The sequence below is a fragment of the Amphiura filiformis genome, chromosome 7 (assembly GCF_039555335.1).
Source record: "Amphiura filiformis chromosome 7, Afil_fr2py, whole genome shotgun sequence".
NCBI lineage: Eukaryota > Metazoa > Echinodermata > Ophiuroidea > Amphilepidida > Amphiuridae > Amphiura > Amphiura filiformis.
Window position 1 is genome coordinate 61,530,901 of NC_092634.1, and position 72,089 is coordinate 61,602,989.

Sequence of the window (72,089 nt, forward strand, 5' to 3'; positions counted from 1 at the left end):
AAATGTAGGGAGTCACAAGATGACAGATAGTGTGGTTATTTCCTTCAAAAAGACTGATTTGAATGATTTCAATACAATTTTAGCCTCTTTATGGGGTAGGCCTAAGGGGCTGTGCAATTTACCCCGAGGGTAAAACTACCAAATGACTCGCCAAAAATCGCTTCCCCCCCTCCCCGTAGGCCCGCCAAAAAGTGTTTGCCCCCTCAGCGCTCCGAGCAGGAAAATTTAAGCGTTCCCGTACTGTTTTCCGCAAGCCATTTTAGAGTGTTTTATTAAAAAGGCGCCCCATGAATGCGTGCCAAAAATCGCTTGGGGGAATTGCTTATCCCCTTTCGGCTCGCCAAATATTTCTTGCCCCCCCCCCGCCAATTATACCCTCCCCAGGGGTCATAATTATTGCACAGCCCCTAAGGTGTAGGCCAATCACCGGAGGGGGTCATAATTTTTTTGTTGCCGAAAAAAAGGGGGGGTCGTAATTTCATTGCCGCCGACTTTTTTAAAATTTCGGACCTTTGTGTTGGATCTAATACAAAATTTGTATTTTATGAACCGACATATTGTCATGGGAAGTTATTTTGTGTTTTTGTTATTTTGTATTTTAATCAGAAGGCCTATTGGACTATTTTCGAAGTTTAGATTTTCGGATCCCTTCCCTTTTGTAGGCGTAGATCCTGGTGGGATGGAGGATAAATCCCACTAATATTTTGCCAGGGTAGATGTTCCATACAATCACCCTCCCAATGTTGACGCCTGTATGTGGGTTTCTGCCAGGGGTTTCTGACCAAATTAACCTCATTGGCCATTTTAGCTAGCCCCCAAAGTGCAAATTTTTGCACGCTCAACGCTGGATTCACCGTATAGGCCTACTTCAAAAAAGAAATTTCCATCCCCCATCCCCCCAAATGTCAAAAAGAAATCTACACCACTGCGCGCTATCCCTTTGCCGCCTCTGCTGCCCTTCTTTTTTGCCACCCCAAAGCCCCTCCCCCTCGAGGCGTACGGGTATGGTCGTTAGGCGTATAATTATGGTTTAGACGAAGTGACACCTAAAAACCGGCCCTAGGCATGCGGGGGGGGAACAACTTGATATTTTTTAGACGGGGTGGAGGCTCCAGACTTGAAACCCGTAGGCCTACCCATTGCCAGGTAGGGAGGGACAGGTAGGGAGGGGCCTACTAAGGATTTTCTCAAAAATATAGACCCATGTCTAAAGTTTTCTTTCCTATCAGTGGACTTCGGTTGTATATATAAATGCGCATATATAAATGCGCACGTGACCAGATGGCCAGTGCCATGTTCGTGTTACCTCACTGTCAATCACTGAAATTGCGACCACAGTTCAAGGTGGTGGCCGCATTGCATTCTCTAAATTCAGTAAATTTTCCGTAGTTAATTTTTTTTCCGTGATGGAAAACGTTAATAAAGAGTTTATCTTTCGGGTCAAGTTATTTTACCCTTTGCAATCAATGCCACTATTTTGCAAAAGCCTATAGGCCTAGACCCATTTTCCCCGAGATTCACGGTACGGGGGTTTAACGGACCCATAAGGATTTTCAGCAAAAATAGGGACCCATGTCTATAAGGATTATTTGCAAAAGCGCAATCCCCGTATGCATTTGGCAGTATGGGATTACCCCCTCCCCCTTGGGAGGCAATAGGCATGTCCATTGTCATTGAATAATGATCAATAGACCTTCAACAATATTTGGTTGATCATTTATAATAATCATTTTTGTGAGCCCCGGGTTTCAGTAAATCCGGGAGTAAATCTAATATAGGCCTATATCTTCCATATAAATGTGTTTTCACAGCACTTCTTGCACGGGCTGTAGTGCAAAACAAAACACTAACTGCAAGTTACCGGGCGCGGGCGCCGCTGGGCACACGGTTTCAAGCACAGCGATATCCCGATTCCCGTTCGTACATCCCGTTTTGATATTATATGCCCAATTTGACGAGTTTGCCGGACTGACGTTCTAATCGGAAACGCTTCAACTTGAGAGTTAGTCTCCTTCACAATCGGTTTATGCTGTGGTTTACGTCGTTCTAAACACACGTCGTTCGTCCTTACAATATGCAGTCTGGACTCGAAACTGTAAGAGAGTAATTGGTGCATACCATGGAGCTTTTAATAAATGGACCTCACGCAATACAATCGGAGTTTGTTTTCATTAGCAACGGGAGACAAAATAGGGGGAAATTACACATTGGCACTTTTTTTCAGGATTTATGTTATTTTATATGAAGGGTATGTATGTCTTCTTGTCAAAAATTAAAAAAAAAATTTCCCTATGTCAAGGTCATGACCCAAGAGCATGTACCCTTAAGTGATAAAAGGGCCATTATACATGATAAGTAAAAAAAAGTGTATCAGGGCAAAGGATCGATATTTTCGTGAGAACCAAGTTGATTTTTCCCATTGTTGAAAAACTTTATAGATGCCACACTCAATTATCACCTTTTGTGAAAAAATTAGAGAGAAATAGTGTGAAAAATGAGACAGATTGCGATTTCCAAACACAGTGATTGGACGCACGTCGATTTATTCAAAACCACTCTCCTGTATCGAAGCGAGGTCGCGTATTTAGCCAGTTTTGAAGCTTTTGCACATGCGATATTAACGTAGATACATCGTTGCAAATGCACAGAATTTGTCCATTTCACAATGTGTTAAAGACAATCCAGGATAATAAACATACGAAGGAGAGTCTAATTATTATTAGGATCCCTTTTGATTGTAACAACTCATTATAATAAAGCTACACCGATGTGTTAAAAACTGACTTCATTTATACGCGATGTTTGCATGTAGAGATTGTCCATTGAAATGTGTGTGATACTTTCCATATAAAAAATGACATTGCGATTTCACACCAACATCGTATAAAACGCACGGGTTACATAGAAATATGCTGATTTTACGACAAGTCAAAGTTCAGGCAACGCGCCTAATTTTCGGCATGAAAAAGTCTCATTTTGAAAGTAAAGTCATGATATATGGTCCTTAATCTACCAAAATTTATGTTTTTGGTCAACTATAATATTTGGGGAGCACAAAATACAATTAAGTTTAAGCAGCATGTGAATCTTGGTTTTTAGTCAAAATCAAAAGCATGCTGTTTGAATTAGGCAGAGACTCGGTAACCATTCAACTTTCAATCACTATGCCCTCTATCGACCAGATCAGATATTATAGTCTTTGTTCCAGCCGCCTTGTTCTCCTTCGTGACGAATGAGCACAATCCAGTTTGGAACCGAGACTAGCAATATTTAACACCGTTTTCAACGTCGTATAAACGCACGGGCCCACGTACGTGCTAAGTATGTAACATCGCAATCTCGCTATTAAGTGAATCGGAACGACCGTTAAATTCTATGAGTCTTTTAACGCGGCTGTGTACTCTAGACATTGTTTCTTTCGCGAAATTGAGTTTTTTTGATATGTTTGTACTTTGTTATGTTTTTTATAAATACAAGGAATGAAAATCCAGATTAATAAACTCCAGCTGCAATATTTGAAGGATTTTATTTCACTATTCCACTCGTGTTTGAAATTTAAAAGGAAAGAAAATCTTTGTTGTACCAGCCCCAGACAAACAAGTACAGGTGGTATGTCTATGGTACCAGCAGGGTACACATGCGCAACAGCGCATCGCGTTGCGTATCGCGCAATTTGATAACGCACAGATACGCTCCGTATACGCAACGCTTATCTGCATGCGTGGCGCATCTTATGGAAACACCACGAAAGCACTGATTTCACAAAAACCTAGCGGTCAAATGGCTCCGTTTTAGCTGATAAAATGTGATTTTTTTCAAGTTCTTTCCCCGATTTAAACATCAAGATATGATTAAATTTCGCCCAAACTTCTCAAGGGGCTGTGTATTTACCCGATGTTCACGTAATGTAAGATAGAAAAACGAGAACTGCCGCATTCTCCTGTAAGCTTCGATCAAAGTGCAAAATGTTACCACTTTAAACTTCAACGGCCTTTATTTCAATGTTCATTTTCTCAATAAAATGACGATTTAGGTACACGATAACTCAATAAAGACAGCATCTATAGGTAAGCAATTATGCTCATCATAAAAAGCATGATTGACTTAAGAAACGGTTTTCTCATTTTTTTATATTTTGGTCTATTTCCCATTTTAGGCATCATTGTGTGCAAATAGGCGGTTATGAAAGTTTATTTTGATGCCTTATATGGTCAATATCTCAAAAAATAAGGCCAATATCAAAAAACTAAAAAAACTGTTTTTGGAATGGTGCCTCAAGATTAAGAAAAAAGTAAAACAAAAATTTATATTGAGATTCATTGATGTCTTGCCTTTATAAAAATGTATACTTTTACATGTCTTGCATGAATAATTACAAAGTTATGGCACTTTTACTACATGCGTATCTGAGAGTACACAGCTGCCTTAACTGCGATACCCAATTTAACTTTTTGCCCACGAGGCACAAAGTATTTTGAATGAATAATAGAGACATCAGATCAGAAACTGATTTGAACTTGAATCAAATTTGATTTTTGCGTTCTTTAATTCTTTTTTTTTTTTTTTTTAAAATAAAGTTTCTAACATTACTCTTAAATCTTAACATTACTCCTTATCTTTCCCGACTCCAACTTAAAATTTTCTGTTCCCACTATGTTCAAATTACTGGATATTTTGTAGTTGATAACTTGATCACCTTCAGCAATTGTAATGCAGTCTTTTCAGATGCCATGCTAACAAATAGTTACTCGTCATATTTCCATGTATCGCCCATGCCTATTAGTGGTACAATTAAACCTTTGGGTGTTCCATTCTACTTCAGTGCCAAAGAAAATGGCATTTGTTTCAAATATTATACCGTGCACAGAGTATGCTGACATTCAAAATTTATTTAGATACATTCTATAACCATGATAACTCCGATTATCGTACTTAATTTACACTTCGATTTATCACGTTGAAAACATAAATTATAGGCCACCGGATTTTAGAATTGACGGATGGGAGTTTTGCGTGATTCAAAAGTATGGGTCTTTCGGTGAAAGATTTGACATCATAAAGGGTAACAACGGGTGCAAGTCACGACAAAATGGAGTCATTCAGTGTGAGTTCTGGCCCATACGTGGCGAAATATAAAAATTGTCAAAACTAATCTAAAATTAGTACATAATATTACAAAATTCTGGTCATTTTAGATAAAAAAAATAGATGCTGTCATTCGGCGAGAGCTTATCTAATATCCATTGCGTGAGAGGTACGTGGTACATGTGGCCGTACATCATTCACTCAGCAACCTGGACAACCGATTCTTTTGTTATGCAAGGCTCACTCGAAACGATCGAATTTGGTGTTGAAATGAGCTAAATTTTGAGTTACACCTTTTCAATGTAAAATTAATTTTCTCGGCCAAATGAAAAGCAATCATTTTCATTTTGTCAGTAAATGTCAGGAAAAACTGTAGTGCTTGATACTGTATTTTTTTTTCTAATCCTATTGTTAAACTTAGGCGTGAAATTTAGTCATTTAGTGTAAGATTTTCGATTTTGATAGGCTTAAACTCTGCCCGCGAGCCTTTCTTTGGATCAACCTTTTAGCTTTTCAAAGTAAGATAGTTCGCTAATGAAGGATTTTTCCCAACTTTCTAACGCACATCACCGTGAGCGATATATCATAGTTTTGTCAGAATTTCCGTTTTGATTTCACCATCTTTTACTGTAGACTGAACATTTTTCAAAATCAACGCGTGAAATCTAAGGCTAATACTAGCATTGTGGATCGATATCCCTGGGTTTAAGGCCTCGTATCCATAGGCTGTTCCCTTGTGGCGTGTGCCCTTGTTCCGTGTTTACTTTTTCCCATGTGACCTGCCACACAGACAACGAACCTTTGTTTTGCTTAGTGGCCGCTACGGTTCGTTGTCTGTGTGGCAGGTCACATGGGAAAAAGTAAACACGGAACAAGGGCACACGCCACAGGGATCAGCCTATGGATACGAGGCCTAATAGGAATACCGGCATGGCTAAAGTGTTGCCAGAACTTCAACATAGCAAAGAAATTCCAAGGCCTATAGCGCTCCTACTGATCATGTTTAACCAGAACACCCATTTGGGGATTTGGGCTACCAAATCGCTGGTCGGGCAATTTGCTTTCAATGGAAAATTGACCTGTATAACAACAAAGGAAATATCGACTATTTCTGCTGGTTGCTCTCGAGATAAAAGTACTGAGTTTGACATTTTCGGAGCATGAAGGTAAAAAGGTAAAATAAAAACGGAAATTCTGACAAAACTATAACATATAGACCCACACGATGTGCCTTACAGAGATGGGAAATATCTTTCTTTAGCAAACTATATTAGTTTGAGACGCTAAAACATGAATTCCGTAAAAAGCTCGCGGGCGAACTCAAGGCCTATAAAAATCAAATAAAAATATCACACTAAAAGACAAAATTTGATGCTTAATTTTAACACCAGGATTAAAAAAAAAATTTATATTTGACCGAGAAAATTAATTTCATAGCAAAAAGGTGTATCTCTGAATTGTGCTGATTTTAACATGTATCGATCGACTTTTAGCGCGACTAAGCATTTCTAAAGAATCGGTTGTCCGGGTGGCTGACTGCATTGTCACACATTTTCAGTAAGTATCCCTCACTCCGCTGGGTCTCTAAAGCCACATTATAAAATTTCCAAAAGAAATACACCCGGGGAAATAGAATTGTATTTTTTTTGTATGAAATATTAGTTTTCACTGTTGGAGCTCAAACAAACGAGGCAATACAAAGAAATCGATATTTAATACCAGCGCATATACGGCCAATGCGAGCGACTCATGCGAACTTGAGCCGTATCGGTTCTTTTGATAGGTCACGACTGCCGGGCGCCCGCACGCCATGTACGTACTGTGTTATGCACATCGTACGCGTTCGACTAATATTTCCATCGTAATAATAAAACGGCACTTCCAGTGTTTTATTAAAATATCGAATTTTGACAAAACAAGTCTTGGTTTTTGCAGGGTATCTTAGTTTACTAAAGTATATAACAATCGTGTAAAAACAGAACTTATATTGAGGGCGTCCTCCTCAGCAAATGTTATAATATGGCTTAAGCCCAGACTTTCAATTTATAGTATTTAAAATTCAAGTTTGAAACCAATCTTGACGAATCGTGCGCTGTTTCACCGTTAACAAGTTCACACTCCTCGCTGTTTTGATTGTAACTGAATCCGCTACAGTCTAGATGCATTTTACAGTACGAGGCACATCGTGTAACACTTTCTGCCGTGGTAGATGAAGATACATCAAGATGACGCTGGTCAGGGAGGATTCCATCTGTGGTATATGTGTTAAAATTGACTGATAAAGAAGAGGAAACGGAGAAAAGAAAAAACATTGTTATTATCATTTATTTTCGGATTTATATTTTGCCAGTAATACCTAGAAAATTGGTCTTACAATAAAATTGTACTGATCAATATATCATAATGGATGAAGTGTGGATATTCGGAAGATTTTATTTTAAACACATCGACACTAGGGGGGGGGGTCTTAAAACTTGAGAACTAGATGCGTCAAAAACCAGGAAATGAAACAATTGAAACTATTTTCCCAAAATGTGACAGTTCCAGGCATTAGCGCCAATCCGGCTTGAAATAGGAGGGGAGTGCGACACCCGGCCAAAATGGTTAAAAAGTGGCTGAAAAGAACAAAAAAATGGAGCCCCGGGATTGACGCACATGGCTCCAGATTTTGGCGCAACATGTCACATTTCCAGAATTGTAATAGCTCATGGTTGTTTGACGCCACCAGTCGAAAATTATGTATAATATGAATTCCGGAATCTTAACAGTGTCCACGGTCATAAGTCAACATTCGATATTCAGTGGCGCTCGGGCTGGGTGTGGCAGGGAAGTAAGAAAAGCACCACTGTATATGTGGGGGACCTTAATACTAAATAATACGCTCAGGTTATGAATGTGACACTTTGACATTTCAAATTTACCACAACCTGGTATGTATTTTCTTTTACATAACCTAAAAAAGATTCATTCATTCATTCATTCATTCATTCATTCATTCATTCATTCATTCATTCATTCATTCATTCATTCATTCATTCATTCGTTCATTCATTCATTCATTCTATTTATTATCTATATAATTTTATTTATGCTTTCATTCACTTAAGTTCGTTCAAGCTTTCATCTTTATATCATTCAATCAGTGATTTGATCATCTGGTGGATCGTAAAAATATCAACATTAAGATTCTGACACCTTTGTGACTGTCATGGATGTGCTAACATGACAAAGTAAGACCTTTTACATAAATCCGAAATTTCTCTAAATTTTCTAGCTAAAGAAATTAGCTATATGTATTTGTACGGACTTCATCTTTGTCAATATACTGCTGTTTTTCGCTTTTTTGCGCAAATTTGTCATCTCAAAAATACCACGTGACCATTTTAATGCCTTATCATTCTCTTTTAGGTAATTTATAAAGAATTCTAATTTTATCAAAACAACATACACAAGACGATTTATTGAATAAACTGGTCTAATAATACGAACATACTTCACCACGTATTTTTATTAGTATGTGATGGGACAGTCATATTTTACACACTGGGGTCCAGTATTATAGTCCGAGAGTAGTTATCTGGCCATGTTTCAGATGGTCTCTATTTCCTAGCACAGTTATTCAGCGCGGGCACCTACGAAAAAGTATTGATATCAGTGCCGAACTTGAGCTGAACCAAAGAATAATCAATATGTTAAAACTTAATCGTGTGAATAGAAATTAATAACAGCAACTTCTTTACATACCAAAAGAGCAGAATCTCCAGTCCCCAGGACTATCACTACCGGAAGCGTAGGCAACATAATTAATTGGATGGGGAGTCGAATATTGATGTGAGATGAAAGGTGCCTGACCACTTTGACCAACCTCGATTAGGCCTTCTTTAAAAGAAACATGAAATTCCCTATGTTCATTAGAGTTCAGCATACCAAGTGATGATACTTCTACATCGTACGAGCACCCACTGACATGGTGGTTGCATGGGTACATGCGGGATTTGGCGTTTCCCCATCCTGCAATTACTAAGTAAAAGAAGAAGAAGAAAAAAACCCCAAAACAATAGTACTTACATTTGTCAAAAATGGAGGAAACGACTGCTTAATAAAAGTGCATTCAGCGTGTTTGAACAAATTAGCTGGCAACTAAATTAGATAATTTGATTGGTTTATCTGCTGACTCTAAATTTGCATTCTAAGTTGTGCGTAATATCGGAAAGCTGCCTCAAAAAGAGCTCCTCATTGCCCCAAATAGGGAACATAATTAACTTCGGGTATTAGTTATCTTTTGAATTCCCACCTATTCACAATAAATGAAAATGCAGAGTGTGGAGTTAATGAGCCACTCAATACAAAGTAAAAGAATAAATCTAAATTATTGTGGAATGAATTACAGAAAATTACTGAATATCTAAATCACGACGTGTTGTTTTTGTTACATTTGCAATAGAAGATTTAAAGACTCACTTATTTGATAGGCATTTGACACGGTTGATTTCGTTGAGGTCAAGGCAATATGAGCACCATTGCCAGTTTTGACTTTGAATCTGAACTTTGTAACATCGGAAGGAATCACGGAGTCTATATATTGATATTCGAAGTCAATACTTGTTTGATAAGAGGCACATCCTGTTAAAGGCCAAGAGAAAGAGACAGAAAATATGGAAAGGTAAATATGTTATAATTACATGTGACTAAAGTGTACCTGTGGCGTGTCTAAAATGCAGTTATCTGAAATGTATGAGTTTTTTTCACTCTTTTTATCATGAAATGAAATAACTCATATTATTTGTCTAATTTAAATTAAAAATATATTGATCAAATATATTTTGGTATGTAAAGAAACCTTCAATCATTAGCTTCAATAAACCAAAACAATTATTTCAATCGGCTCATAACTTTTGAAGATATGTCCTTTTAAAGAAATGTATCCGTTTTCCACTCTGTCCACGGAGGAGGTTTGGCTACTTCAAAGATTGGAAAGTGCATATACCATGCATGAATATAATACATTCCTCGATGATAACTTTATAAAATAACAACTTTATTTAAGGGAATGGGCTTTACCGGTGGGCTTATGGGTTATGGATTTTGTTAAGTGTCATTAATTTGGGCGAAATTGATGTGGGATGGGACTTCTTTTGCTATACTTGCAGTTACTTATGTTTTTCTCGTTTCTTGCTTTCTTTTTATTGACAACATAAGTCATTTCTCTTTTTGGAATAAAAGGTAGCCCTGAAAAGGGCTGTTTAGTTTGTCTTTGGTTCTTTTGAAGTGAGTTTACTGTGCTGCTCTGCCCTCTACCTGGTTGCCTCCGTGAAGAATACAGGTTTCAGCCTTAGTTCTCATTGCATTAATTGCGTTGCGTACCATCCTTAAGGCCTTGTGCGCCGGATACTTGCGAATGCAGCAGTAATACGGGGTTGCAAAGATGTTTGAAGCTAGCTGGTGATCCTCGCTTATAGTGAATGCTTTCCCAAGACTAATGCTATTATCTATCCATGTCATTAACCGTGTGTTTCGTTTAAATCTTTGATGTAGCCAAACCTCATCCGTGGACAGAGTGAAAAACGGGTACATTTCTTAAAGAGGGCATATCTTCAAAAATTGTGAGCCGATTGAAAGAATTGTTTTGGTTTATGAAAGCTAACGATTTAGGGTTTCTTTACATACCAAAATATATTTGATCAACGTTTCAGAAAAAGGAGAAAAGAGGGCGCAATGTGGGGCCTCTTTTTTGGGGGGGACACCCTGTATATAGCGCCCTCAATTTTCACACAAATGTACATTTTATAGAATATAAATTCCAAAAAAAGATGAATAATGCTAAAATTGCTACAGAATATATGTGTATATACAGGTTATTAGTGTGATAGCTGTTGGTATTATTCAGGTCTAGAATTGAACATTTATATAATTTTTATCAGAAAAATAATAAATGATCCCGTCATACAACCGTGAGCTTAAAGGACTATTAATTGGAAACATGTTGACTTGCTGCGTTCTGGTGGAACACGTCTTTAATAATTAAAATTGATTAAAGTTTGACTTCCAATCACCCCATCTTTCCATTAAGAATGGGCAAATGATCCATACAAAGGTATCAATCATACCTATACACGTAATCACAGTCCGTTTCGAAAAGAGTAGGGGTTGTTTGTTAGGTATCTATTAACTATGCAATAATAAAGCAGCAATAACATATCATAATTCCATGGATCAAATCTAAGCAGATTACGTAATTCAATGTTTTTAATTAACTTCTTTAAGCTTTACAAGGTGTAATAAAATTGTTCTTACTTGAACAGGATTTTCCATCTGCCTCCAAGAGATATTTTGCTTGACACGAGCAGATATAGCTTCCAGGTGTATTAGTACAAATATCCTCGCAATCATCAATGCCTCTAGAACATTCATCAATATCTAAATCCAGATCAAAAGGAACATACATACTTGTGGTTTAAGGAAAATGTTCAGAGATACAATTGTAATTGGCAAAGAACATAGTTTAGAATTTTTTCTTTAAAGGGGTATTTCTTGATCATTTATTTTAAAGTTACATAAATGTGCTGAATTAATTTCGACAATTTTGTGTTTAACGTTTGACGCGATTCACTCTCAATTACCTTAACATTAATTATTTAATTATTTTCAACAGTTTTGTTTTAAAATAACTTAATAGAAAGAAGACAGCTTGGAACGGTGTAACAGAGGGAATCTGTGGAGTTTTTGGGTACTTTACCTATTTCACAGGTGATGCCTTCATAGCCAGGTAAACACTCGCATTGATCCGGTGCCCAGTTACATATTCCATGTACACATGTAGGACTGCAAATAGCTAATTATGTATTCAATGCAAGAATGAAGGACGGTAGTATTTAAAACTCTCAATATTGTGGCATTTCCATAAATAATAATTTTTTTAAAACAAAATGTTAATCCTGTTGGAAAATCAATTCCGATGACGCCAAAGGAACAATAAGTTACGTAATGTATTGTCTCTCCATGTATATACTTCTAGTGCCCGTTTCTATTTATCGTTATGTATTCTTCTCCCGTGCATTATTTTCGCGAACTACTTCGGGTGCAGGTTTATATAAACCTGTACGCTAAACAATACATTACCTAAAACCCGCACGCTAAACAATAGATTTTAGATAATACGTGCACGCTCAAATACTAGAAATACTACTTTCACATTACTATATAACTTATATAACTATGTTCGATATATATATCACCAAAAAAGTACGAATATACATTCTGCGGTGTTAAAATAGTTATAGGGTATGGTATTTTTTTTTTTTTTTTTTGTAAATCATAGGTTACAAACTGTTCTATTTTGCAACTATCATTGCCATAAATTATGATTAATGAACTCAAATAAACATGATAAATCAAACATCAAATGAGAATAATCGAGCTTCTATTAATTAAAAAGGGCTAAAAACAGGTTAAACATAATTATACAAGATGACACCATTACAAAATATTCAGCATTTTACAAATGAATTACAGGTAGGCCTATATCTAAGATAACATAAACACGCCCGGGAAACACACACAAGCGCATAATATCATGATCATGCTTTATAATACTGAACAAATTGAAAAATTCCACTGTCGTGTGTTTTAACAATATTAGTAGATTTTAAAGTTCAAATTGTAGAACTATAAAGTCCAGGTTGATATTGATATATAAGTTTATTCTCTCATCTCCATTCACTGTAGTAGTACATGTAGTGGGACGTCAAAATCGATTGTTTCCAGGTCAACTGCTTCAGTGCTCTCTGTGTTCGGAACCACGATATTAAATGATCACAACATAAAGTCAATTGGTTACAAACCATGCGTTAAAAAGTTACCAAAGTATGACGTATGGCGCAATCGATACCATTGATAACTAACTTATACAGTGATTGATTTTCTTGACCAGTTACTAGTAAATGCTACCTGGTCAATGACCTGACGGTGTTTTTAAAATTTAAGATATTTTACCTAATATTCAAACTAATATAATGAATGCAGCAATTAATATTGCCTATTGTTTTAATACACTCAAAGTATATGACGGATAATGTACTCGTGCAAATGCATTCGTCAAGATAATCGCACTTGCCATGGAGTTATTGCATTTAAATGCAATAACTCCACGGCGCGTGCGATTATCTTGACTAATGCATTGCACTCAGTTTATTATCCTTATCATAACCTCTTTGGGCTGAAAGTCTAGTTACTTTATTGTAATCATACAATCCGAATTTGCACCGCAGAGTATGTGTATAGTGAGCCAGCTTATCCGTTTTTAGCGTGTATGTATACACATTAGGGACAGCACTCTACGTTTATTGCCACACAGAATGAACGGAAATGAAATCCATCGAAATCTATGGATATCGAATTATAATCATTCCATAATTTATATAGCTGCTATATAAACAGATAAGGTACCGCGATGACGTTAGTCCCGGAGGTCGAGCAGGTTATATAACTCCCCGAACTCGAATTTGCCACTGGGGTAACACATTACCTACAGAATTGATACGGCACCGCGTAGCATCGCACCATTGATTATCAAAGAATATGCTTTATATAGGCCTATATGTTAGAAATATAACTATCAAGCACGCGATATTCAAAATTCCCGGGCGCCGAAGTTGTCTGGGGCAATGACGTCCCAGTAATACAATGAAGGCTAACGACATTGAGCACAATAACCATGACGTCATGGCCTAGGCAATTTCGGCGCGGGAATTTTGAATATCGCGTGTTGAGAGCCGGCTGTTTATATTCGTTTTTATGGTCAATATGAAGTTTCTTTTAAATAAAACCATGTGATTCGTGTTTGATTATTTTTCCTAACATATACGGCTGTAACGGCATAATGATTGCCGGAGACTTCCTTTAACATTTTAATCGTAATTCTATGGACATGTCGCATTATGCAGAGTCCGTGCACATTTCACTCTCACCTGTACGATAAGTGTCTTTGAAAAGAACGGTATTGTATTCAATATATTGCACACAAAACACAGACATGACAGGTGGTGAGCGTAGCCTACTTAGTGAAGGGCAATACATTCACATATCGCTATGGTAATTAATGATACAGACAAACAGAACCCTCATTTCCCCTCTTTTTCTCTTAGTCCAGAAAAGTTGACCAAATATATTTTGGCATGTAAAGAAACATGTAATCGTTAGCTTTAATAAACTCAAAAAATATTTCAATCGGCTCACAACCTTTGAAGATATACTCTTTTAAAGAAATGTACCCGTTTTTTATTCTATCCACGGAGGAGGTTTGGCTACTTCAGAGATTGAAAAGGACTACACATACTATGCATGATTATCCCAGGAAACACAAAAACGTTTTAAAAACGTTTTAAATAAGTTATATTTTGGCTTTTGGTTTAGGTAAAAACGTTTTAATAACATTAACATTTCGGGTTATATAAAGGTCATGACAACGTTTTAAAACGTTTTATATGAAAACACACTACAACAATATTTTTAAATGTTTTCAAAAAATGTTATTGTAAACTATTTTTGCAAACATTTTTGCCAAATATTATGTCAATACTTAAATAACATTATGTTAAAATATTTGAACACAGCAAACAGAAAAATGTTCTTAAAATGTTTTTTTCAAAATTTTTAATAACATTTAAATGTCGGGTTATATAAAGGTCATGAAAACGTTTTTAAAAACGTTATTAAAAATATTTTGGGCAATCATTTTTCGCAAAATATTTTTTCAACCCGAAAATAACATTCTGTTTAGAATGTTTTGTATCAAGTTTTCAAGAATGTTTTTGGAATGTTATTAAAACGTTTTTATACCCTTTATATAACCCGACATTTAAACGTTTTCTGTGAAACATTTTTGTTTGCTGAGCAGTAGATTATCAAAAATGTTTTTAAGGTTATGAAAACGTTTTATACTCTTAATATACCCTTTATATAACCCGACATTTAAACGTTTTCTGACAACCTTTTATAACCTTTTGCGAATGATGTCGAAAACGTTTTGTGTTTGCTGGGATCATACAGTCCGCAATGTTAACTTTATAAAATAACTTTATTTAGGGAATGGGCTTTACCGGTGGGCTTATGGGCTATGGATTTTGTTAAGTGTCATTAATTTGTGTAAAAAAATGGATGTGGGATGGGACTTTTGCTATACTTGCAATTACTTATTTTGTTCATGGGTATTGATGCCTTTTTGTTTTATTATGTTATCCGGGTACATATCTTCAAAAGTTGTCAGCCGCTTGAATAATTGTTTTGGCAAATGTTTCTTTACATACCAACATACATTTGATCGACTTTTTAAAAATAGGAGAAAAAGGGCGCAATGAGGGTTCTGTTTTGTTGTTGTTGGGGTTTTTTTTTGGGGGGGGGGGTACCCTGTACTACATCATTACTTCCCCGGCGAATTGTATGCGCACATGAATAACGTTTCAATGCCAAAACATTATAAGCCTACTTACGTCTTAGTTCAAAAATATTACTCTTCCAACCGGCTCCGCACATTTGCCCGGCGTCCCCGGAACAGGGCATATTACATGCCGATTCTGTAGCGAGACCATACTTTGAATAATTGGTACCCACGGCTCCACAAAAACACTGACTTCCATATTGCAGTCCAACATAACGTATTCCTTTAAACGTATTAATAAAAGGAAAATAAGGTTAAGCAAAGTTATTTAATGGCAAAAAGTATTTGCCAATGACGAGAAGCGAGACCTAGCCTACTTCATCATTAAGCAGGGCCGGATTTGACCATTTTCAGGGCCCCATCCCAGCTAAAATTTTCTCATTCAAACAATGCTTCAGAAGTTCATAGCTTCCACTTTTTATCCAACCAACTTTTGGTCACCTCTGGATTTAGTGGCACATCGTGGCTGCTCCTACACTGGGGGCTAACACCGCCTCGAGCGGTGGCCCTGCTGGCAACCAAAAAGGTACATTTTTCATAATGTTCCGGCCTTTTTCATTAAAACTTCTTCTTGCCGCCCCTTCATCTTCCGCCGCCCCATCTTTTTTGTCGCCCCTACTTTTTACTCGGGGGCTCGCGCTCCCCAAAATACGCGCATGGACTAGTCCTGGGCCCTCGATATGAGCTCCTCTCGCCCTGTAGGTAATTCGGCCATGGCTGTAAAATACTATCTAAATGAAATTATTCTCACTCATACAACCCCAAAACCCTACCCCATAAATCATATACTGCATTTCGCCATGGACCTCCACATGTCTGCAGGGAATTGCCGATACACGGGGTGCTACAATCCGCATTTGATGCAGCCGTCCCATATATATCATACTGAACATCATCGTTCCCACACGTGCAGTAATTCCCGTCTTGAACCGCCGCGTAGCGTTTACCGTTGGAACGGCAATGACTGAAGCAATTAGACAGCGTCAGTTTTGGGTTTATTTGTGCCAAGTCGGTTGGAAAGGCGCGGTCTGCTGTATCAACATAACATCCAATATAACGATGATTCTCTGTGAATTGAACGAGATCCGAAAGCAAGGTTGATCTTTATTGGGACTTAAAAATACCCATATCTACTCCTATAATCCTGGCTGCCTTTTGGTTATGGTTCTCTTAAATAATTTAGTTTACACAGGATATTTTGCAAATCATATTTACAAAATACGTCTAAGTGTACTCTTTAATGACATTTGTCAAAACTTAGTACGAGGGAGCTAGGGGCATGGAAGGAATAGGCTATGCATGTGCGTGTGTATCATTAGACCTTTTTAACTTAAACTTGAACTTACCCAATGGCCCTCTTCTTCACATCATTTTTGCTAGAATTTTATCATAACGCAGAAACGTTCAGATTATATTTGTCTACTAATTTGTATTGTAAATTGTGCACATGTCTCATTTTAAAAGTCACAAATCATGACTTGTTACAAAACTGACGTCCAAACGGTAGTACCTCCCCTCACTCGGGACTAAAACTACGTACAACAACAACAACGAGAACTTGCTCCAGATTCCAAATAAGTACTACACATTGCATTAGAGCAACATTGTTCCAACCTTTTGGCATCTTGCATATGAATCTCCATTGAACACCACATGAATAATCTCCAACGTATCCGTTTGTTTCCATCGTAACACAATCCTCTTGATTGCTAGTGTCGGGATTTCCCGCATCCCATGGTACGTCAATAAACTGTACAAAATTATGTTCAAAATGTAAGTATTTTGAAGCGAAAATCATGTGTTTAGGTCATAAAAAAGAATCCAGGAAAAAATAACCTATATCATCGTCTAAGAGAAGAACGTGAACAATGCTGTGCATTGGCTAACGGAAGAACGTGGACAATGCTGATAATGCTGCGCATTGGCTAAGGGAAGAAAGAAGTCTGACAATGATGATAATGATGATGCGAATGATGATGACGACGATGACGATGATTTTTACAATTTTGTGACCTCTGACCTATCGGGGATATCGCTTTAATTATTATTCATTCATTTATTATGTAATATGAAATAACCATGCATTTTTTCAACATTTTAAACAATATTTTTACGAACGAAAAACTTTTTTTTTCGATGGGTCAAAGTATTCCCAAACTAGACAAATTGTCCCACAATGTATTGCAAATTTTAATGACGGTTTAGCTTATTATATACCGTTGTTCCATCCACCCATTTGTGGGTCCCTTCCACGTCAAGATCATCCAATCCTATCCACAAAGTTGTTCCTGCGTCCAGCGATTTTTCTACCGAATTAAGAACCAAAACAACATCAGTGTATTTCATGCAAACGACATATTTTTACGTGTCATGTTCCACATTTTTAAAGGTAATGAACATTAGGAAATGAATTTGGAGAAAACCTTCTGACAATAAAAATACTATGCTGAGCCATCAGCCTGGGTGGCTCGCGCTCCAGTAATTTCAGATGATTGAGCTCAGTAATACATCAAAAAATGCCTTCCAATTCATGAAAACAAATAGATAATCAGCTTATCGGATTAAAAGCTTAGAGGGAAGGTCTTCTGATCATTCTCTTGTTCTTAATCCTTGGTATTCAATTTCAATTCAATCAACTGATCCCCAACTAACAGTGTTTGTTTGTTCTCTTGACGATGCATAATAGGCAAGTCAAATAAGTCATCAAAAGTCTCAAGAATGTAGTGGAACAGTGCCTAATTTGAATAAAGCCAAAATGGCCGCTTATGCAGGGGTGAAATTTCAAAGTTGGTCAAATCATGTTACCAGCCATACTATGTATTGTATTATATTATAAGGATTCAGAAAAAGTATAGTTTGACCAGTATCCGCAATATTGGGTTATAGGCTATTGGGTTATAGGCAAAAAGGTGAAAGACTTAAATTTTGGGGCCCGCAGGCGTTAACAATTACAATATTAAAATATGCTCATTTTTTAAAATCCAACTGGTCTCAAATTGTTCCTTTGGCAAAAATAAATCAAAATTATAAAAGTTTGTTTTGTTTCATAGGTAACACCACAAAATACAGACTTGACATTTACTACAGAATATTTTTTCGTAAAATTTCAAGACTGGCCTGGAAGGGATCAGCATAAACCGCATGGGCTAAGTATTAATTGGGGGTGTGTCGGGAGATGGTGCAAAATAATAATATTGTTTGATAGAAAATGTGCTTTCCATAAGTTTACATTATGATGCTCATTATGTAGCGAATTTGCTTACAATGGCGGATTTAGGGAGGCTGAATTTGAGCTGTTTGAGGTGATATTTCGTAAACTTCGTCAGCAATTGGCATTTATCACAGTTCAGTAAATATCACCTTAAATCTCAATAGATTTGATATCAGAATAATGTTGCTCAAATTCAGAAATGTTACCCCACAAGAATGCAATTCAGTCTCCTTAAAACCGCCATTTTAGGCTAATTCACAGTTTTATTCACTACATTATGAGCGCCATAATGTAAACTAATGGAAAGCACATTTCCTGTCAAAAATTATTTCACACTATCTCCCGACACACCCCAATTAATATTTAGCCGGTGCGGTTTATGCTGACCCCTCCAGACCAGTCTTGGAATTTTGCGAAAAAATACTAAATGTCAAGTCTGTAGGTAGGTACTTTTTCTGAATCCTTATAACAAGAGCAATACATTGGTATTGTGTTAGCAATGACCAAATTGAAAGTTCACGTCCTGCATAAGCAGCCATTTTGATTTATGCAAATTAGGCATTGTTCCACTACTTTGATTCTTGGTGACCTTTGATATTGTATATATATATCACATTTAAACATCTTCCTAATTTGCTAGAAAGATGTATGTCCATTGTTTTTTGTACAGGGTCAAAGGTGCTATTAGACTAGCCACGGACTATCCGATTTAACAAACAATGACCGTGAGTTAGAGGTGGTGCAATAAATATGTACCCTCGGGGTGGTGAATTATAGGGGGGCAAAGATTTTTTGGCAGGCCAAAAGAGGGGGGGGGGTGGCATATTTTGGCAGGTCGAAAGGGGGGGTCAAGGAATTGTTTGCAGGTCGAAAGAGGGGGCAAGCAATTTTTGGCACAGATATTTTTGGCACCGTTTCTATATTACACCATAAAAAGGTGTAGGAAAACGTTAGGAACACGTTTAAATATGCAAAATTTCCAGCTCGCTGCACTCGCTGTATATGATAAGACAATTTAAGGTTTTAAATTCGGGTTACCCAAAATCTTGCATGTGTAAGGTGGGGGGCAAAGATTTTTGCCACGTCAGAAGGGGGGGGGCAAAGATTTTTGGCACGGTCAAAGGGGGGCAAGCGATTTTTGCCAGACCATATTGAGAATTCACCACCCCGGGGTAACACATAATTATTGCACAACCCTTAATATTTACAAAATGGCGATTTAGTGTATCCTAAGTTGAACACGGGGTCCCGACATTACCCTTACATGCCTTATGAACTCTCACCATACTGCTTATTCTGGAGTATCAGGGTTAAAGAAAACATACTTACGAGCGATAAAATCAAATTCAGCTTGAGTGTGGAGGCTGGTAAGATGAGATGATCTATCGTTGCAGTATGCTCTGGCGTCGGCATAATTTTTACTATCACTGGAAACAAAATAGCAATAGTTGTTTGACTCCTCCCATCCTGCAGGGCACTTGAAATCTATAGCATTATTATAAATGTAAAATCAGGAGAAAAGGATTTACATGGCTTAAGTATCCACTATTACAGTTAAGAAAATAAAAACCCAACCCAAAAGAATGACATGCTAGAGGGCATTATAATAGTACATACAGATACGGCTATAGACGAATCCAAATCCACGCATTCCTACACCTGACTAGCAGCCTTTAGTTGGGTAGCCGTCGGCTACAATGCACCCAAAATGTGAAATGATTCGGCCATGGCGGAAATTTTAAACTGCATTCCATCACCCGTTTTACACCTTCCGCGAAAACACAGTTAGACAACAGAATGATTAAAGTTTACAAGCTACATGGTCTATTCGCTGTTGAAGTGACATAATAATCGGATTAACTACACGCGGTATCTATGCATTGATGTACTTGCGAACAAAATGACTATGTATGAATAGATGCGACGGGATTACCTGCGGAATATTCTCCATTATATATATTATTAGCTATTATTCTATTAACCCTCCTCGTCCTTGCATCTTCTCTGGGTGTTAGGCGGCTTTTATTTGCACAATTGCACGCTCAAAACACCAGGTTGGTGCTAACGGCTACCCAAAGATGTCCGACCAAATCCTGACCATGACTTGGCTCGTTGGATTCGTCTATACCCAATGTTTAACACCGCTTCAGCAAGCGCTTTAATTGGGGACCCCAAATGGTTCCTATCACTTGTAGGGCTTAAACTGCTTTTATTTGCTTTGAAATTATTGGACCCTTGGTTTGTTTGTTTGTTTGTTTGTTTGTTTGTTTTTTCATTGAAGTCTTATGAGATTGGATGGAAATTAGCAACAATGTTAAAGGTCAAAAGGTCATTTCAGTATCTTATTTAATATCTATCTTCTTATGAAATCATAATGTTAATGTGCCCTCGCGAAATCCTACAAAAGACACGCAGCCGCAGCCGAACAATACATACAATCACCTTCCTTGGCCTTCCCTTTTCAGCCGTTCGATTGGGTTAACATTAGTAAGCCAAATTGGTGAAAATGAAAGCAAAATTATTTAGTTGTTTATTTCTTAATATTTGTGAAAATTGATATGCTGAACGGAAAAGCAGAGATTGCAACACATGCACTACCCATTGATTTTTTTCCAGTTGAATCCACAAACACACCAGAGAGTATGAATTTGAAATGGGGATACCAAAATGAGCGACTCCACTTGAAATCAACAATCCTTGTGTGTGGATGTTTAAGGTCATGTCTTCCATAGGGGGCGTATGGATTTCAACTGGAATAGCCCATCAGTAAACCAAGGTATGTCGGTTCTCTGCGCCTCTGGCCCTCTGCTCGCTCCCACTCTCTAGAAAAAGAAAAAAAAACCCGTTCGCTTGCCCTCCAGTGCTTGCCCTCCGGTTTATGGGTGTGTCGGTCGGCCGGAATTTGTTTAAAATGTTTTGATGACTCACTACTGTATAGGCCGTACAGCAATGATCATTGGTCATGTTGAAAGATACATCAATACTTCACTTCAGACCTTCAATACGGAATATACACCCTAGATATTTATTCAATTTGACCGACTGCATACTTACAGGCATAAAGTTTATTGGAAACATTGATGCATGAATGGATAGAAGTGAAATTTAGACACAGATAAAGTAATAAAAACCCATTAAAATTATAAACTAAAAACTAAAGAAAAAAAAAAGGGCCGACACCCTGATTTTGGCCAATTTTGGGTCGGTCGGTGGAGGGCAAGCAAACACTTTTTTAGCCATATATTCGGACATCGCCATCCTAAGAATTGTCTTTTGAGCTAGTGCTCAGAACATTTACCTTCACAACCAAGAAGTTCAAACCGCATGCTGATGTGACCGTTCCATTCAGTGGGGATTATTCGGATAAAAGACGCTATAACTGGTACAAGGAATAGATTGGTAACAACCGTAGTTCGGTCGGTGTTTCCATCAAATATCTGTTATAGGGATTGATTTTCAAAGGACAAAATATCGTTTATATATCTTATTAAGGTTTGTATGTTATTTTAGTAAGATATATTCTGTCACATTGAACTTTTATTGTTTTTGTTTGTGTAGAAAAAATGATATATAGCGCAGAATTCATGACTTCACAAAACGTAACGCAGCCGTTACAGATACGTCTATTATACCGAACTAGTATTAATCGTATTCGCAATAGTTTAACATAGAAAGTCAGGTGGTTCATGTATGCTCATTCGCCTAATTTCGTTCCATTATAACATAGCAGTAATTTAAAGAAAACAGGACGAATTAAAAAAAAACTTGCCATGCTTACATCGATCAATCAAACGTATATAGATGGCGGATACCTTCAAAATACGCCTAAGATAATACGCCTAGCCTTAGACGGTTAAGATGCAATCTTAGACGTCTAAGATGCAATCTTAGGCGCCTAAGATGCAATCTTAGACGTCTAAGAATTTCGCGGTAGACTGAAATCAACGAATCACAGGACCAGAAATCCCAAACAACCAATCATCTTAGGCGTATTCAATTATTGACCAATGAAATCTTAGACGGCTAAGATTTTACACGCCTAAGAATTCTTACACGTCTAAGATTGATATTGTAGTGATGGACGGTATCACCAATGTGATAGCTCGCAAAAGCACCTTGAAGACTACTAGCAGCTCGTATTACAGATACCATGCGCAGTGATCGAAAGTACCACGGGATAATCAGTTCCGTCATCTCTGGTTCAGTTCAGTTTATCTATAATAGGAACAAGTTTCGAATAGAAGTGCCATTATGAACCGGCAGAATGGCAAATCGCCGCCCCGTTTTGTACCAGGTTATAGAGCATGTTGAAGAAATAACACGACCAACACAGCCTTCACCATCTCAACATCATCCACAGGGTCTGTCCCCCCTTCTGTGGCGTGGTGGAGGGTCAAATTTGCGTCGGGGACATTTTCTAAAAATTTTTTTCATTTGAGCATAATCTAGCAGTTGATGTTGTTGTTGCAAACTGTGCGCGCTGTAATAAAACAATAATTTGTTTGAAATGTTTTGTTTTTCTGATGACTTGCAGTTAATGTATTGAAGATTTCTATTTGTGTGATTATAGTGTAAATGATGATGACGACGACGACGATGATGATGATGGTGATGAATCTGATGATGGTGATGATGGTGATGTGATGAATATAATGATGATGATGATGATGATGAAGATGGTAATGATGATGATGATGATGATGATGATGGTGATGATGATAATGATGATGATGATGATGATGATGATGAGATGGTGATGATGATGATGATGATGATGATGGATGATGATGATGATGATGATGATGGATAATACAAATGATGTCAGATTATTATTAGAGTCGTTGTGGTGATGATGATGGCAGTGATGAGGATTTAATTTAGTATGAAATTTTCACCCCCCACCCCCCGCACTCATCCAGTCAATGCTATTGTTTTGATACTGAGACAGGAACGGACAATTAGTCTAGTATTGGCTCCAACATTGATTGCGGGAGGAGGGGGTTGCAAGCAATATGAAACATTAATGTTAACATTAACATTATTGTCATCACCATCATCGTCGTCGTCGTCGTCATCATCATCATATCATCATCATCAGCATCATTATCATCACCATCATTACCCAACTGCTAGCCACAAACCCATACTGACGAAAATAAAATCATAATTTTGCTGCAAGTCCTCAGAGAAAATTAATGTACAAATATTTAAAATCATGTTTTATTACAATGTATCTAATTGCAATTTACACACAACCATGGCAACTGCTATTAAGCTGAAATGAAAAAAAAAAAAAAGACTATTAAAAAATTTATTTTGAAAAGAAATATTGTTCAGGGAGGTTTCAAGTCTGCAAGCAATTTTGGCAGGTCGAGAAGGGACACAAGCAATTTTTTACAGGGCATCTTTTAAATAACCCACAGATCCTGAATAACCATAACATGCTCTTAAATCAGAGGCAATGCTGGGGAGCGTCTTGGGGAAAATTATGATGACCCTCCATTGCTATGGACATTGGCGCCAATCCAGCTTGAAATGTGGGTAGAGAATCAGCCTGAATTGTCAAAAGTGGCTGAAAAAACCAAAACAATGAGCCATTTTGCCGAAAGGAGGGAGAACATGTCCTCCACTTGACGCCCATGGCTATGGAGAGAAAATGAGTTCATTAAAACACACCACCCAGCCATTGTTCGAAATATTCTCCAACGCACAGCGTCCGTCGTACGTTTTGATCGAATTTACGATACCGTCCATCACTAGTCACGGTCAAATGGTCAATCTTGGACGTCTAAGAAAAATCTTAGGCGTGTAAAATCTTAGGCGTCTAAAATTTCATTGGTCAATAATTGAATACGCCTAAGATGATTGGTTGTTTGCGATTTCTGGTCCTGTGAATGTGATTCGTTGATTTAAGTCTACCGCGAAATTCTTAGACGCCTAAGATTGCATCTTAGACGCCTAAGAATGCATCTTAGACGACGTCTAAGATTGCATCTTAGAGGCCTAAGGTTAGGCGTATTATCTTAGGCGTATCTTGAAGATATCCGCCATCCATAAACGTACGCATTGTGGCATGTAAAACCCGTCATTATATCTTCTGGATTCAAATCGATACAATTTAGGACCCGGTGCTCAATCTTGCCGATTAACTCATCGGCGTGCACGGAACACACGGAACACAACCACACAGATCCACGCCGCACAGCAGCGTCGCCCTGATATCTTCATGGCATTAAATGCCATGGTAGGTTGAATCCACAGCCACGGATGGCCATTGTGTTCCCACCTGTTTAATAGTTTTTAAATGCAAAGTTGGCTGAAGGACACCCGACTAAGGCTAATGACATTAGCCTGTGACTGACCTCTGTACGGTCAGCGAGCATACATTCGCCATTGTCATCTGGTTATAGCCTGCTTCTACGATAGTCTCCTACACAGCCAGTTTGTGTCAGTCGGTCTGACACTCGTCGATCCTGTATGTTCGTGATAGCCACATACAGTCTGGCCCGAGACTACCTCCACGAGGGTCTACGCTGCGCTATTTAAAATCTTGAATTTTGGTTAGATTTGAGTTCAAAGCGCACGGCCAAAAGTCCAAAGCGCACGCCGACGACTATCATATCTGTTCAACACGTATTTTCAAGTGTATGAGACCACATCTGGTTTCTTGAGACGAAATCATTTACGGAGATATTCATCATTTTCTAACCCGGTATCCGAAGATTTTCGTCTGATATCAAAATCGTGCATAGCAATTCACGTGTATCGATCCCGTGTATTCATTTTAGTGTCTCTGCTGCACCAAATAATTATTAGCCAGGCGATGTCGGTGTGCGCCGATGCAACTCTGCTGGGAAATCAAATACTGCTGAGATATGCACTAACACAATGTGTGTCTACCCAATCTGGATCTGTTCAGACACCCTTCATCAGACCAACTCCTGCATTTCTCGCAACCGGCTTATAACCCTTGACAACAATACCCTAACAAATTACTGTGCGTTGATGAATGGCGGTAATTGCCGGATTATATAGGTATGCAAACGTGAACAAGTTACTAAGGTATGACGTATGGCGCAATCGATACCATTGATAGTTAACTTATACAATAATTGATTTTCCTGACCAGTTATATGCATCCTTGTTACCAGGTCAGTGGCCTGACGGTGTTTTTATAAGATATTTTTCCAAATGTTCAAACTAAAATAGTGAATGCGGCAATTAATATCGCCTATTGTTTTAATATACTCGAAGTATATGATGCATAATCGGCATAATCGGCCTATCGGCTCTCGAGCTAAATGCGCGTGAGATTATTGTGACGAATGCATTGCACTCAGTTCTTTATCTTTATCATAACTGCTCGCAACCAGTGATATGGCTACACTATATTAATTCGTCGGCGTGCTTGAAACTGCAATCCGCAGGAGAGCCATCGAAATGCTCCGAGAAGCCGTTGACTAAGTCGGCGAGATTGAGCGCCAGGTCCTTATGGCAATTTTAATTCGTTTTTTTTTTATTTCGTTTTAATATTGTACGAAATTTGGTATCACAATGCGCGTAAATTAACCTGTTCTTCTATGTTAACATATTTTTGTCAAGTCTTTATTGGATACACGTTGTTATGGGGATTCGATCTTTTGTGCGTAATTATAGATGGCCAGGGGATTCACTCTATCATTAAAAAATTATTTGAAGAAGTCAAAGAGCCCTAGGAATAAAAACTGTAGTGTAATTCACGCCAGATATAATTTCTTTATACGACAAAAGTAATTTTTGTAATCGATCAAAAACAAACGTTTTATATCAATTTTAAATTTAGCCTGAATCCGTAAATATGGTACCTCTCGCCCTTTTTTAGGTCAAGGCTATTTTTACCACTATGCAGCGAACCATTATTGAAGCTATTTCACATACATGTACAAAAAATTCTAGAGAAAGAATGAGGACATATAGTGTTGAAATATCTTTTGTTGATTTCGAATGATAATGTCATGAAGTCGTAAATTTTAAGGTCAAATTCCTAAAACCAAAATAAAACATTGCGACGCAGATAATTCCCGACTTACGCAATTTCATCATCACATCAGTGTCTTTATTATTTGTTTGAAACCTTTCCCAAACGTTCGTGCTATTTATGCATAACGGCTAATCTATCTTTACAAAACGCGTCTTTTTTAGTAAACAAAAGGCTAAAAGATGGCATTATGAGATTTATCTTTTATCATTACACTCATCCGCTCAACTGCCACGGTGGCCGAGCGGTAAAGCGCTAGACGCGTAATCGAAGGAAGTTTAGAATCGCTGTTTCGAGTCCCAACGAAGCCTGTGGAAACTTTTTTTTTCTTCAAAATTCATGATCGCATTCCGAAATGAGTCACTTGTCGATAAATCATGTATCGTATCCTTAAAGTGACAATGGGCTATCCATGTTTGATGGATATATACATTCTCACAATATTCTCACACTTATTCACTTCTTTCTTTTCTTAGGGACGGCTTTAAAACTTGCGGTGGCGGCGGGCAACCGGCAATTGTATCGATTTGAATCCTAACCCTAACCCTGCCGGTTCCGTCTGGTTAGAGCTGGTTTCGATTGTTCTAAGCAATGGAACGCTGTTCAACCGCCACCAACCGCCTGTCAACCGACGGTCGAGTAAGAATAAGAAACACGAACGTCAAGTATAAACATGAAGATAAAACCCTTACCATTTCTCCATCTGTTTGCTGAACAGACGTCCAATAGTCACCGTTATTACTGTATTTAACTTTGAATTTGGTCACCCATTGTAAGCAACAACCATCAGCTCGCCCTTGAATCAACACGCCAGTAACCCGTGTTGGGTGGCCAAGATCTGCCTCGATCCATTGGTTGACGTTTTTGACCCCGGCGCTCCATGCTCCAGTAGTACCAGCCTGAGCAACGCGGTTCAGACGAGCATTGTTAGCCCCGTGGTATGCGCCACCCGATTCGGTTGAAGCTGTGATTTGGGCGTCACTTATACGACCATCCTCCACCCCGAGACGGTCTTGGCAAGCTATTGCTAGTGAATGAAATACACCAATAACATTATTTAACTTGGGTAACGTTATTTTGGAATCTGGTATTATAATCACAGGATAGAAGCGAATTAGGGTTGTATGGATGCAGGAAGGCGTGGGTAATCACCTTGAGCATATAACCATTGCGTGTACAGTTAATAAACCAAGAATAATGTCGGGTCGATCGGTAATTACTAACGCATGCGTGTTCATCAACATATATGCCTGTCCCGGCATTTGTAGGCTGAAATTGTTTTTATCCCTTACGAGTCAATTGTCCTTAACAAAGACATTAATATGCCTGTTTGAGAGTTGACTATTAAAGGAGCTTAGCAAGCAGGTGGACAGGATGGATGAAGTCAAGGGGCCCAGAGGGTTCAGGGGCCGCCGAGCAAGTGACTTGTTACCGTGAACACGACTTTTGGGGAAAAGAGCTGATAAAGGAGATGCTAAAAGGGCCCGCACTGCTACATATCCATGGGTCCTCGAGGCTCTTGCTACGCTCCTGAGTGGACTCCTACGTGATGGACTCAGATGCACTTTTAAAACGAGTAATTTTTGTATATAATGAACCATTGTGACTGAACGCAATAATGTGTGACGCTCTAAATTGGTCCAGATGGGCAAATCAAATAATTTATGACAACATACACCATTTTACATTTTACTATTATCATAAAATATTTTTCCATTTGTTTCAAAAGTGGAACCTGTAAGTTATGGATCCGGGCCTTTATTTGCACACAAATGCGGCTATACCCGCAATAGAACGTCTTCTATGAATGCCCAAGTGGTCCAAAGAACGCGTAAGATAAACGTGCAAGGTTACACGTGTAAGATTGCACCTTACACGTGTAAGATTGCATCTTATACGCGTAAGATTGCATCTTATACGTGTAAGAATGAAGCGGGATTTTTAAATTGATGAATCACAGAGTAAGAAATCACAAACAACCAATCATCTTACGCGTAACAAACTTCAACCAATAATATGTAAAGACGTTTTGTGATTTGTAACACCCACGACTTCTTATACGTGTAAGATTTTAGTGATGGACGATACGTAATATTATTGGCGGCGTACCGAGGATAAGGAGAGCTCGTCACCAAAATCATAAACGAGGCATTTTCTTAATTTGTATGAGTGCTACAATGTCCTGTATTTTATGACGAATCTAATCCATGTCAGGAATTGTTCCGACTGTTGGTCCGTCATGCCCACATCCCGATTTATCTGACTTTTTGGCTACATTTTTCAGTTATCTAGAGTCAATAAATACTCATATCAATTAAATTTCAAGAGGTGATGGTAAAATAATCACGTTTGCAAAAACTACCGCGATGCAGATCGAGAGGGTGAGATTATTCGACACTCGTCGTACCAGTCAAATCGGAATACCGTTCATCCCTAATAGGCAATTCTTACGCGTATAAGAAATGCTATAGCGAGATTTCATTGGTCGAAGATGAATACGCGTAAGATGATTGGTTGTTTGGGGTTCAAATATATTATATGATTCGTCAATTTAAGCATCCCGCTAGATTCTAAAACGTATAAGATGCGATCTTACACGCATAAGATGCAATCTTACACGTTTAAGGTTACACGTATAATCTTACACGTTTTTTGGTCCACTTGGCCATTGATAATCTTCAAGTTGGTACCCATGAATGTTTAAGGGGTCCTATATCGGTGTACCAACGTATTATATGGTCCTAAAGCTACTTTGTATAAATGGCTGGTCCTTTACTTTGAAACTGAGGCCCATGTTAAGGTGTAATGCTGAAGTGCTATCACGGTATCACCATCCGAGAACCTTGTTGCTGTATTATTGAGAAACGCTTGACAATTTGTTGGGCCAGGGGTTCATGATATTTAACATATGGGGTTCATGTACCTTTGTCAATGTATAATATTCAAGGCTATCAGGGTACCAACTCATAATGCTTATTAGTGTACTAACTCAGAGCATGAAGAATTAAAGAATGCAAGGATATGTCAATTTTTTTAATTGTTATTTTTCTTTTAATTTAAAGATCTAAATAAATTATAAAAAAATGTTTAAGCAAAAAAATAATCCTTACCGGCCTGGTTTTGCTGACAATGTTCCACACACGTTTCTATTGTCATAGTGTCAGACGATGTCACTCCAATAGGTAGAGCTCGATCGTTTCCATCTTCAAAACATCCTTGGTATACAATCTCTATAAAATTGTTGAGAAACTTGTTAGAAATGTTAATGGGACACAAATTTGTCGCCAGGCTAAGCAAAATTAATAGTTTGTCTCATATCCCCATTAGAATTGTGTTGCTCCTTTACCTGCTCGTGCAAAATTGCAAAATTTGCATTTTATTTCTTTATATTGATTTTATTTTACATTTGAACTAATATTTGCCCGAAAATCTGCGGTAAAATCAATATTCAGTTTCAAATTTGAATCACCATATTCGAAAATATAATCTATATTTCAGCTAAAAAAACAGCCTGAGCTAGTGTTATTTCGACGCATTGAAATCGCGGAATTGAATTTAATTGATTTTCAATTGGTCATTTTTGCATTTCGATGCATTGAATTGGAATTGAATTGAAAATGAAAATATTTTAGTTGACCAAGAATTGAATTGAACTTTGAGTGTTTAAAAATTGGAATCAATACTTAAGTGCATTGATAGCCATCCCACTCGCCTTAAGGGATCTGGTAGCAACGTTTGGACAGTATTTTTTTATGACATGAGAGCACACCAGACACATCGAATTGCATTCTGAATACGTGAAATGTCCTTCAGATATCAAATAATTTTGAGGACTGTTAAATATCAAAAAGTTAATAAAATTTTAATAATTTGTCATAAAATTTGCATTATATATCGCGAATTTCAAAAAATCCAAATTATTTGATATCACCAGGACATTCCTCGTATCCAGAATGCAATTTGATATGTCTGATGTACTCTCAGCTCCCACAAGGGCCTTGGACTCATAATCCGAGAGTTTGCTCGACGTGCGTAGGTTCGATTCCCCGTCCCACCACCGTGTTGCGCCCTTGCTTCACCCCACCCAGGTGCAATGGGAAGCTGTTAGGGGTTGTCACATTCGTTGTACTGATGGACCCTGCGCCACTTGTAGGCTGCAAACCTGGTTCCGACATATTCAAATGACGGCGGAATAAATGTAAAGCGCTTTGAGGCTGTTTACGGCATAAAGCGGTATATAAATATCTACATTTTTATTTAAAAAATACTGTGCAAACGCTAATATCCAAATCCTTAAGATGAGTTGACCTCAATGTTTATCAACAAAGGCAAGTGACTAGTATATCGATATGCTTGAGGGAACCCCATGCAAGCACTGCACTGTTCAATATCCTTATTGTGATGTGAACAAAATATGATGCGTGCGCTTACTGCCAGGCATTGACGTCAGAAGTCAACTCATCTTAAGGAATGAAAATATGAGTACATAAAAGTGTTATGTCGATAATAGGAATTAAATAACTGAATTGTGTAAATATCTATTTTCCAACAAATTCCCCTTTGGTTTCCATCCTTATTCTCTTAAATGATTTAAGTTTTCTTAATAACGATAACTCTTAAATTGTTAAGTGTAAAAAAGTTTTCTGGGTCTAAATAAGTTTTTAATTTAATAATTAAATGTGTATGAATAAGTCAATGAATTGAAACTACCCACATTTGATTTGACAATCAAAATACCTAGACATTGATGACCATCCATACTCAGTTGATAACCATCGTTGCACGAGCAAGAGAAAGCTCCAATTCCTGGTTCATTTTGGCAATTTTGATCGCAAGTATGAGTCCCTTCTAAACAGTCGTCGACGTCTAAAAGAAATAATAACAAATATATGACAAACACTGACAAACTTCAATGGAGCAAACGCCGCCACTGAGCGCTATATCTAAGCACAGACATAAGCCGACAAGGATAGAGCATACGGTAATTCCTCCGCTTTTTTGGCACGATAATCTCTTGAACTAATTAACAATGTCATTAGGGTTAGGTTATGGCAATAGGGTTTAGGGTTTGGGTTAGAATCAATGGCGTACCCCGTGGAGCCGTGGGGAGGGTATAGTGTCCAACAGAAAATTATGAGTGATTAAATGGGGACGGCAAGGACAAAAGTGTCATTAAAATTACTGAGAATGGGACAAAATTACCAATGGGGACGATAATTTGGGTTTCGCCACCCACCCTACATAGTTACGTTCCGTGGGCGCTCCTACCAGGGTGGGGAGGGGGAGAGGGTGAGAAAAGGTGCAATTTTGCTGCTCTCCTTCAACATTCCGAAAAGGTTGACACAAGATTTCAAAGAGCAAAAAAACAAACATTTATGGCAATTCTTAAGCCCTTTTTTCATCAATAACTCTTTTGGTCACCCATTCTTCTTCTTCTTCTGGCGCCCCGTCCTTCTTCTTTTCATTCTTCATTCGCCGCCCCCTGCTTTTACTCCGGGGGTTGGCGTCTCCAAAGCTCCCCCTACATATACGCACATGTTACTTCAAAGGCTGGCTACGCCTCTGGTGAATTAAGGCAAGAGGTAGGAGGTTACCGTGTATGTCGAACAACTGGGATGTTTAACAAACGGAGGTCAAAGTTTGAACCTTACCAGGAATGTATTCACAGACAAATGGCAGTATATCAGTACAGTCATTGTCATTCCATAAACCATCGCCGCTTATCTGTCTTTGAATACAGTATTGTCCGGCTGCGGTTCCACTAGGCGAACCAATTTCCCAATTGGTATAGATCCCTGCGACAGTACCCTCAGCCTTATGTAGCACGTTTGAGTTTGAAGGTATGTACATCCCTATCCACGTGTTATTTTTAGCTGAATATGAACTTGGATAAAATATTACACTAAATAGATTAATGGGAAACATAAAAAAAGCAACATTTAAAGCCACATTTAGAGAATTTATTCAAACTTATTTGCCTAACTACTCAACGAATAATTATTGATCAATAAGTCAGTTGTAGATGTCATTACCGCTTACAACATGTACAATATACGAAAATATTTGATTGACCCAGTGACGTAGCCGCGGTGGGTGTTAGGGGGTAACTGTCCCCTGTGGGATGTCTTTTTTGCCACCACTCCCTGAAATAAAAAAAAAAGAAGTCCTTTTTGGACTCTTAAACCTTAACCATTTGTTCCCCTTGCTAGTTGTCGTGCCCCTTGGCCTTTCCCCCAGCATGGCTATACCACTGCTTTCACCTAAAACGTCTGAGAAGATAAATAAACTCAACCCAGAAAGTATCGAAACGATTATAGATGGTCAGATATATCGGGAACTGAAATATATAGCAAAAACTTATTTAATGTATATAGAGGGCAGCTTTCTCCTGCGCATTTTAATACCTCTTTTGTTGCTCTACGATATCATTTGGTCGAGTTATGGGCGCTTGAGTCGCTTCAAGTCGGATTTTGAAAGTTGCACTTAGCTCCTATTCAAGCCAAATGCCTTGTACTGTGACCAATAAATGACAACGAATCCAGGCAGTGATAGACAGTGATGGCGAAGTATTGAGAAAGAGTTCATAAGATAAGTCAGAGATAAGTAAAGGGTAGCAAGTATTGAAGTTGGAAGTCGAAGGAGTAAAATAAAGTAAAGTTGATGGTTAAGTAAACAGAGCACATCGATGTCCTTTGTCTTGATTTTGTGTGTGTACGCTCGTATGTGTACACGATGAACGCATTTGGCTTGAATAGGAGCTAAGTACAACTTTCCAAATCCGACTTTAAGGTTACACGAAGAAACGTATAAAAAACGTATAAAAGACGTATAAAGTTGTTCCCTAAAACCGCATTTTCTCAGCAATCAAATATCGCAGTGAGTCAAATGTTGGTGCATGGATGTATCTTAACATTATTTTTGTGTGTTTATACAAATTTTTAGAATCCGTTTGAAAATCCTTCGTTTAAATCATTTTTACGCACCATGTTCACAAGATCAAAAACACGTTCCATGCAGTTTTTTTCAAATATTCGCTCCGTATAAAACCACGCCGAGTGATTGTATTCTCCTTTTTGTATTGTACTACAAATCGACCAAAGAAATAATGTTGCCATGGGGAAGAACAAAATACAGTACCGATTAAATTTTATTAGCCTGTTTTGGGGAACAATTTTCGAGAATCTTGTACCACAAAACACTGTTATGTTACATTATCGATATCTGGATTGTGGAACGTTAATTTTGATTTCTAACTGCCTACATTATTTCTCAAAAGTATGTCGATTCCTTTACCATTTGAATTTCACTCCAAATTTAAGCTACTTTTGCAAAAATCGAGGTTTTTCACCATCGATACCTTCGACATTTACAGCGGTGATGAGATTGTTTATCATAAGAGCCTGGTATGCACTATTCCATAATAGTCAGTTTGAGATCAATCGATTTCACAGGTCACTCAGTAGCTCAATCGGTTAGCGCGCCGAACTTACGTTCGACTCTATAATACTATAGTTTTGAGCTGGAAAACTTTGGTACGTGTTCGAGTCCCTATGTGGTCCATTCCATCTATTTTATTTTATTTTTCTCTCACTTTGTTCTTTTTTCTTGTTACAAGCCGACGACAGAACGTCGGCTTGTTAGTCTAGCCGAGCGGCGGCTAGACTCCTGTTTCCCAGTAGTTAGTCTAGCCGAGCGGCGGCTAGACTCCTGTTTCCCAGTAGTTTCTTTCTTCTTCTTCTTCTTCTTAGTCTAGCCGAGCGGCGGCTAGACTCCTGTTTCCCAGTAGTTTCTTTCTTCTTCTTCTTAGTCTAGCCGAGCGGCGGCTAGACTCCTGTTTTTGGGCGTTTCTTAGTCTAGCCGAGCGGCGGCTAGACTCCTGTTTCCCAGTAGTTTCTTTCTTCTTCTTCTTCTTCTTCTTCTTCTTCTTCTTCTTCTTCTTCTTTCTGTCAACATTTAACATAATTTGCTCTAGCTCCTTTATTATTTGACCGATTATGACCAAACTTGGGCACAAGCTCCACTACCCCAGCCTTTACATTTGACATGACCCATTTGGGGTCAAACGTCATGCATGAGTAATGTTGGCTAAAATGTGATTTTTACCAAAAATGCTTCTTCTCCTACAGATTACATGGTACAGTAATGAGATTTATACATTGACCTTGGCTATAGCCGGGGCCTATGGGGTCCTCACAGATTTGGGGTCAAAGGTCATTAAGGGGGTATTTCCGGCACATAACCAAATACCTTCAAAATGCTTCTTTTCCTACAGATTCTATGGTACAGAGATGCGACTGACACATATGCATTGACATTAGTTGGTGTATATGGGGTCCTCACAGATTTTTAGTTGATGGTCAAACAGAGGAAAAAAATGGTTGATTACTGAAAAGCACTTTAGAATTCAATATTTTCTGCATATTACGTGCTGTGATCATCAGAATAATGCCAAAAGGGCTCTAGCATTATGTTCATATACGATTGTAATCAGATTTGGCTTAAACATGGAGGAGGGGTCTGTTTTGGGGTCAAAAGGGGTAAAATTCTAAAGTTTGTCCAATTTAAATGAAAATTAGTATATGTGATCTTGATATGATTCAAAATATATTGGAGGTCATTTCAAGGTCACCAGAGGTCAACGAAAGGTCAAAAGGGGTCAAATTCTAATATTTGTCCAATTTAGATGAAAATTAGTATATGTGATCTTGATATGATTCAAAATATATTGGAGGTCATTTCAAGGTCACCAGAAGTCAACTAAAGGTCAAAAGGGGTCAAATTACAAAGTTTATTCAATTTGAATGAAAATTAGTATATGTTATGTGGATATGATGCAAAATGTGGTGAAGGTCATTTCAAGGTCATCAGATGTCATTTCAAGGTCACGGCTAGACTTCGCAGCCTTACTAAGGATGCAATATATCTAGTTTCTTCTTCTTCTTCTTCTTCTTCTTCTTCTTCTGTCAACATTTAACATAATTTGCTCTAGCTCCTTCATTATTTGACCGATTATGACCAAACTTGGGCACAAGCTCCACTACCCCAGCCTTTAAATTTGACATGACCCATTTGGGGTCAAACGTCACGCATGAGTAATTTTGGCTAAAAATGTGATTTATACCAAAAATGCTTCTTCTCCTACAGATTACGTGGTACAGTAATGAGATTTATACATTGACCTTGGCTATAGCCGGGGCCTATGGGGTCCTCACAGATTTGGGGTCAAAGGTCATTAAGAGAATATTTCCGGTACATAACCAAATACCTTCAAAATGCTTCTTTTCCTACAGATTCTATGGTGCGGAGATGCGACTGACACATATTCATTGACATTATCTGGTGTCTATGGGGTCCTCACAGATTTTGAGTTCAAGGTCATACAGGGGACAAAAATTGTTGATTACTGAAAATCACTTTAAAATTCAATATTTTCTGCATATTAAGTGCTGTGATCATAAGAATAATGCCAAAAGGGCTCTAGCATTATGTTCATATACGATTGTAATCAGATTTGGCTTAAACATGGAGGAGGGTCTGTTTTGGGGTCAAAAGGGTAAAATTCTAAAGTTTGTCCAATTTAAATGAAAATTAGTATATGTGATCTTGATATGATGCTAAATATTGTGGAGGTCATTTCAAGGTCACCAGAGGTCAACCAAAGGTCAAAAGGGGTCAAATAGCAAAGTTTGTTCAATTTGAATGAAAATTAGTATATGTTATGTGGATATGATGCAAAACGTGTTGAAGGTCATTTCAAGGTCATCAGAGGTCATTTCAAGGTCACGGCTAGACTTCGCAGCCTTTTAAGGATGCAATATATCTAGTTCTTCTTCTTCTTCTTCTTCTTCTTCTTCTTCTTCTTCTTCTTCTTCTTCTTTCTGTCAACATTTAACATAATTTGCTCTAGCTCCTTTATTATTTGACCGATTATGACCAAACTTGGGCACAAGCTTCACTACCCCAGCCTTTACATTTGACATGACCCATTTGGGGTCAAACGTCATGCATGAGTAATTTTGGCTAAAATGTGATTTTTACCAAAATGCTTCTTCTCCTACAGATTACATGGTACAGTAATGAGATTTATACATTGACCTTGGCTATAGCCGGGTCCTATGGGGTCCTCACAGATTTGGGGTCAAAGGTCATTAAGGTGGTATTTCCGGCACATAACCAAATACCTTCAAAATGCTTCTTTTCCTACAGATTCTATGGTACAGAGATGCGACTGACACATATGCATTGACATTAGTTGGTGTCTATGGGGTCCTCACAGATTTTGAGTTCAAGGTCATATAGGGGACAAAAATGGTTGATTACTGAAAATCACTTTAAAATTCAATATTTTCTGCATATTACGTGCTGTGATCATCCGAATAATGCCAAAAGGGCTCTAGCATTATGTTCATATACGATTGTAATCATATTTGGCTTAAACATGGAGGAGGGGTCTGTTTTGGGGTCAAAAGGGGTAAAATTCTAAAGTTTGTCCGATTGAAATGAAAATTAGTATATGTGATCTTGATATGATTCAAAATATATTGGAGGTCATGTCAAGGTCAGCAGAGGTCAACCAAAGGTCAAAAGGGGTCAAGTTCTAAAGTTTGTCCAATTTAAATGAAAATTAGTGTATGTGATCTTGATATGATTCAAAATATTATGGATGTCATTTCAAGGTCAACAGAGGTCAACCAAAGGTCAAAAGGGGTCAAATTGCAAAGTTTGTTCAATTTGCATGGAAATTAGTATACGTTATGTGGATATGATGCAAAATATGTGGTGAATGTCATTTCCAGGTCATCAGAGGTCATTTCAAGGTCACGGCTAGACTTCGCAGCCTTACTAAGGATGCAATATATCTAGTTCTTCTTCTTCTTTCTGTCAACATTTAACATAATTTGCTCTAGCTCCTTTATTATTTGACCGATTATGACCAAACTTGGGCACAAGCTCCACTACCCCAGCCTTTACATTTGACATGACCCATTTGGGGTCAAACGTCATGCATGAGTAATTTTGGCTAAAAATGTGATTTTTACCAAAAATGCTTCTTCTCCTACAGATTACGTGGTACAGTAATGAGATTTATACATTGACCTTGGCTATAGCCGGGGCCTATGGGGTCCTCACAGATTTGGGGTCAAAGGTCATTAAGGTGGTATTTCCGGCACATAACCAAATACCTTCAAAATGCTTCTTTTCCTACAGATTCTATGGTACAGAGATGCGACTAACACATATGCATTGACATTAGTTGGTGTCTATGGGGTCCTCACAGATTTTGATTTCAAGGTCATACAGGGGACAAAAATAGTTGATTCCTGAAAATCACTTTAAAATTCAATATTTTCTGCATATTACGTGCTGTGATCATCCGAATAATGCCAAAAGGGCTCTAGCATTATGTTCATTAACGATTGTAATCAGATTTGGCTTAAACATGGAGGAAGGGTCTGTTTTGGGGTCAAAAGGGGTAAAATTCTAAAGTTTGTCCGATTGAAATGAAAATTAGTATATGTGATCTTGATATGATTCAAAATATATTGGAGGTCATTTCAAGGTCACCAGAGGTCAACCAAAGGTCAAAAGGGGTCAAGTTCTAAAGTTTGTCCAATTTAAATGAAAATTAGTGTATGTAATCTTGATATGATTCAAAATATAATGGATGTCATTTCAAGGTCACCAGAGGTCAACCAAAGGTCAAAAGGGGTCAAATTGTAAAGTTTGTTCAATTTGAATGGAAATTAGTATACGTTATGTGGATATGATGCAAAATATGTGGTGAAGGTCATTTCCAGGTCATCAGAGGTCATTTCAAGGTCACGGCTAGACTTCGCAGCCTTACTAAGGATGCAATATATCTAGTTTCTTTCTTCTTCTTAGTCTAGCCGAGCGGCGGCTAGACTCTTGAATCCCAGTAGTTTCTTAGTCTAGCCGAGCGGCGGCTAGACTCCTGTTTTTGGGCGATTTAGTCTAGCCGAGCGGCGGCTAGACTCCTGTTTCTGGGCGATTTCTTTCTTCTTCTTCTTCTTCTTCTTCTTCTTCTTCTTCTTCTTCTTCTTCTTCTTCTTCTTCTGTCAACATTTAACATAATTTGCTCTAGCTCCTTTATTATTTGACCGATTATGACCAAACTTGGGCACAAGCTCCACTACCCCAGCCTTTACATTTGACATGACCCATTTGGGGTCAAACGTCATGCATGAGTAATTTTGGGTAAAAATGTGATTTTTACCAAAAATGCTTCTTCTCCTACAGATTACATGGTACAGTAATGAGATTTATACATTAACCTTGGCTATAGCCGGGGCCTATGGGGTCCTCACAGATTTGGGGTCAAAGGTCATTAAGGTGGTATTTCCAGCACATAACCAAATACCTTCAAAATGCTTCTTTTCCTACAGATTCTATGGTACAGAGATGCGACTGACACATATGCATTGCCATTAGTTGGTGTCTATGGGGTCCTCACAGATTTTGAGTTCAAGGTCAAACAGGGGACAAAAATGGTTGATTACTGAAAATCACTTTAAAATTCAATATTTTCTGCATATTACGTGCTGTGATCATCAGAATAATGCCAAAAGGGCTCTAGCACTATGTTCATGTACGATTGTAATCAGATTTGGCTTAAACATGGAGGAGGGGTCTGTTTTGGGGTCAAAAGGGGTAAAATTCTAAAGTTTGTCCAATTTAAATGAAAATTAGTATATGTGATCTTGATATGATTCAAAATATATTGGAGGTCATTTCAAGGTCACCAGAGGTCAACGAAAGGTCAAAAGGGGTCAAATTCTAATATTTGTCCAATTTAGATGAAAATTAGTATATGTGATCTTGATATGATTCAAAATATATTGGAGGTCATTTCAAGGTCACCAGAGGTCAACTAAAGGTCAAAAGGGGTCAAATAACAAAGTTTATTCAATTTGAATGAAAATTAGTATATGTTATGTGGATATGATGCAAAATGTGGTGAAGGTCATTTCAAGGTCATCAGATGTCATTTCAAGGTCACGGCTAGACTTCGCAGCCTTACTTGCAATATATCTAGTTCTTTAGTCTAGCCGAGCGGCGGCTAGACTCCTGTTTCCCAGTAGTTTCTTTCTTCTTCTTCTTCTTCTTCTTCTTCTTCTTTCTGTCAACATTTAACATAATTTGCTCTAGCTCCTTTATTATTTGACCGATTATGACCAAACTTGGGCACACGCTCCACTCCCCCAGCTTTTACATTTGACATGACCCATTTGGGGTCAAACGTCATTCATGAGTAATTTTGGCTAAAAATGTGATTTTTACCAAAAATGCTTCTTCTCCTACAGATTACATGGTACAGTAATGAGATTTATACATTGACCTTGGCTATAGCCGGGTCCTATGGGGTCCTCACAGATTTGGGGTCAAAGGTCATTAAGGTGGTATTTCCGGCACATAACCAGATACCTTCAAAATGCTTCTTTTCCTACAGATTCTATGGTACAGAGATGCGACTGACACATATGCATTGACATTAGTTGGTGTCTATGGGGTCCTCACAGATTTTGAGTTCAAGGTCATATAGGGGACAAAAATGGTTGATTACTGAAAATCACTTTAAAATTCAATATTTTCTGCATATTACGTGCTGTGATCATCCGAATAATGCCAAAAGGGCTCTAGCATTATGTTCATATACGATTGTAATCAGATTTGGCTTAAACATGGAGGAGGGGTCTGTTTTGGGGTCAAAAGGGTAAAATTCTAAAGTTTGTCCGATTGAAATGAAAATTAGTATATGTGATCTTGATATGATTCAAAATATATTGGAGGTCATGTCAAGGTCAGCAGAGGTCAACCAAAGGTCAAAAAGGGGTCAAGTTCTAAAGTTTGTCCAATTTAAATGAAAATTAGTGTATGTGATCTTGATATGATTCAAAATATTATGGATGTCATTTCAAGGTCAACAGAGGTCAACCAAAGGTCAAAGGGGTCAAATTGCAAAGTTTGTTCAATTTGCATGGAAATTAGTATACGTTATGTGGATATGATGCAAAATATGTGGTGAAGGTCATTTCCAGGTCATCAGAGGTCATTTCAAGGTCACGGCTAGACTTCGCAGCCTTACTAAGGATGCAATATATCTAGTTCTTCTTCTTCTTCTGTCAACATTTAACCTAATTTGCTCTAGCTCCTTCATTATTTGACCGATTATGACCAAACTTGGGCACAAGCTCCACTACCCCAGCCTTTAAATTTGACATAACCCATTTGGGGTCAAACGTCACGCATGAGTAATTTTAGCTAAAAATGTGATTTTTACCAAAAATGCTTCTTCTCCTACAGATTATATGGTAGAGTATCGAGATTTGGACATTTACCTTGGCTATAGCCGGGGCCTATGGGGTCCTCACAGATTTGGGGTCAAAGGTCATTAAGGGGGTCTTTCCGGCACATAACCAAATACCTTCAAAATGCTTCTTTTCCTACAGATTCTATGGTACAGAGATGCGATTGACACATATGCATTGACATTAGTTGGTGTCTATGGGGTCCTCACAGATTTTGAGTTCAAGGTCAAACAGGGGACAAAAATGGTTGATTATTGAAAATCACTTTAAAATTCAATATTTTCTGCATATTACGTGCTGTGATCATCAGAATAATGCCAAAAGGGCTGTAGCATTATGTTCATATACGATTGTAATCAGATTTGGCTTAAACATGGAGGAGGGTCTGTTTTGGGGTCAAAAGGGGTAAAATTCTAAAGTTTGTCCAATTTAAATGAAAATTAGTATATGTGATCTTGATATGATTCAAAATATATTGGAGGTCATTTCAAGGTCACCAGAGGTCAACGAAAGGTCAAAAGGGGTCAAATTCTAATATTTGTCCAATTTAGATGAAAATTAGTATATGTGATCTTGATATGATTCAAAATATATTGGAGGTCATTTCAAGGTCACCAGAGGTCAACTAAAGGTCAAAAGGGGTCAAATTACAAAGTTTATTCAATTTGAATGAAAATTAGTATATGTTATGTGGATATGATGCAAAATGTGGTGAAGGTCATTTCAAGGTCATCAGATGTCATTTCAAGGTCACGGCTAGACTTCGCAGCCTTACTAAGGATGCAATATATCTAGTTTCTTCTTCTTCTTCTTCTTCTTTCTGTCAACATTTGATATAATTTATTATAGCTCCTTCATTATTTGACCGATTATGACCAAACTTGCGCACAAGCTCAACTACCCCAGCCTTTACATATGACATGACCCATTTGGGGTCAAACGTCACGCATGAGTAATTTTGGCTAAAATGTGATTTTTACCAAAAATGCTTCTTCTCCTACAGATTACATGGTAGAGTATCGAGATTTGGACATTTACCCTGGCTATAGCCGGGGCCTATGGGGTCCTCACAGATTTGGGGTCAAAGGTCATTAAGGGGTATTTCCGGCACATAACCAAATACCTTCAAAATGCTTCTTTTCCTACAGATTCTATGGTACAGAGATGCGATTGACACATATGCATTGACATTAGTTGGTGTCTATGGGGTCCTCACAGATTTTGAGTTCAAGGTCAAACAGGGACAAAATGGTTGATTATTGAAAATCACTTTAAAATTCAATATTTTCTGCATATTACGTGCTGTGATCATCAGAATAATGCCAAAAGGGCTGTAGCATTATGTTCATATACGATTGTAATCAGATTTGGCTTAAACATGGAGGAGGGTCTGTTTTGGGGTCAAAAGGGGTAAAATTCTAAAGTTTGTCCAATTTAAATGAAAATTAGTATATGTGATCTTGATATGATTCAAAATATATTGGAGGTCATTTCAAGGTCACCAGAGGTCAACGAAAGGTCAAAAGGGGTCAAATTCTAATATTTGTCCAATTTAGATGAAAATTAGTATATGTGATCTTGATATGATTCAAAATATATTGGAGGTCATTTCAAGGTCACCAGAGGTCAACTAAAGGTCAAAAGGGGTCAAATTACAAAGTTTATTCAATTTGAATGAAAATTAGTATATGTTATGTGGATATGATGCAAAATGTGGTGAAGGTCATTTCAAGGTCATCAGATGTCATTTCAAGGTCACGGCTAGACTTCGCAGCCTTACTAAGGATGCAATATATCTAGTTTCTTCTTCTTGCACATCCGCCATCGGCGATGTGCATTCTTTTTACCGCGTTCTTACCTAGCCGGGACACCGGCTAGGTCTTGTGATGCTATCGGATCTTTCTTCTTTCTTCTTCTGCTTCTTTCTTCTGGCAACAAATTTCAAAATGCTTCTTCTCTTACATGTTACATCCTACAATGACGTCACTTGCACATATGCATCGGCTATATCCAGTGTCTATAGGATATTCACAAATTTGGGGTCAAAGGTCATTAAGGGTCATTTCCGGTATAAAACCAAATATCTTCAAAATGCTTCTTCTCCTACATGTTACATCATATAATGACGTCACTTGCACATATGCATCGGCTATATCCAGTGCCTATAAATTATTCACAGAATTTGGGTCAAAGGTCATTAAGGGGGTCATTTCCGGTCTGAAACCTAAAATATTCAAAAATCACTGTCTTTACCAATTACATAGCAGAGTGTTGTCATTAGCACACATGCATTGCTACCAACCAGGGTCTTTGGGGTGTCTACAGTTTTGGGGTCAAAGGTCATTAAGGGGTCGCTTCCGGTCAAAAACCAAAAATCATCAAATATGTTCATTTTTTTATATCTCAAAACGTAACCAGACCAGAGTGACATACATTTCATATATGTATTAGTGATACCCGATGTATGCACGGTATTTTTATTTTGTTGGTCAAAGGTCATTTAGACGTCATTTCCGGTTTTAAGCTAAATAACTTTAAGAATTTTTATCTCCATAACTAAGCATAGTAGATTTTTTAAATTTAAACTGTAACAACGCATTTTCTCGGTGTATATGAGGTTTTTTTAATATTGAGGTCAAAGGTCATTAAGGAGGTTAAAACGTCAAATTTGCAAAAAAATGTTTAAAATTACGGAAAAGTAGCTGTACCTCAGCCTATGGAAGACGGATAAAGCCCCTATGTACAGTGATGCACCATTAATGGTGTGAGATGTCCATAATAGCCGGTCAAAGGTCAAACTTTAAGTTAAGACTGGCATTTCCGGCCCTGGTTAGGTCCAGATCTGTAACCAGATCTAGTTCTTTCTGTCATTCTTCTTCTTCTTCTTCTGTCAACACTATGATCAGCCATCGTAGCCACATGCTTTCAGGCATGTTGACCATACTTGGTCAGTATAACTGTTTGGTGGTGCCACAGATGTCACATGATCAACTTCCGGTCAAATGTCATCCACTTCCGGTCAATGGCCAAAACTTGGATTTTCACTAAAAATGCTACTCCTCCCACATATTACATAGCACCGTGACGTCACTTACACACATGCATCATCTATAGCCAGTGTCTAAAAGTTATACCACAAAATTGGAATCAAAGGTCATTAAGGGGTCACTTCCGGTAAAAGTCTGAAACATTTGTAAAAAATATTCAAAAAATCACTGTCTTTACAAATTACATAGCAGAGAGTCGCCATTAGCACACATGCATCGCTATTATCTAGGGTCTTTAGGATGCCTACAGTTTTGGGGTCAAAGGTCATTAAGGGGTTACTTCCGGTCAAAAACCAAAATTATCAAAAAGTTTAAATTTTTTATCTCAAAATGTAAACAAACCAGAGTAATATACCCATCATACATGAATTAGTGTTACATGGTGTATGCATGGTATTTTTTATTTTGGGGGTCAAAGGTCATTAAGGGGTAACTTCCTGTTTTAGCTAAATAACTTCAAGAATTTTTATCTCAACAACTAAACATAGTAGAATTTTTTAATTAAAAGTGGAACAATGCATTTTGTCGTTGTATATAAGGTTTTATTTTCATTGAGGTCAAAGGTCATTAAAGGGGTCAAAAGGTCAATCATAAATTTAAAAAAATCATAATCCATGTATAAGTTCCGATAAAGCTGAAAATTCACCAGGAATATTCCTTATGACATCCTAAGCACTATGTAATATTTTTGCGGGGTCAAAGGTAATTAAGGGATCACTTCCGGTTCTCACAGATTCGGAGTCATAACTCATTTGTCACTGCTGGTTGTGCATCCTCGCGGTCGCAGGCGAACGCAATCAGATCTCGTTTACATTATTGATTTTTATTTAGGGTCAAAGGTTATGAGGGGTCACTTCCGGTGTTAAACAAAATACCTTCTAAAATGCCTGGCGGTTGTGCATGCTCGCGGTCGCAGGCGACCGCAACCAGATCTAGTTCTTCTTCTTCTTTCTGTCAACATTTGATATAATTTATTATAGCTCCTTCATTATTTGACCGATTATGACCAAACTTGCGCACAAGCTCAACTACCCCAGCCTTTACATATGACATGACCCATTTGGGGTCAAACGTCACGCATGAGTAATTTTGGCTAAAAATGTGAGTTTTACCAAAAATGCTTCTTCTCCTACAGATTACATGGTAAAGTATCGAGATTTGGACATTTACCTTGGCTATAGCCGGGGCCTATGGGGTCCTCACAGATTTGGGGTCAAAGGTCATTAAGGGGGTATTTCCGGCACATAACCAAATACCTTCAAAATGCTTCTTTTCCTACAGATTCTATGGTACAGAGATGCGACTGACACATATGCATTGACATTAGTTGGTGTCTATGGGGTCCTCACAGATTTTGAGTTCAAGGTCAAACAGGAAAAAAAAATGGTTGATTACTGAAAATCACTTTAAAATTCAATATTTTCTGCATATTACGTGCTGTGATCATCAGAATAATGCCAAAAGGGCTCTAGCACTATGTTCATATACGATTGTAATCAGATTTGGCTTAAACATGGAGGAGGGGTCTGTTTTGGGGTCAAAAGGGGTAAAATTCTAAAGTTTGTCCAATTTAAATGAAAATTAGTATATGTGATCTTGATATGATTCAAAATATATTGGAGGTCATTTCAAGGTCACCAGAGGTCAACGAAAGGTCAAAAGGGGTCAAATTCTAATATTTGTCCAATTTAGATGAAAATTAGTATATGTGATCTTGATATGATTCAAAATATATTGGAGGTCATTTCAAGGTCACCAGAGGTCAACTAAAGGTCAAAAGGGGTCAAATTACAAAGTTTATTCAATTTGAATGAAAATTAGTATATGTTATGTGGATATGATGCAAAATGTGGTGAAGGTCATTTCAAGGTCATCAGATGTCATTTCAAGGTCACGGCTAGACTTCGCAGCCTTACTAAGGATGCAATATATCTAGTTCTTGCACAGCCGCCATCGGCGCTGTGCATTCTTTTTACCGCGTTCTTAGTCTAGCCGAGCGGCGGCTAGACTCTTGAATCCCAGTAGTTTCTTTCTTCTTCTTCTTCTTCTTCTTCTTCTTCTTCTTTCTGTCAACATTTGATATAATTTGCTCTAGCTCCTTCATTATTTGACCGATTATGACCAAACTTGCGCACAAGCTCAACTACCCCAGCCTTTACATATGACATGACCCATTTGGGGTCAAACGTCACGCATGAGTAATTTTGGCTAAAAAGGTAATTTTTACCAAAAATGCTTCTTCTCCTACAGATTACATGGTAGAGTATCGAGATTTGGACATTTACCTTGGCTATAGCCGGGGCCTATGGGGTCCTCACAGATTTGGGGTCAAAGGTCATTAAGGGGTATTTCCGGCACATAACCAAATACCTTCAAAATGCTTCTTTTCCTACAGATTCTATGGTACAGAGATGCGACTGACACATATGCATTGACATTAGTTGGTGTCTATGGGGTCCTCACAGATTTTGAGTTCAAGGTCAAACAGGGGACAAAATGGTTGATTACTGAAAATCACTTTAAAATTCAATATTTTCTGCATATTACGTGCTGTGATCATCAGAATAATGCCAAAAGGGCTCTAGCATTATGTTCATGTACGATTGTAATCAGATTTGGCTTAAACATGGAGGAGGGTCTGTTTTGGGGTCAAAAGGGTAAAATTCTAAAGTTTGTCCAATTTAAATGAAAATTAGTATATGTGATCTTGATATGATTCAAAATATATTGGAGGTCATTTCAAGGTCACCAGAGGTCAACGAAAGGTCAAAAGGGTCAAATTCTAATATTTGTCCAATTTAGATGAAAATTAGTATATGTGATCTTGATATGATTCAAAATATAATGGAGGTCAGTTCAAGGTCACCAGAGGTCAACTAAAGGTCAAAAGGGGTCAAATTACAAAGTTTATTCAATTTGAATGAAAATTAGTATATGTTATGTGGATATGATGCAAAATGTGGTGAAGGTCATTTCAAGGTCATCAGATGTCATTTCAAGGTCACGGCTAGACTTCGCAGCCTTACTAAGGATGCAATATATCTAGTTCTGTCTTCTTCCAATTCTTTCTTTCTTTCTTCTTCTTCTTTCTTCTGGCAACCAATCATGCAACTGCATCTAGCTCCGCAAGGGATTGACAGATTTCAACCAAATTTGACCCAAAAGACCACTGGGCTAGGCCAAACCTTCCATTTGACTTTGACCTTGCTGTGACCTTTGACCTAGCTATAATGGTCAAAATGTGATTTCACAAAAATGCTACTCCTTCCACAAATTTCATGCAATGATCATGTGACTCATGCATATGAATCAACATGTGGCAGTGCTTAAAACTTCCTAAAAAGAATTGAGGTCAAAGGTCATTAAGGGGTCATTTCCGGTCTGAAAGCTAAAAATATTCAAAAATCACTGTCTTTACAAAATATATAGCAGAGAGTCGCCATTAGCACACATGCATTGCTACTAGCCAGGGTCCTTAGGATGCCTACAGGTTTGGGGTCAAAGGTCATTAAGGGGTTACTTCCGGTCAAAAACCAAAATGTTCAAAAAAATTTTATCTCAAAATGTAAACAGACCAGAGTAATATAACCATCATGAATGAATCAGTGTTACCTGATGTATGCATGGTATTTTTATTTTGGGGGTCAAAGGTCATTAAGGGGTCACTTCCTGTTTTTAGCTAAATAACTTCAAGAATTTTAATCTCGACAACTGAACATTGTAGAATTTTTTAATTAAAATTGGAACAATGCATTTTATCGGTGTACATAAGGGTTTTTTTCATTGAAGTCTAAGGTCATTAAGGGGGTCAAAAGGTCAATCAAATATTTAAAAAAATCAAAATCCATGTATAAGTTCCGATTAAGCTGAAATTCACCAGGAATATTTCTTATGACATCCTAAGCACAGTGTAAGAGCAGTTGACCCCATCCGTGACCCAGGGGTCAAGTTATAGGGGTCAAAGGTCAAATTTCGTCGGCTTGTACTCAGATTCTGTTGACTCTAGTTCGTTTCTTTCTTTATGACTGCAGCGATTGATTGTTTTTGCCCGTTTTTTTTTTTTTCATTATATAATTCAGGAATTTTTAGGCTATACTAGTCTAATAGGCGCGGCCTATGAATATATTTTTACAAATTAGATTAACAAAATATTGGTTGTTGGTTTTGTTGTTGTAGTTATTGTTGTAGGCCTATATATTGCATAATCAGGGTATAAATATAAAGCATACTAGGCCTACTATAGCCTATAGAAGCATTGATTTATTTCACGACAGATAGGCCTATCATCCAGGATAATTTTAAAAATTGAAAATTTAGAAAATCCAAAGGAAAATTGCCGAAAACGGCTGCCCACAATCACCCCCACCCCCATCAGCCCATATGGTCCTATCATGGTCGCCCCTTCCCTATCCCTGCAACATATAGGATGACTCACGAGCCGCGGTTTGTCCGTGGCCCTAGTTCAGATTGATACACTATTGTACGCGTGAGTTCATTCTTTTCTGCATGGCTGTTTCCATTATTAACTTACGCCCCTCTGGAACCAAGCCTTGAAAATCAATTGCATTTAACCTTAAGCCACTCAAGCGCCCATAACTCGACCAAATGATATCGTAGAGCAACAAAAGATGTATCAAAATGCGCAGAAGAAAGCTGCGCTTTATATACATTAAATACGTTTTTGCTATATATTTCAGTTCCCGATATATATTATCTGACCATCTATAATGGTTTCGATACTTTCTGGGTTGAGTTTATTAATAACACTCACGATAATGTTGATAGATCACGGCTTACGATTGCATTCACATGGTTTTGCGTAGCCGTATTCCCTATGTAGGCTAGATCTCCTCCGTATCTATCTGCACAATCTTGACGACCCTCATCCCATGTTGCCCATTCATTTTGAGCAATGTAGCACTTCCCGCTACCAGGCATGACATCACGACATTGTTCTAAAGAAATAATTTATTAAAAAAACAGGTCAAGTTTACCCAAAGTTTAAAAAATAAAAAATGAACAACGGTTAGTTAATGAAAAAGAATAAGTGAAATTTAGCAACGCGACGAGGCTTACTTACCCGAAATAGAGTTCCATTTCAAATCTAGTGAAATCCGCTATTGTATTCTTTTCATAAATGGTAATACAGGAATCGCGGAAATCGCTTAGAAAAACATTTATTATTTATATATTATAATATGGATAGTTTGCCCCACACGGCTGCTAAAAACGACTAACCGTGAAAGGTGGATATCAAACTAGTTTGCCCCGTAGGGCTACAGTGAACCACTAACCACGAAATATGGATATCCAACTAGTTTGCCCTGTATGGCTACAGTGAACCACTAACCACGAAATATGGATATCCAACTAGTTTGCCCCACAGGGCTACAGGGAACCACTAACCGCGTAATATTGATATCCAACTAGTTTATCCCACAGGGCTACAAAGACGCACTAACCGCAAAATATGGATATCCAACAAGCCTAAATTATAAATTAGGGGAATTATTGGGAAAATAGTAAAAAGTATGAAATGTTTCTTAAGACCTATACTTGTTGGTTTTCTTAGTTGATAGTGTTTCTTTCGTAGAGTGAATGAATTAATATTCGTAGAGTGAATGAATGAATGTTCGTAGAGTGAATGAATTAATGTTCGTAGAGTGAATGAATTAATGTTCGTAGAGTGAATGAATTAATGTTCGCAGAGTGAATGAATTAATGTTCGTGGGTGATTGAAATTTGTCCGTCGACAGATGGTGGATTTGTATATACTATTGTACTACTCTTTATAAACACGCAGTATAAAATAAAACACATACCTTCAAATGTTTTTGATAATAAACAGCCTATTGCATATTACTCCGTTTTTGAACAGTCTTAAAAATATAACTTACGTAAATTGTTGCATTTAAAAAATAACATTCATGACCTGTTCTTCATGTTCGCATGGGACCAAGTTTTAAAAAGGGTGAATAGCCCACAGGAAGATTTTTTTTAACTTTGGCCCCTTTTTACGTTTAAAACGTTTTTGTGGTAGTTATATAAAACAAATATTGAATAATTTTATTCGTTCAACGGAAAGAATATTTCGGTGAAATATGAACAGTTCCTAATGGAACAGTCCATATTTCAATAATTACCATTGTACATATAAATATTCAATATTTTGTACACTATATGACCCCAATTTACATTTTCCGTCATAAATTTTATTTACTTCCATTGGATCATATTACATTGGTTTCTGTAAAGGAAACACTTACCTTTATTGGGGTAATATTTGCACAAGTAATTCCGTTCTACACTACAACCGTGGTCATTCAACTTTCCATTTGATCGAATAATTTCCATACACATTGCTGAGGGATATCCATTGGGTTCATTTGTATGCCAACTTAAGAATGTCTGGATCTTGCCTTCAACTGTTAATACTTCATATGTATTCGATGCCCGTGTAAGCCCAATCCATGCATTACCGCTATAATACAGGTAATATAAGATAAAGATAATAATGCATTCTGTTATTATTGCAAATTAATTAAGAAAAATTGTCAGAAAAGGACTAAAGTGTAACTGCTAAGGCTTTGAAGGTCACTCTAGGTTTGGATTAAGTTTAAGGTTAGCATTAGGGTTAGTATCAAAAATACCATTTAAACACAATTTCATTAGAACCTCAAGTGCTCATACCCGTCGTACTAGACCTAGTAATTTTCGATGGACCGTCGATGCTGCTTCGATGCTTATTAATGAACAAACAACTAATTGATCAGAATTAATGCTAAATGTATACTGGTTAATATCAATACAGGCAAAGATTCATTTGTTATCACAATTAACAATAGTAAATTTCATGAATAACAAGGATCGACCAAGCATCGATGGTTGATCCTTATTATTAATATTAGTATGTTTCAATTGCTTTAGTTCAGAACACATTGCCACCTCAAATTCAGCCCATAAGCAGCAGGATGGCATTTAAACTGGCTGTCAAAAAGCAGCTGACTGATAGTGCTCTGAAGCAGGAATTTGAAGAATTTTTACTTATGTCCAAATGTCTCTCTTTTTTATGCTTTTGTTTTCCTCCACGTCCATAGTCATCTTTTGTTTTTGGACCCCATTGGAAATAAGCCTGCGTAAGCCGGGCTTTTATTTGATATCCCTGCCTTGCAACTTTTTGTGGTTGTGGCGTGTATGCCGTTCTAATTTGGGATGGCATTTGGTGGTTTGTACACGTATATGTTAAATTATTTGGTGTTTTGTACTGGCTTAATCATTATTTTGTTCTACATGTATTTGGTTCTCTGTCTTTTGGCTAAATAAAAACTAAACTAAAATAAACTGGGTTTATATGAGGTTTTACTGCGAGGTGTGATTATTTACCTTTTAGACGCAACTCCATCATACGAAATACCCCATCAATATTGCGCCAATCTACCCGCCGTACCTCGACCAGCTCTCCTCCCAATATTATCCCTAGAGTGGGCTTGTTCACGGATGCACGTGTACGGTAAACTGTTGCGGGGGGGGCAGCTCACTCTATGGGTGAGGGTGGAAGAATAGCCGAGGGAGGTCTGGCGGCTGAGTCGGTGCGTTGTTGACGGGGTCTTCCGCATGGAAGATGTGGGGTCAAAAACGTGAGTAATAATCTGGACTTGCACAAGAAAAATTTAACCGCATTTACCTTGGAATATCCCTAAGAAGTATGTCATGCGCATGGTCCTGTTCCTCGGGATGAGTTGGTACGAATAGCTGTCCATTCCAGTCGTCTATGCATTTTTGTCGGGCAGTTTCCCAAGTAACCGTTGCCGCTACGGCTTTATAACATGCGCCGGCATAATAATCATGACATGGTGTCGGCACACCTATGAAATTAAAAAAGATCGTCATTTATGATCCGTTCCGACAAAAATAAAACATGTTGGCAAACTATTCTATGTTATAGTTATTATATCATCAGCGCCGCAGCCAGGATTTTTGTTGGCCCGAGGTGTGGATTCTTTTATGATGTATGGACGGAATACGCCATGCACAAAAATAAACTCGTCAGTTATATTCATCATTGCTGTTCAATAACTTGATAATTTTGGATTATTCTGAAATAAGTTATTTGGACTTTCTTTCTCATTTGACACCCTGTTCGTGAACATTGAGCAAGAATTGACCAAGATATGCGCCTCAAACTCTCAAACCCCAAAATGAAAAGTTGCAATTTTAACGATTCAATTGTGCCTGTTACACTGTGTGCTTTATTGATTGGCTCGTTGTGCTTGTGTGCCATACAACGATGCGTTCCCATTGAAAATCGTTGAAAATGCAACTTTTGATTTTGGGGTTTGAGGCTTTGGAGGCGCATATCTTGGTCAATTCTTGTTCGTTTTTCACGAACAGGGTGTCAAATGAGAAAGCAAAGTCCAATTAACAAATGTATATTTCAGAATAATCCAAAAATATCAAGTTATTGAACAGCATGGATGACTATAACTGACGAGTTTCTTTTTGTGCCTGGTGTAGTTTGAAAATCATACTACAGATTCTGTTGGCCATAAACGCGCATGAAATGTGAAATAATAAATGTCCTATGTTCTAGATCCGCCACTTGCGGGCGGGAATGTCTGATAAATTACAGATATATTCTCAAGTGTGAGGTCAAACTCAGATGTAATGGTATTTAGCTTAGCTTACCTTGACTGAAATGAGAAGTGCAGAAAAGAATAGTAACAAACAACACTTGTTGAAGTTGTAAATAAATATTCATTCTGACCAGTTTTGAGTTGAGCGAACATGTATTTTGACCATGACGATGCTTGAACTGAATGATAAGCTACACATGCCTTGCACTTTAGAGGTTGCTAATATATATATATAGAAGTCAAGTCTTTTTGTTTGTAACTGTGGCAATACATTAAAGAATCATAAACTCAGTGTAATATTAATTGCAAGACAAGGTGATTGATTGGAATGTTTTTGCTCTTTACAGTACCATTGTGACAATACATTAAAAAAATTAGAAATATAATATTGATTGCAGAATAGTTTATTGAATTTAATGTTATATCAAAAATGCCATTACCGTTAAGAGGAGTCATTGATCACATTATTTTTTAATGGTCAAAAAATGTGTGGCTATTATTCCAGTAGTAAAATAACCCAAATAATCAATACTTTAAAAATGCAAGAAAAGTGATATTAACTTTGTTTATTGATGCGTGCAGGATCGTAAATGGAGAAATAGCTAACAATCTGCCCAAGGTGATTTTTTTCACAATTTGTGTTTGTTGTGAATTTGTGATGTTATCAATGTTAAAAATATTGTCTGAGAGTTTCAGCCCGGAATATAACTGAGAAAATTGAGACATTTTTCAAGGTAATTCCTATTCTCAACATTGTCCAATAATATTTTTAAAGGCCGATATCTTTATAATACCATAACTTACGAACTCAATATCTTCGCTTAGGAATGTCCGATTTCATTGGGAAAAACGGCGTTGTGGAGCAAAATATCTTTTTTATTTTAGATATGTAAAAACCTTAAAATTGATAACCTGCCCAAAAGTGTCTCCTTTTGACATGACACGTCACATATAGTTCGCAAGATTCTGCTCCGTCAAAGCTCCCCATGGTGACATCGAATTTGGAATTGGCTCGTTTGCACCATGGCATATCATTATTGTAGAGCATGGCTTTTTTGCGTGCATGATTATGTGTTTTTCATAATATCTCAGGTCAAGCTATTCTTATCAGATTATCTTTTACGATCTTCGATTACATATATGCGAGTTGCGACGAGGGCGCGATGTTTGATTTCTTATTACCCACGTTGCGCTACAATATACCCAACACACATCAGAATATTCAAATATTTTCTTAAGTTATGCTAAATTGTGTAAAATGTCTACCCTTTGTATAACATAATTAAAACACAAACTTATTAATTTCAGCCAATGTCTTATCACTTGACCTTGAAATGTTCATAACTGTACATGTTAAAAATCTTAAAAAAAACCAACATATTTTGACATCTTATGTGATGGAAATGGCACCACTTTTAACCTTAAATGTATAAGCAAAATATACAAACTGATTAATTTCGGCCAATGTCTAATCACTTAACATTGAAATATTCAAAATGGCTGCCATTTGTACTGTGCAGGTTAAAAAAAAAGATGTCAAAACATATTTTAATGACTTTTAACCTGTACATTGATAAGATATTAATTGAAATTAATCAGTTTGTATATTTTGCTCATACATTTTAGGCGAAAATGCTGCCATTTGCGTCGCATAAAGGTATCAAAACATAATTTTTGTAATAATTTTTAACCTGTAAAGTGGAAGTGGAAGCCATTTTGAATATTTAAGGGTCAAGTGGTGAGACTATATTCAGATTTGGCGTTGGGAAAAATCTTACTTCCCTTCTTCAAATCTTTTTTTTTTTATTTAACTCCCTGGTCAATAGGATTATTATTTCAAATGCCAATGCATCCTAATAGGCTTGTCTAGCAAAACAGAGGTCCTGGGTTCAACAACCTCTCATTTCCACCCAGGGAGTTAAATAAAAAAAGCTGTGAAGAACCCAGCTAACACAAAAACGTTTTTAAAACGTTTTAAATAAGTTATATTTTGGGTTTTGGTTTAGGTAATATATATATTAAGACAACTATTTTGTCAACACTTAAATAACATTATGTTAAAATATTTGCACCCAGCAAACACAGAAATGTTCTTAAAATGTTTTTTACAAAACGTTTTAATAACATTTAAATGTCGGGTTATGTAAAGGTCGTGAAAACATTTTAAAAACGTTATTGTAAATATTTTGGGCAAACATTTTTTGCAAAATATTTTTTATTTTTCAACCCCAAAATAACATTCTGTTTAGAATGATTTGTACCAAGTTTTCAAAAATGTTTTTGGAATGTTATTAAAACGTTTTTATACCCTTTATATAACCCGACATTTAATGTTTTCTGTAAAACATTTGTGTTTGCTGTGCAGTAAATTACCAACAAATGTTATTTAATGTTATGAAAACGTTTTATACCATTAATGTACCCTTTATATAACCCGACATTTAAACTTTATCTGACAACCTTTTGTGTTTGCTGGGAAGGGAAGTCAGATTTTACCCAATGCAAGCATCATATACTACGCCAAGAAGTAGCCTTACACTTGGAAAAAATTATAATTTTAAAACTATTTGGGTACATTTATTTTTTCAATGGATGCATTGGATTGGATTGGTTTCAATGGGGTGTCAAAATGTGAAGGGTTAGATCATCTGTTTTGCTGTTTTGTTTAATTTAGTGTTTTCCAAGTGTAAGGATTCTTTTTGGCGCAGTATATATCCATATTATCCATAGCAATTTCATGAACAATTTTGTCCGGAAATTTTGGACAGAAAGTTCCTCGAACCGACAAAAACCCTCCCGGCAACATCAGGCTAAAAAAGATTATTTTAGTTGAAATTGTGCTTTCGGCATTAAACACGTTAAAAGCTTTTGGTGTGTTTTACACGCTAGACTCATATAACTTATTGTTTTTTGTCTGTCAATTATTTTGAATTGTTTTGCTAACTTCAAATTTATTTTTTATTGCACAAGGGAACGCGCTTGTTGCAGAATGATAATTGAAGACCTGAGCGCAAGAAGACCGTAAGTCCACTTGGCCCCTCAACATGTATACACTAAAGTGGCGTATAGTTTCGTATAATTTGGTAATGTTTTATACATGCTCAGGGGCCAAAACAAATCTTTCACAACCTTTTATGATGTTTTCACCTTGGAACATGTATTTTAATACATATAATTTTTTAGGGTTTTTAGTTTTTTAGGGTTTTATAATATTTAAAAACATTATAAAACCCTAAAAAACTATACGTGACTTTAGTGTATACATGTTGAGGGGCCAAGTGGACTTACGGTTTTCTTGCGCTCAGGTCTTCAATTAAAGAATAAAGGTATTACTTTTATTCGCTTTCGTGCATCTATGGTCTCATATAACACGGGCGACATCATTATATTGCAGGGGATAACGCGCTGGTTGCAGAATAATAACTATCTATACTTCACGATCACAAAAGAGTACATAAATGTTACTGTGTTTCTTTATTTTGGGACCAATTTTCTGTTATTTTTTCTAAAGATGTTACTTCTTTCACATATTACACAGCACGCTGCATCAGCTATAGCAAGTGTCTAAAAGTTATCATCCAGAAGTGGGGTCAAAGGTATCTAACCAAATGCATTCAAAATACTGATGCTTCTATAGATTGCAAAACGACAATAATATTGGTCTGTTAACATTGTTCTTTTTATGCAAATCCGAGAAGAATGAAGATGTTAAACTCACATTTTAGTGGCGTTTCACCACTACACTAGTGGTTTCATACTGGCAACTCATCACATCTGACTGCTTTCTTTTATAGGCAACAAAAACCGCTATAGAGGGCGTGATGAGGTGGTCAAAGATGTTGTTGAGTGAGTAGGCCCCCTCGTCCTTGTTTAGAGTGTCTTTTCCTTTTCGGCGTATCCAGATGGCTTCTTTCAGCCACCTAGTGGTTTTGTCAGCTTCTCTACCGATGATCACATGATCAGTGATAGCTGACTTGTGAATGTCTGTGTTCGATGACGTGCGGCTGGCTGTAGTGTAGGGCTTCGTTTCAAATTTCTCCACCTCTTTTTGGTGCTCTTTGAGGCGAACGCCGAAAGGGCGCCCGGTTTCTCCGATGTAGGTACTAGCACAATCTATAGCGGTTCCTGTTGCCTATAAAAGGAAGCAGTCAGATGTGATGAGTTGCCAGTCTGATGAAACCACTATTTTTCTTGGATGTGCATAAAAAGAACAATGTTAACAGTTAAATCTAACAATCCAAATGAACTTGTTCAAAAAAATAATATTGGTCATTGGGATTAATGTCTAGGGCTAAGGGTTATGCATGCTTGTATAAGCAATCAGCTCCATTTTTCATTAAGAAAATAACATAATAATAAATTATAAATAACATAATAATTAGAGTTATTATTAAAGTCATAGTTGAACACTCATAATATCCAGGACATGTTATGATAAATATTCATATGCAGCAACTTTGAAGAATAATGCACACAAAGAGTGAAACATCTTTCCACATGTTCAGTGACACTGTTTTTATTGGAGCCGTTTAAATCAAAATTATTTGATATTGAGAAGGACATTCTTCGTATTCAGAATGCAATTCGTTATGTTTGATGTGCTTTCAAGTCCCCCCCCCCAAAAAAAAACACACTGTCCAAACGCTCATACCAGAGTCAGGGGGTGGCACTAAACTCACGGTTTTTGTTTTAGCCACGCAAATCTATGACAAATTTGGTTGGCTTCATATCAATAAATTGAGGCAAGTTATCGATCGGTTATGAATACTTCACTTCAACTCTTATTCGGCCCATGTGATTGAGGTCACCACATAAAGGAGTCGTTAAGTAAACGAATCGTACCAGTTGAAGAGAGTAAAAACGTCATCAATCGCGGTCACGATGGGTAGAAATGGGGTCAACTACTATGATCCCATCAAGCAGCAGTGATTTGATTTTCCAAAAAAGTCTTCTAGTTTGATAAGGGAATGACTTTTTTTATAATAATGTCGAAATTAAGATTTCATATCAATAATACGATTAAGGCACAAAAACGTTGACACCTGACCTGACGTTGCATCAGGCCGTTATATTTGTGTGGTTGTTCGTACTTGTGTTCTTATGTGTAAATGTTTAACAATCTACACTAATCCAGACTTATTGGCGATAGCCTGACAGTATGTATAGAAAAGCACCGTACCACTGACATTTCATTTCTATATAGCCCCAATGATCACTACAGGGATTTCCTATCCCAAAATTATTCAGTTTTAACATCAGATCATGCTCAAAATGCCAAAAATTACCGATCATAGAAGCATATCATAGTGAAGGAAATTTAACCAAGAAATTGCAAGATTATTGAATATTGACGAGGGATCTCTGTTCGATATAACTTGAGAAAAAAGGAGATTCATGGCTCAATGGACAATCGTCCGAAATCTGGACGGCCGAACACCAAGATGATAATAACAACTGAACCCAAACAGTGTTTGCATTGTTGATGATGACCAGCAGTGCAGTCGGGATAACTGCAAGTCGATCATGATAACTTTTTAATAGCAACAGGGCATTGACGTCATAATCAGGTGGCGGCGGATGCGATATCGCCATTTTTGACGTCGCCATTGGATTAACACATAATCATGAAATCTTCACAAACAATTCTAAATTTGTTATGTGGTGTCAAAGCAAACTTTTCTTACTCTTAAACCCATTGTATTTTTTTCGGGTTTTTTGGCATTTTGTGAAGAAATGAGAAAAAAAATTGGACAAAGTGGTATGCAAAACGAAGGGGCAAATCTGTTCGTTCTATTGTTGGCATTGGTATCAATGTACAAATGTAGCTTACATGCTTATAAAGGTAGAAGCCAAAAATTGTTACATGCTTGATTATGTGTGGATATGAAAAAATAAATGTAAATCAATCAATCAATCAATCATTCAATAAATAAATAAATAAATAAATAAATAAATAAATAAATAAATAAATAAATAAATAAATAAATAAATAAATAAATAAATAAAAAATAAACAAACAAATAAATAAAAATAGGTAAAAAATAAGAGCTTAATTACAGTACAATTTAAGAGCCCACTGAAGCTACATTGGCTAAAATAGGAAGTGTATTATTATTCGCCTTGAACGGGTCTCACATAATTATTTGCTTTTTCGTACATCCACAAGAAACAAGCAAGTATTATATAGACTTGTTTGTTTAGTTTGAAAATCTTCGCTTTCGGCGTTAAAAGCTTTTACTTAATTATTTGTTTTTCGTACATCTTCAAGAATACATTGATTAACGAACTTTGTTGTGACAGATGAACGTGTCTGAGATAATGCTATTTTATTGCTGACAAAAATAGAATACGTACGCCTTAAGATGTTTTGTCGATCACTTATTTTGCATTATTTTGTCTTTAACAATCGGGTTTAATGCTCAGAAGATGCATTTGTTGTAAATATTGTTTTCCATACAAAAGCAGATCATTGTTAATCTCAATGTATATTGTCCTATAATGCGCTAACCGTCATGCTCTAACCGTCATAGACCAAATTCTCTAACCGTCATAGAAACAATAAAACAATAACAATCTAATGATCGCAAAACTATAAAGCGGAATGTCGAAGATGAAAGGTGTGTCGCAGATGTTGACGTTGTTCATTGTTTGCTGGAATGGTTTACAACAGAGTAGGGCCCAAGGTAAGCTACTAATATACTAACGAGCACAAAGGCTCAAACAATTGTTCTCTCAAAGCCCATGGGAGTTTCAAAAACGAATGCGGAATGAGATTTAAAAAATAAAAAAAAATGACTAAATTTTGAATTTAAGATGTCATTTTCGAATGCTCAAAAGTACACAGCATAAAATTGTGGTTGATTTGCACAGATATCAATTGTTTTATACCTAAACAAATGCGAGTATCGAACCAAGTAACCTTTCGTCCAAATTTGTCACAGAAAAAAAGGAGAATAAAAAATGAATTTGCCGTTTCAGCTAACATGGACGCGCTAAAAAACGAACGCGCGCGTGGGCTTTGAAACATAACATTTTTTAGCCTAATCTGTGCACTACGATTGTTTGTTTTGGTGTCATTGTTTGGTTTGCTACACTCTAAATTACAGGGATTTAAATTCAAATCCAAAAGACTTACTTTCAAAACTTTCAGAGACTGTAGTTAGGGACCAATCAATATAGGATTAAAATAAGTCTTTACAAAGCTTTATAAATTTCAGTCCCACAGGGATTTAAAAAATGCAAGTCCATTGGATTTAATATTCAAGTCCTTTAAGATTTACTTTTAAGCATATCTGGGATTTATTTCAAAATAATATAAATCTTTATGGGGATTTAAATATCGATATTAAATACAAGTCTGTGTGACTTCTTATCAAGCAATACGTCTATTCACGGCAGTAATACCAAGTCAGGACTACTTCTTTCATAAAGTTCAAGCAATAGACTGCAGTGCCAGTGATAATTCCAGTGTCTCTGCAGTGGCCGAGTGTGATCCTTCATGGAAATAAGCTTACAACATTGAATTCTTTCATTTCGGATGTAATTTTATCCAGTTTTTTTTTTTTTTTTCAAAGAAATTCACTTTGTTTGGCAATTATGATTTTGAATTTCCAAATCATACACCTACGCACAAACATCTCCAGTACATTTTACTAGTAATGTTTAAACGCCCAAAACGCATTGCGCATTATACGCATACTATTCAAAATGCGATACGTGTGCGAACACAGTACGCGTATATGACAAACAAGTGTGCTTACGCACAAACATGCGTAGTACATAATTAGCCTCTCGATATAAAAGGTCAGCAGACCTTGCTCGTCCTTCAACATGTTTGAGGGGAGTATGCCGATTTAATGTGGTTACGTAAGGTATCCTTTCAAAGCAAACACTATGGACCACAAGAGCCTCGTCCAATGGCACAGTCCAATAACCTCAATCACATAATCATAGTGCAAAATTTGACCTCAAGTTGCAGAGTATGAGTTTTTGTACCCAAATCTTCAAAGGTCATTCAATGAATGTACACATGTATTGGGGTATAAGAACTTCCCCTGATAGATGAGAATGTTATGGATCTTAATGAAATGAACTGGGAATTGTTTCATTGTAAAAGTTCTAATGTTGTTCTCGAGAGAGACAGTTATATATGCTTCGCTATGCATCTGTGTGTTAAAACAGGCTACCATTGCAAAATATTATGAAGCGAGAAAAACGTGCGTCTGGTTGTACATAACACGCGGGCAAGACAGGCAAAACAATAATGTAACATTAATGCTTCACATTCATTCCCCCTCCATATCAATGTTTAAGCAAACACTTGACTAAACGTCATTTAATTTGAAGGTTACTACTTGTTTATAAAGAATGCAAATGAAGTGCTCAAACCTAAACATTTTCCTAACACCCCATCTCTCCCCCTCCCCCTTCCCCACCAATCAATGTTGGGTCCTATTAGGCAACATTGTTACGGGGGAGGAGGGGGTCGAATATGGTGCGTGGTCCTCAAGTGTCCCAAGACTAGTTTCCGTACTTTGCGTTTTGTTTACAATTTCCTTTCCGATGGTAATGTCATTTTAAAAATAAATAAAAAAATTGACAGTGATTCGTCGTCATCATTAACATTATCACCATCATCATCATCATTATCATCACCATCATTACCATAATCATCATCATCACTACCATTGTCAAAGGAATACATTTCTTAAATCACGCTTTTAAACTTCGAGCCTAGTTTGCCACCAAAAAATATCAACTTCCAGATAAGGCTCAAATAAAAATGAAGTGAACTATTTACAGTCCATTTAAAAACAAATTTGTTTTAGATAATGATTTGGAAATTCAAAATCATATTTCCAACACAAAGTGAATTTCTTTGAAGTTTAAAAAAAAGTGGATTTAATTACATCCGAAATGAAAGAATTCGGTGTTTTACCCATTTATAAATTATATTATAGGTAAGCTTATACAGCAGAAGCACAGACTACTACCTCGGCGATTGAAGATAATGTTCACATTGGCCCTTCGTGTCACTGACATTGGCAATTACAGCATCTGGGATGCCATTCTGCAAAAAAAATCGTCCATATCACTTCATTCATTCGCTCGCCACCACACGAAATCGCAAAAAAAATGGCGGCTAAGCAGTCCAGGAAAACGTTTCGATTTGATCACGTGCACGCACCATCGCGTTGTGATTGGTTTACTGTTTAAGTCTTTCGAAAGATTTAAAAATGGATTTTCTTTTTCCCGATCCCAAAGAAAATTTAAATCAAACCCCGCGTAAAATAAATCTTAAAGACTTAAAAAAAATTCAAATCTCAACTAAGATTTAAATTTTAAGTCTTTCTAATTTAGAGTGTATACATAGCACGAACCAAATCTATCCAGAAGGTAAACTGGTAAACAAATACTAACGAGTACTATAGACGAATCCAATTTCACGCATTCCTACACCTCAATAGCCGCTATAGCTGGGTCCCCGCCGGCTCCATCTCACCAAAAATGTGAAATGATGCGGCCTTGGAGGGTATTTTAAGGTTATACAATGGATTTTAAAGGCTTGATTACAGAGGGGCGTAAGTTAATAATAGAAACAGCCATGCAGAAAAAATTGAACTAAAGCGTACTTTGTGTATGAATATACATGCACATGACCACGAACCTATGAAACTGTGGCACGTGAGTCATCCTATGTTGCAGGGATAGGGAGGGGGCAAACATGATAGGGGCTGCCGGGTGGGGACAGCCGGTTTTCTGCAATTTTCCTATGGTATTTTATAAATTTTCGATTTTTTAAATTTTGTCCTTAGATGATATTTGTCGTGAAATAAATCAATGTCGCTTTAGGCTATAAAAGGCCTAGTAGGCCTACCCTGATTATGCAATATATACAACAATAACTACAACAACAACAACAAAACCAACAACCAATATCAATTTTGTAAAACATATTCATAGGCGTATATAGGCCGCGCCTACTTAGACAGTAGGCATATTCCTGAATTATACAATAATAAAAAAACCGGCAAAACAATAAAAAACCGGCAAAAACAATCAATCACTGCAATCAGAAGAAAGAAACGAACAAGAAAGGAGACAGAAAAAGAGAAAAGTAAGAAAAAATAGAATGCCAATTCCATTTAGTGATGTATCTGTCGAATTACACTGGGTAAATGCTGTCAGTTCCTCAGTATTTACAAAACAAAAATACTGGCAACTTTTTAAAGTTAAAATCCTTTACATTGACTTGGATAAAGCCAAAAAAAAAAAAAAGTTGTATTGTTGTCACATACTGAACAAAAAAGACAATTAGTATCACCTGAGCTGATATTTTATTGGGTGCGTGTGTGGTATGTGTGTGAATATGAAAAAATAAATGTAAATAAATAAATAAATGAATGAATAAATCAATTAATGAATAAATAAATAATAAAATAAAAAAACTTTAAGTAACGGTTGCCTTGCCAGAGGTCTATACTTTGAATTTGTAAATAAATAAATAAATAAATAAATAAATAAATAAATAAATAAATAAATAAATAAATAAATAAATAAATAAGTAAATAAATAAATAAATAAATAAATAAATAAATAAATAAATAAATACTCTGAGTTTCCCGCTAATGCGATAATCAGACAACTGATGGCTATACGTTACTTACCGTAGGCCTTATCCTATTAATGCGGACGTGATAGAGAAATTTGGTCTGTCGTAGAGGGCGACATGAGATGGCTAATGCGGACGTGAGAGAAATACTTACGAAATATCTTTGGTGAAATTTGCGAGGTTGAACTTGTTCTGGTGTCGGCACTTTGATACTAATTCCGATCTTCTGTTGAGTAGTCTTCCTTTGTCCCCGTTGATGATGAATAGCTTCTCCGTTAGACATAAGTCGCAGCGTTTGGTGCCATTGTCGTAAGCGCGTGCTTTTGCGGCGATAGACCATGTGATGGTGTATTCCTTCTCCTTCTTCTTTAGATTCCATACATACCGTGATATTTCAGTGCTGTACATGTGCTTCATGTCCATGAATGACTGCTGGTGGATATAATAACGCTTCTTGAAGGTCAGTTCAGTAAGTCCGATGTAGACCTTGGTGTTGTCCTCGTTGGCTGCTTTCAATTCTGCTTTGTAGATGATACTGGGGGTCAGACACTTACCTTGTAGGGGGCATGTTGTATTATTGCGGCAATTGCATACTAACTTACCTGTCTTTCCTTTCTGGTCTTCTTTCTTGGATGAAACCTTCTTGTTGTGAGACTTGATAATACTGGCTACGTTGGACATACAGCTGTAACTTACCTTAAGGGCTGGGGTATGAACGTTTGGACAATATTTATTGTGGGACATTAGAGAACATCAGACATATCGAATTGCATTCTGAATACGAAGAATGTCCTTCTGATATCAAATAATTTTGATTTTTGAAATTCACAATGTAATACACATTTTATGGCAAATGATTAAAATTTGATATTTTTGATATTTAACAGTACTTGAAGTAAACTTCATAATCTAATGATTTATACTTAAAGTGTATGTAGGTGGGACGAAAAGCCGACGATCAATTGAAAATTTTGACCTTTCGTATTGAAGATATGGATTTTTTTCCCAAAACACCAAAACAAATTAGGTCTTTTTGGGAAAAAAATACATATCTTCACTATGAAAGGTCAAAATTTTCAATTGACCGTCGGCTTTTCCTCCCTGCTACATACACTTTAATAATATGTCATTAGATTTATAAAATTTACTTCGAGGACTGTTATATATCAAAAATGTGAAAAATATCAAATTTTAATAATTTGTCATAAAATGTGTATTATATCGTTAATTTCAAAAAATGAAAATTAGTTGATATCAGAAAGATATTCTTCGTATTCAGAATGCAATTCGATATGTCTGAGTTGCTCTCATGTCCCACAAAAAATATTGTCGAAACGCTCCAAACGCTCATTCCAGATCCCTTAACTGTGTTCCTGTTGAATATTTTGTTGAGCTTGGATCCTTCGGGAAAGTGTTTGTCGATGAGTTTTAGGAACGATTTGCCGATGTTGCTTGCGACATTCTTGCTGTACGGTGGATTAAACCAAATGATGTTGCGTTTCCGGTTTCGCGTCCTCTTAGGTCTGTTTTCTGTGTATGATATGTTTGCATTGAGTATCCACTGGATCTTAATGCGTCGTTGTATACTGGTGCTGCGTCGTAGAATGCTTCCATGCCGTACGAAATGTCTGATATGCGTCTACTGACCGAGGCTGGCAGGTTCTTGATAATTGAAGGAGGATGGTTGGAGTTTGCGTTGGGTTTGCGATATGGATAGTACTAACCATTGTCTAGGTTGAGGGTGATGTCAAGGAAGTTGGTTACTTTCAGATTGCAGTCGATGGTGAATTTTACAAGCGGCTAGGGGACGCAGGGGTAACCTTGTCAATCAAATACTTCATCTATTGTGTCCAATACTTAATCCGACAAGTGATCGATGTATATCGATAAAAATAGGATCAAGATCGTGGATGAGCTATGGCGGCATGCTTTAAAACTTTAGCCAGGTACCTCGTAGGCTGGATTCAGCAGCAGGATGTCATGACTTAATTTAAAATTCTTTATGATTACGATAAAAAAACACACGAATTAATAATAATAATAAAATGATGATAATATTATATAGGCCTATACGGTATATAATAATACAGGATTTTTTTTTAATTAAAGAAAAACATTTTTTTTTATCATAGGCCTATTAATTAAACATGTTAAATGTACCATTTCGTAACATCTTGTAGGCCTGGTAATGTCCCGCATACTGCAGTTACTGTCCGTTTTCCTATACACAATACACAGTGCTCTCACCATTGACGCGTGACCTCTACAAACAGTGTATGTTATAGGTATATGGGCATTGCCTAGTTAACATCACTGTGTGAAAAATAACCAGCCAATATTTAAACTATTCTCCAAACTTCTAGCAAATATATTTCTCTAACATGACCTAAAATTACAGCTAGGTTAGATGTTCAGAAGGGGTCGCACTTTCGTAGAATATGAGTGAGGGCAAAGCATAGCTAGCTCATAGCTAGCCAACTCCCCGTGTTAATTGAATGGAGATTTGACCGAAAATATTGAGCTATATTGGTAACGGACCGCTCCGTTCTGAAGGATGCCACAAAAAATACGGAACAAGCTACATTTAAACTATTCTATGAAATTCTAGAAAATATAGTTTTGTCACATGTCCTAAATTTTTAGCTAATTTAGGTGTTTGGAGAGGGTCGCACTTTTGTGTTTTAGGAAGGATATGTAAACGACAGATAACACCAAAAATATGAAGAAATTATTTCCAAACCGTGTTAAGTCAACAATCATTATGTTGCTCATTTTCAAGAATGCTGGTTTACAAAAAGCAGGCCATTGTCTCATTTCGTGAACAAAGGTACACATACCATTGTTTCCTTTCGTTTCCTTTATAATCGGTTACCCAACTGAAGCTATAATACCAGCTTTATTGCGATATCGCACATGTAAAACAGACACTTGTGCACAACCAGAGAAGATCCGATTTAATCAGTTGAGCTGTTTCAATGAGTGTTATCTTGGTTTAATAGCTTTTAATGGGGTTTAAGTCCTGCAAAGGTCGAGATGAATTCTACTGTAGACATGACTGCATCATGGCACACTGACAAAATGTCCATCTTGTAGAGAATCCGCGTTTTGTCGGCCGGGATATACATAGAGTTAGAAAACTTGATCCGTTTGATGTCCTCACTTAGAATAGTCTGGAGTGTGTCACTTACCTTTCGGAATTTTATGTTTGCGATCATACCTAGCATATCGTCTTCAAACGCTTTATGCTCCGCGATCTGGGGTGGGCAACGCTTAGTCTTCAGTCCGTGATTACCATCGTCGGGATCATCGTCGCGTCGCTATCCGAGTCGTCATTTTCTCTCTTCAGGAACAGAAGGGCTTTCCATCTCATGCGTTTCAGTAGACTTTCGACATTATCGATTAGCTTTTTCTTGAAGGAGTTGGCCGCAGGCAAGGGGATCTTTTTCAGCGAATGGAGGATGTTTACTGGTTCCATTGTTGATCATTTGCAGAAAACAGGAGCGGTAAATAAATAAATAAATAAATAAATAAATAAATAAATATATAGATATATAAATAAATAAATAAATAAATAAATATATAGATATATAAATAAATAAATAAATAAATAAATAAATAAATAAATAAATAAATAAATAAATAAATAAATAAATAAATAAATAAATAAATAAAAAAGATCTTTAATTACAGTACAATTTAATAGCCCACTGAACACCATAGCTATATTGGCTAATATAAGAAGTTTGTTATCATTCATTTACCTCATTACGCCTTGAACGGGTCTTACATAATTATTTGTTTGTTTTTCGTACATCTACAAGAAACAAGCAAGTATTATATAGACTTGTTTGCTTAGTTTGAAAATCTTCGCTTTCGAAGTTAAAATCATTTACGCTCCTAGTTTTCAAGTTGGGTATTACTCAATTTGACAGAAGAGCGTGTCTTAGATAGTGCTAATATTGCTGACAAAAATAGCATACGTATGTCTCAAGATGTTTTGTCTAGCACTTTTTTTTGCATTATTTCGTCCTAAAAGCATATCATTAGGCAATCAATGTTACTTTCCTTCAATGCTCTAACCGTCATAGAGAAAATGCCCTAACCGTCATAGAGAAAATGCTCTAACCGGCATAGAAAAAAATCTAATAATCGCGAAACTATAATATCGGCATGTCAAAGATGACAACTACAACATGTGTGTTGCAGATGTTGACGTTGTTTATTGTTTGGTGGCATGGCTTACAACAGAGTAGGGCCAAAGGTAAGCTAATAATATACTTACGAGCACTATCTGAGTAATATGATTGTTTGGTTTGGTGACATGGTTTGTTAAAAAGAACGCACCAAATTAATCCAGAAGGTAAAACTACAAATACTAACGAGTACTATAGACGAATTTAATTTCACGCATTCCTACTCCTCAATGGCAGCCATAGCCGCGACGGGGACCGACCTATCTCATCTAAAATGTGAAATGATGCGGCCTTGAAGGGTATTTTAAACTGTATTCTATCACCCGTGTTACACGTAGACAAAAGAATAATGACAGTTTACAACACAAAAGAATCTAACATCGAATTTTAAGCGGGTTTAATCCACCCAATTGGGCACTCACAACACCTGTTCATGTGCATGCGGGGAACCAAAATGGCCGACCAAATCCTGACCACGAATTGGCTCGTTGGATTCGTCTATAGTCGATGCATGTGTGCAAGTGACGTCACGCTACTTTTTTGAGTGAAAAACACGTTTTTGGCCATAACGACCTTGACATGACCTTTGCGCCAGCCATTTTCACATGCCATTTGGCCCCCCCCCCCCCCAACCCAACCCACACACACGGCCGTTCGCCGCCTATGCGTGATGTCTACTTTATCTAGAGCGCCATTAGTTTCGAAAATAACCCATTTTGATTACTAGAATAGACCCACAAAGACACTCCCAATTACCTTTTATCAATTTTTTCAAGTAAACCAGAAGCTTTCGATAAAAAATCTACCCAGGATTTACCGTTCACACTTCTTAGATGCGTAATAATTGACAACTTATGTCCGTCACTGCTTCACTGCACAAAATGTGAATTATACCGTAATTTAGTAAGAATATTGGAACATAAAAACAGTTAAACATGGTTTGTTATAAAGAACGAACCAAATTAACCCAGAAGGTAAAACTACAAATACTAACCAGTCTCTACGCAGGACAACCAATTCTTTTGTTATGCAAGGCTCTCTCAGTCATTTAATGAGGCAATACAAACGATCGAATTTGGTCAGTGTTGAAATGAGCAACATTTTGAGTTACACCTTTTCAATGTAAAATTTATTTTCTCGGCCGAATGAAAAGCAATAATTTTCATATTTTCAGTAAATGTCAGAAACATCTGTAATGCTTGATACTGTATTTTTTTTCAAATCCTAGTGTTAAACTTAGGCGTGAAATTCAGTCATTTAATGTAATATTTTCGATTTTGATTTGCTTCAACTCTGCCCGCGAGCCTTTTTTTGGATCAACCTTTTAGCTTTTCAAAGTAATATAGTTCGTAGGAGCGCTAGGCCTGGAAATTTCTTTGCTATATTGAAGTTCTGGCAAGACTGTAGCGAGGCCGGGCACCCAGAGATATCGATCCACAATGCTAGTAATAGCCTAACATTTCACGCGTGGATTTTGAAAAATTTACAGCCGGCAGTAGCGCTAAATTATGACAAATAGGCCTACATATCAAATTAAAAACAAACCCGAACATAAGGTTTGAAGGGTGTAATGAAAATGCCAACCCGCGATGGGGGGGGTCATTCAAAATTCACCTGGAGATAGGAGGGACAGAAAATTAAAATCCCCTATAATATCACGCGAATTTTGCTAGGTTTGGACAGTGGATTTTCCCATGGACCTCATCCTAGGTAAATAAACAAACAAACAAACAAACAAACAAACAGACAAAATGTTTTTCATAATCACGGAATCCATAGCCCCTATAAATTGAAATTGCAGGCTATCACGGGAGCAAATTTCCAAAATTCACCTCATTTACCAGAACACCCAATTGGAGATTTGGGCTACCAAATCGCTGGTCATGGAAACCTTGCTTTCTGCAAAAGGGACCTGGTTGACAACAATTGAAATATCGATTACTTCTGCTGGTTGCTCTCGAGATAAAGTACAGAGTTTGACATTTTCGGAGCATGAAGGGAAAAAGGGTCAAATAAAAACGGAAATTCTGACAAAACTATAATATATAGACCCACACGATGTGCCTTACAGAGGTGGGAAATATCTTTCTTTAGCAAACTATATTAATTTGAGACGCTAAAAAATGAATTCCGTAAAAAGCTCGCGGGCGAACCTATAAAAAAAAAATATCACACTAAAAGACAAAATTTGATGCTTAATTTTAACACCAGGATTTTAAAAAAATGTATATCAAGCAAATATTGCTTTATATTTGACCGAGAAAATAAATTTAATAGCAAAAAGGTGTATCTCTGAATTGTGCTGATTTTAACATGTATCGATCGACTTTTAGCGCGACTATGCATTTCTAAAGAATCGGTTGTCCAGCGTAGAGACTGTAACGAGTACTATAATAGAGGAGTTGACTTCTGACGTCAATGACTGGCAGTATGCGCACGCATCATCACAATTTCCATTGTTTTTTGCCTTGCAGTATGCGCGCGTATCATATTTTGTTCAGGGCTCGTGTTTTTAAAACTCCAGCCAAATCACAATAAGGCTATTGAACAGTGTAGTGGTTGCATTGTGTTAACTCAAGATTATCGATATTACCAGTCCCCTGGCTTTGTTGATAAACATTTAGGTCACTTCATCTATAAATACCACTCAAAGATGGGGTGCATATATAATTATCGATTCAATCAGGAAGGTACACATAGAAAACGTACATTAACCGTATCCAAAACACTGTCGACAACCAGGCCGAAGAAATGGTCCTGTAGAAACACTTTAAAAGCCATAACGTGTGATTTGCTCCACAGCAACGCCCTCAATTTTTCGAATTTCTACTTTTTGCACCATTGTAATGGCCATTGATATACATAAATGCCATGTGAAAGATTAAGTCTGAAGTGCTTTAATTACAGTAAAATTTAACATCTATAATAAAACCGGAAATCTCCGGTTTAATTTTGAGCTCACCGATCGAGTGCTGAATAGCTCTGAATAAACACATCGCGTGCGTGTGTATATTGAATCGGTGACGTACCGTATAAACTGTATGCATATCGCTATACGTCGTGTTTGTACATCCCATCAGCTGCGTGTAGCTCCGCCAATAATCATGATAATAACACGATCGGCAATATTATGCACGCATTGTAGGCGCTGTCCGTCGACTTGACGCATAAACTGTGTGTATGTCGCTATTCTTACGTCTGGTTTGTGCATCCCATCAGCTGTGTGAAGCTCCCGATAAATAATCATGATAATAATAATACGATCGGTGAGCTAATACACGCATTGTAGGCGCTGATATGAAATAGCAATTTTCTCCGTTTTACCCCATTTGTTACACCCGAAATTAAAAGGGGTCAATGCGATCAATAGCTATCAGTGAAAACTAACATTTAAATAGGATTCTATTTTTATGCAAATCGCATATTGCTTTAAATATTGCCACACATTTCGCCATGTGGATTGATAGAAATCAGACTTGCCCTGTTCGCCTGTACATTAAACTGATGCAGGGGCGTAGCCCTCCTCCTTGCTCCAGCCAGGTGGGCAAGTTCATGTGAAATCTTTCTTTTCATCCTCAGATCCTGTAGCCTTTATTTTTACATTACGTTTAGCATACTGCAGTTACTGTCCGTTTTCCTATACACAATACACAGTGCTCTCACCATTGAGCTGTGACCTCTACAAATCGTGCCACGTTAAAAGGATAGGCATTTGCCTAGTTAACGTCAATGTGTGAAAAATAACCGGCCAATATTAAAAGTACTCTCAAAAACTTCCAGCAAATATATTTCTCTAACATGACCTAAAATTACAGCTAGGTTAGATGTTCAGAAATATTCGTACTTTGGTAAAACAGTGAGTTAGGGCAAGGCATAGCTAGCCAAATCCCGTGTTAATTGAATGGAGATTTGACCGAAAATTTTGGTAAACGGACCGCTCACTTCTGAAGAATGCCACACGAAAACGGTACAAGCTACATTAAAAGTACTCTCTGTTCGATCATCATGATGAGTTTTTTAAATAGTATGCCGAAATTTGGTACTGTAGGTAATTGACAAAGGGTCGTACTTTGCTGATGAGTAAGTGACAGTGAACATGAAAATCAGGGCCCATAACCCAAGTTAGTAGCTAGTTAGTGGAGGCCGTCACGGACTGATTATTGATTATTGAAGTGCCTTATTAATAGATACGCACGATTTAGGGCAAGAAAAAAAACCGGGACACTTTTGGAGACATCATCATCATCATCATCATCATCATCATCATCATCATCATCATCATCATCGACATCATCATCATCATCACTTTCTACATTTTTCTAAACAACATAGGGCCTACCGTTTTAATAAGATTTTTTCTTGAAATGCATGTAACTATAATTATTGTTTAGAGCGTGATGAAATAAAACATCACGATTTTCATCACAAAACAAATATAATGCACAAGAAATCGTTTGTTTTAGAGCGTGATGATGAAATAAAACATCACGGTTTTCATCACGAAACAAAGTAATACATAAGAAATCGTT

General features: G+C 37.1%; 1 protein-coding gene across 1 annotated transcript; it reads right to left on the reverse strand.

Moving 5' to 3' along the window:
* Window positions 1-6,501: 6,501 nt before the first annotated feature.
* LOC140156510 (uncharacterized) lies at window positions 6,502-32,598 on the reverse strand. The gene is made up of 15 exons (XM_072179453.1): window positions 32,400-32,598; window positions 31,486-31,614; window positions 29,859-29,978; window positions 27,441-27,775; window positions 22,030-22,168; window positions 20,061-20,216; window positions 17,738-17,826; window positions 17,135-17,270; window positions 16,294-16,587; window positions 15,573-15,743; window positions 11,822-11,917; window positions 11,380-11,502; window positions 9,547-9,708; window positions 8,830-9,105; window positions 6,502-7,360 (listed from the first exon to the last, which is right to left on the reverse strand). Exons 1-15 carry the CDS (start codon window positions 32,596-32,598, stop codon window positions 7,110-7,112), a joined length of 2,676 nt encoding a protein of 891 aa, XP_072035554.1. The 3' UTR covers window positions 6,502-7,109.
* Window positions 32,599-72,089: the final 39,491 nt, after the last annotated feature.

What these genes read in the sequence shown, in the direction of transcription:
- LOC140156510 (XM_072179453.1), bottom strand. Translation starts at nt 32,598, where the DNA reads ATGTACATACCTTCAAACTCAAACGTGCTACATAAGGCTGAGGGTACT. An exon ending in CATATGCAAGATGCCAAAAG is followed by an intron (nt 16,588 to 17,134) that starts GTTGGAACAATG and finishes TTCAATTCACAG; the next exon opens with AGAATCATCGTTATATTGGA. An exon ending in GTCAAATGCCTATCAAATAA is followed by an intron (nt 9,106 to 9,546) that starts GTGAGTCTTTAA and finishes TCTTTTACTTAG; the next exon opens with TAATTGCAGGATGGGGAAAC.